Below are 69,133 nucleotides of genomic sequence, written 5' to 3' on the forward strand. Positions count from 1 at the left end.
TAAATTTCCCCCAAAATTTCCCTTAGGATATCTTCTTACACCTATTTTGCTTCCTCTTAATTTCAAACGCATCTGGTTGTATGATTATTGTTCCAGGGGGAGCAAATCTGGGAAAATACACTGCATCACCCAATAACACTTGGTAAGCTATTTTCAAAAATACGGAAAAAAGCATCCCAAGTATTGTCAAATTCTTTTACACATAAGATTTGTTGAAGCATATCCAGTTATTTTAACAAACTTAATCTACTACCTGCTGATCTCTCCCACGATTCCACATAATCACCTATTACACCAATAACTCAGCTTCCTACTGCTTAGCTGAAGTACATCTGATCGCAATTCATTTATGGGATGGAGGGTCCGGAGAGGGAGAGGTGGTGTTGGCCACTCAGGCCATGATCAATCATGATGTAGCAACACTACATGTATTAGATATGGAAAATAACTGATAGGAAAGATAGAAGGAAATGTAAGATATTCAGACATGGATATTTCATTTTTAAAAACACACTCGATATGTCGACATTGGCAGATATGATCAGTGGATGGTGAGAGGGAAAAGGGGCTGAGCAAGAGGGGGGGTTATGAAATGGGAAAAAAATAAAACATCTCAGCTCAGTGCGTTATTAAGAGATTAAATCCCATTTCTGACAGGCTTGTCAGTGCAGGAGACAGAGTTGAGCACGGCCGGTAATTTGACTAGTGCGCAATCTCCTCAAAGCTCAGTTAGCCGATGACAGCTGGGCGACAGAGCATTGAATATGCAACATGTCTCTACCTCTGCCTCTTAACTCTACCATCAAACTGTCTGCCCTAACTAAAAAGAAAACCAAAGATATATGGATTCGACCAAACGTTTTTGTCACCCAGCACCTTATTGACATGTAAAGGCTCACAGGGTCAGGTTGCTAACAAATGTTTAAAATCCCCTTTTTAATCATCAAGCATGAGTTTCATCTCATGACTGTGTTTCCACTCTCTGAGTCTGCAGGAACATCTCCGCTGACAATTGCTGAGAGATGCTTCCAGCACACCCACAGCGAATCCAGTCAGGCCAGGTGTTATTTTAACACACGCTTTCACAAGATGAACGAGAGACGTTTTCCTCCTCCCATTCCACACTCTGTCTATCCACCCCCCACCATCACCACCACTCTCATCCCTCCATTCGGAAAAGCCTGACCCAGTATTACATTGACATTATGGGGCCACTTACCGCCCTGCTAAAATAAAACCGCTGTGAAAAAGGCGTGTGACAGAACGAGGTTACGGCATGCCGTCGCGCAAATTAATCAAACAAATAAGCAAGAAATTTAGAGTAAACCGGGGAAGCTCTCTTAATACCTGGCTTTCATACTCATCACTCAGCTGGTGTGTTTGTAGCCCCTGTCTGCTTTCCAAGTCGCTCCAGGAAAAAGCTGCAAAGAATTTGTAAAACTGAACACAAGCTTACAGCAAAGACAGTAACAAACCTGCCCAGTCATATGTGCAGAAGCAAAGACCAGCTTCAGTGAAACCTATTACAGAGCTTTACATTTGTCACCAATAGGCCTTAACATGTCATCTCTGCACAAGACGTCTTTCTGCACCCACACCAAAAATGAAAGTCCTAAAATAAACTCAGAAATTAAAATGTTTATTCCAAATTGTTAGTCAAGCGACTTATTTCCCCTAAGTCCTGTCAAACGTAACACAGATACAAGGCTGCCCTCTCAACGGATCAATTTATAATAACAGTTGCAACTTTGAAATATTAATCAGCATGAAAATTGTAGCAAGACTGATGGGCTTTCAGTTTATGTTGTGTTCCGCTCCGTGCTGCAAAGATCATTACTGCTCTTTGCTCCAAAGATCCACTTTTCAACCAGCTCATATGTCAAGTAACCCCGGTCTCCCAGCCAAGGAAGGGAGTAACACTTTTTAGATTTATTTACATAGTAAACTGATAACTTAAAAATAGGTATGCTGAAATAGAACTGCTGTTCAAACTAAGCTTTTGGTCTGTTCTTATACAATTAAACTGCATAGGTGCCATGGCAATTACACTCCATAGGTGACATTTTATTCATATATTGTCTGTTACATCACTGTAGACCAGTTTTTAAGAAGTCAGTTTATGCTTTAGAGTGTAAATGTATTTCTTGTTTGTTCGTTTTGCAAGTAACTCACAAGGGAAACAGTCTTAGTCATTTCAACGCTCTTAAATATACAAGTTTGGATTCAGTGAGGAATTTTGCTAATCCACACAAACTCTAAATCATACATTTCAGCTAAATTATATATACATACACTTCCATTTAATTTCATTTTGCAGGCTACATTCCAACCACTCATGTTGTGTAGCCATAATTAGTTGTTAGATCTTTGACCTTCTTATCCTATATGGTTGAGATCATCTAAAGTTGTTTTCTTATCAGACAAAGACTTGGTATTTAATCCTACTTCCTACTCAGAGATTAAAGTTGGCTCTGCATATCAGTTCCCAAACAAGTTTGTCATTGTGCTATTGTACATGCAGTTACAGTAAATCCAAGTACAAACTTTATTCCGTCACCCTCATGAAGGGATAAAAGGAACATTTTGAAGAAATGTCAGAGAATGATCAAAACTTCCATGAATGCCTGAGGTTGCAAACCACTGTCTACAGTAAATCAGTTTGACCTTTATGTTCCTTTTGTAACCAAATAAAAATATAACTAGAGTGAAGGATTTGCCCACATTGACCAGAGTAATGTTGATGAGGTCTAAGGGAAGTTCTTAAAATAAAGAACACAGCAGAAATGTTCTGTAGATGTGTAGGCGGTGGTATTATGATGCAGGGTTATTTCACTTGCAGAGAGAGCAAGGAGAAATGTAACTGGTTTAGGAATGCCTGAACAAGGCTAACAGAAATTCTATGGACAGGGCATATTCTCAACCCTGTAAAAAGAAACAAAAATACTGTAACTAAAATCCAGGAATTTAAACAATAAGCCTTTTTTTGCTTTTTTTATTGGGGCAACACCTTGTTTCTGAATTTTGTAGATTTTGACTTAAAATTACTTAAGTTAAATTCTTATTTAAACAGAAAAAGAACAGGGCTGAGGCATAGGAAACCATAATAATATTTGTAATCCCATTATTGTACATAATAATGTATATTACGTACATGTAATTATTATGAGATGCTATGTTTTGAACTGTTAAATTTGCTAACATTGCATTTTACCTAATTGTCTGCAATCCATTAGTCCCTCTGTCCCTCTATGCAACATAATGGAAGTGTCTAAAAAAAGTAAATGTGGTGGGATTTTTGTCTACTGAAAATCTTTTACTTTTTGCATCATCTTGCAGCACTTTCAGACTGCATCCATTGCTACACATGGTTACTACAAGAATGTCTTGAAGCCCCACTCTGCATGTAGGCAGATTAATCTCCATGATGACAGCCTGACTCTTGATGGGGACAGCTCCACATTGATCCGTAATGAAGCCATTGAGCCGGATGACGAATGGAGGCAAAAGGAAATTTGTGAGCTTGTGATTAATGAAATAATTTATTAAGCAATTTGATTGCCTTAATTACTTGTTTCTTAATCCTCTCAATATGGGGGGAAGTTCATGTTGCATATTCAAATCAGGCAGAAATGTATACTTTGGGGCTGGATAAGTTTTTATTCTGACTTTTTTTTAAATATATATACCCAAATATGTTCATGGCTTTAATTTAACTTATCCCAGAAACAGTCCAGGTAATGATGTAGTATTTTTTTATTATGATTATTAACCTGCACCTTGGGAGAGCAGGCTTATTTTGGAAGGGCACTTGACATTTTTGATTGGAAAGATATTCTTAGTTTTAACAAAAAGTTATACAGTTTTACTACTCATTGAAGAAGTGTCAATTTTGACAAAACCTTTGCATTTTGTGTTATTCATGGTCATTTGACCTATTTTCTTTATTTTATTCATCTGTTATAATGTTAGTTATTGTTTAATTTTGTCCACATAATACTACTAGACTTTTAAGAATGCGTTTAAAGTAAATCTTTTTGACTTATAAATGAAGTCACACAGGACTTTCTTTTAAGACAATTTTTTTCTAATATAAAATGGATGGAGGGCAAGTTTACTTAAGTTGATATGAGAACAAAGAGAGGGAAGTAAATATTAATGGGTACTCTTAGCCACTGTAGTATGTGTTGGCTCCATATTTTTGCTATAGTTTTGGCCATGTGGGCCATGGGTAAAAACTTTATGAAGAAACATTTGTGTTGGCACATGTAAATGTGCATATGCATGTTTTAAATGTACACAAATTTATTTATTGACTTATTCATGAAGTAGTATGGACTCATAAGTAAAGTAGGAGCTGGAAATTTTGGTGTTGTGCAACACATCTTGCCAGAATCGAACAGTTGTTTCAGACAAATGAAATGCAGTGATGTGTATGAAGCCAACACATAAACCAGAAGTGGCTGGTTGAAGTTAAACAAAGCTGGCTGCACTGGGTTTTGCTGGAGCACCCTCTATTACTTTTTGAAAAACAGGCCAAAGGACACGATTTGTGTCTTTATGGATGGGGAAGATCTTTATACATTCCTTCTGACCAGATTTGTTAAGTATTTGATATATCAGTTAACTATTATAGTTGTGAAACAAATCAAGAATGTGATACATCACAGCTGCTACTGCTGCTGTGACTGGAAAATATCTCAACATGGAGGCATATGCCACTTAGTTATTTATCCAATTAGCTTGAAGAAGTACTGCATGTTAGGAATGTCTCGATGCAACTTTTCCATTTCCGATATGTAGTGGTGGAAAGTAACAAAGTACATTCACTTGATCACTGTACTTGAGTACTTTTTTTGTTACCAGTATATATATAAATCTTTACTCTACTTGAGTAATATTTTGGGGAGCTACTTTTAACTTTCACTCCACTACGTTTCAAATTAAAATATTGTATAACTTATTGAATAACTTCTTTTCAAGTGGTGTAGAAGTTGTTGCAGTTGGTTCTACGCATCAATACATCAGGTGGTTTCTGAAAGTTACAAGGTTCTATAAAATTATTAGACAGAAAAGTAATGATATCATAAAATCAAATTAGTACTTGTGAATACTTAATTATTTTAAATGCATTTACTTTTGAATACTTAGGTATTTTCAAAATTGAGTACTTCAATACTTTAAATTGAGTAGATGTTTGAAGGAGTAACTCGACTGAGTACTTCATCCACCACTGCAGTTACAATACTTATATTTCAGCTTTGATAAATGACCGATACTGATATTGACCCGAAACAATATTAGCACAAATCATACTGGCTTTTATTACTTATTTTATACTATATTATATTAGAAACGGTTTGATCAAGTAATATTACTAATATAGGAACCAAACAATAACAAAAGGTATTAAAAACTGAACAACGTAAAACGAACCAATGAGTTAAACAAACTTTTAACTCATTAAGAGTATTTAGCATGAAGATATTGGAGATTTTAGATGCCAGAAGATAAAATCCCAAGTTTATTTTTTTGGCCAAAAACGGACCATTATCCGCCATTACTATCGGATTGGGACATCCCTACTGAGTTTCCCTTCCTTTTGCAAACACTTTCCGCAGGAGCCTTTCCAGATGGATAGAATTTAAAATGAACTACACATATAATGCTGGCTTATGCCAGGTTAAAATTTCTTACCTTGCAAGCAAGATGAATTTTTATGAGATTTGTCAATTTACAAACTCCCGAAAATAAATCCTTCAAGAAGCAAGAAGATGAATTAGCCTTGAATAGAGAAATGTTTAGAACCAATAAAAAAGTAGTGACGTGTATGACTTCAACTAGCAGCAGAACAAAGATGGCTGCACTGGTGGACGTATACTATACAGTCTTTTTTAACTTGCATACTCTCTGTAATTTCTTTTTATTTATTTATTTTATTTAAATAGCCAAAGGATGAGAAATACAGTACAGACCAAAAGTTTGGACACACCATCTCATTCAAAAAGTTTTCTTTATTTTCATGACTATGAAAATTGAAGATTCACACTGAAAGCATCAAAATTATGAATTAACACGTGTGGAATTATATACTTAACAAAAAAGTGTGAAACAACTGAAATAATGTTTTATATTCTAGGTTCTTCAAAGTAGCCTGACTTCTGCACAACACAACTGATGGCCCCAACCCCATTTATAAGGCAAGAAATCACACTTATAAAACCTGACAGGGGACACCTGTGAAGTGAAAACAATTTCATATGACAGCCTCTCATCAAGAGGATGCCAAGAGTGTGCAAGTTCAAAGAAGCAGTAATCAAAGAAAAAGGTGGCTACTTTGAAGAACCTAGAATATAAGACATATTTTCAGTTGTTTCACACTTTTTTGTTAAGTACTGTATATAATTCCACATGTGTTCATTAATAGTTTTGATGCCTTCAGTGTGAATCTTCAATTTTCATAGTCATGAAAATAAGGAAAACTATTTGAATGAGATGGTGTGTCCAAACATTTGGTCTGTACTGTATGTTCCAATGTTCCTTCCGACCACATTTGGTAAGAGTTTGATTAATAAGTTAACTGTACTAGTTGTGAAGCTACAGAGGGATCCTATTGTTATAATCCTGTCTCCTTTAGTCGATTTCATGGACGACCAAATGGCTGAGTGAAAAACTGGTTATTACTGTTGTAAAACTTGGTGACAATGACAAAATAAGTCTTCAGCATGATTACCAGATGATGTTTGGGAGCCTGGAGTCATGGCTGCTAAACTCTAAATGGGAAGACATGCTTTCATCTGAGGTGAACACAGCAAATGTCGAAATTACTGTGGATGAAGAAACCACATACAAATGTTAAGTACATATAAAACACATATGAGCACATATGATATGTAACAGCTGCTACTGGTGCTGCAATTGGCTGAAAGCTTGACATGAAAAGCAGGTGCCACATGGGGGTTTACCCAATTAGCTTGAAGAATTAGACTGAAAATTCCTCCTTATGGGAACACTTTCCACAGGAAGCTTACAAGATCGAATCCTGTTTTGAATTCAAATTGAACAACACGTATCAATCAGCCTTATGCCAGGTTATCGAATTTCTACTGGTTTCTTGACTTTCGTTACGATTTTACACATCTTTTCTTTCTATGTTTAATACTTCTTCCCTATTCATTAACCATGAGAGTTGAAGAGATTGAAGCAGAAAGAAAATGTGAAAAGCAGAGTCATATCTACAAGTTACTATAGAAAGACAGAGTTTGTAATTTTGCAATGAACAGGCTTTTAAATAGTAAGCACTAATAATCATCTACCCTCCAGTAACTTCTGCAATAATAAGATTAATATTGGAGTCAATCAAACTTTTAGTTTGTGGTAATGTTAACTTTACAGGATCTCAGTAGTTACACAGCTTATGAAACATTAGTTGAAAGTTGTAGCATGCTTTCCTTCCCACTCACCCAAGGACAGCCTGGTAGGGTGTTTGCCAATTACTGTCTCACTTCATGCTTTGCAAAAACTTTTTTTCTTGCCTGTTGCAACTTTTTTGCAAAGCTCAGATAACATGTGTATATAATTTTTGAGCACCTGAACTCCAGGGCACAAGTTTCATTAGTCTTCCCTCTTGTAGTCTTTTATAAAAAAAATATATATATATATATATATATACCGGTATATATGATTGGATCTCAAAAATGAAGAAACTCAGACAAATGGAAATAGTATAGGAGTATTCGAAAAGAAGTGTTATATATAAGTGTTAAATCCAAGAAAATAATTAGGGACAGTTAGGTCAGTGAATTTAAAACCTGTCCTGAGCAGCAACATTCTTGCAAAGTAAGTAAGGTAAACTACCCATCAATGGATTAATGAGCAAAAATTACACTGGATAGCCAAAAAAGGAATAAAAAAGACTATGAGAGATTAAGGGTTCAGGGGAAAATACCACCAATCAAAAACGTTAAAACTTTGGAAAAAATATTCCCTCATATATTTCAAGAAACTTTTCAAACCAGAAAGCAGCTTTCAACAGAAGATTAATGGCTCGTAATGTGCTACCATGATTTCTTCTTTACTTAATACATTTACTGGTCATTTGAGCTCATAATTTCAAACCCAACAAGTTTCCTTTTTTATTCAAATAATATAACTTATAAACTGTCGTACTATAAAGATAATCCAAGATCATATTTCAACATATGAGTCACAGTACATCTGGAAATTAATGTTGTGATTCCACTTTCCAGTATTTTCCATCTGCTCCCTGCTGTTGAAGATCTGTGCCTCTGAGCGTGTGTGTGTGAGCGTGTGTGTGTGTGTGTGGGGGCTTTTCCTGGACCTGCTGTGAGGACCGAATTTTTCCAGGGAAGCCATATAGTCATTTTGGATCTTCTTTTAAAAAACTGGTACAGCCTGTCTCTGTGAGCATGTGTCAAGCTTGGCTTCAAAGCATTAAATAAAAAACTGCCGCCAATGGAAAAATCAGCTCAGATTTACCATAACTTGCATCAGAAAAGAGTGATAGACTGGTTCTCTTTTTGGCCAAATCCAGCTAACTTTAGCTTTACATCTGTTTAATGTCAGATGGCAGCTGAATTTGCTAACGTCATAGACGCTAATGACACCATGTCTGTAAACTGACACCCATGTTCTTATTCTACACATCTACAAATAATTTCCCAGCCTGTGCACTGACATTTAACTTCTTCATAACTTACACCACAAACTGTTTTGTTTTTTTTTTTGTCACGTCTGCTCTTTCTTTTTAACTCATGTGGTACTTTGCTTAGTGTGCATGTACTTTTTTTTTTAGCTATGTCCTAAACCCCAGCATGCCTGCAATAATCACTCGTCAACAGATTTCACAGAATTCCACTAAAATGAATAATGAGCCTGCAAGAAAAGTATGATACGTAAATGATGCTATAATTATCTTCAGCTTTATTAGAGTGAATCCAGTGTTACAACTAAATGATCTCTATGACACTGTAAGAAAGGAGATTCCTGTAAATGTATCATGATTATGATGTATTTAGTTGTAACAAATCTTCTCTACTCTAGGGTTATAAAGGGTTATTTAAGGGAAAGATTATGACAACTAGACTTAAAGTGATCCAAAAAATACAGGAAAAAAATATTCTATTAGTAATCCACATGCTGACAAAACAAAAGCAAATAAAGAGCCAAAACATGAGGAAATTAATAATTATATAACCTGCCTAGAATTAGACGTTTTAGAATGGATGTATATATAATTAAAATCATTCATTTGCTTAGGACAAGAAAACATTTAAACATTTATTTAATGTGTTTAATGTATGCGGTATGCATTTGATAAATGCATGCAGAGAGGCTTTCATGACCTTTAGAAGGTCAGAGTTCAAAAAGATAGCTTTGGAGTGTGGAATACTACATTAGATGTAGGCCGTACAATGACCAATGGGCTGCTTTATCAGCTCTGGCCAGCTTTTTTCCTCTTATGACATCATAAAGGGAAGCCTTTTTATACAGAGCATTTGAAACACACAGTAGCTAAGAGGTGGAGGAAGGCAATGATAGATTTGAAATGTTTTTTTTTTTCCCTTTTTCCAGGGTTCAGGGCACATACGACTGTTACGAATGTTTTTACGAATGTTATTATTAAATAATATGAATTTTGCATAATACGAGAAGCTGTGTCAGTGGCATAACCATTTAGAAGGAATGACAGGACTCCCCAGTAGTGCAGTGGATTATCGGAAGAAGGAAATAATCCAAATATATCATATGACTTAAGAATAAAGTAGTATAACTTTACAAAAAATTTTTTAAGGAAAAAAAAGTTCTTGGCCATTGACCCTCTTCCCTGTCTCTGCGGAAAAAAAGTAGGTCCAAGGCGAACTCTCATTCCTTCTACGCCTTCAGAGAAGGCTTAAGAAAATCAGATGAGAAAAAAATCTGCCATTTAAAATTTTTGCTACATTTGTTTACACAAATCGTACAGAAGAAAGTTGTTCTCCGGCTCAGTAAACCTTTCTTTGCACTGTATCATTTTTTATGAATGATCTTTTGCATCTTGGACATCTTAGAGCTGCATAAAGAAGACCTAAAGCTGAAAGCAGAAACCCATGCTCCATCAGTCAGACTCACAAACACTTTTTTCTACAGCTCTTTTACTGCTCATCTTAGAGCAAAGTGTATTTAATACATCAGCTAGATTAACAGAGTAATGTGTACAGCTTTTAGTAGTTTTACAAGCCATAACCAAGAAAATTAACTGCAAAAAACTCAGCTGCATATCAGGGTCGTAATCATGATGTAGGAAATGTATGTTCAACATACTAATTGTTGTGACTAATTGTTGTTATACTAAACATAAAGTGAAGCTTTATAAGGATATTCTCAGTTGTCACAAGCCTAAAGATATGAAAAGCACTGCCTGGATCCACCAGCTTTCTGCAACAGAGGTGAGGTAGGTGTTTTTGTAGTTGAGGACTCATTACCACACCATATCAAAGGATTACATCATATGGTAAGAAAGACATGCACTTGCTACAGATTTGTTAAATTATTGCCGTAACCTAATTAATAGTTTAAACTGTCAAGCCTAAGAAAGGTTAAAAATGTTTGTGTTTTATCTGAGCAGTGATAGCTAAATATCAGCCATCACTCTTGAAGAAGAAAATTAATGAGAACATAATCTAAACTGCTTTTTATCAGACATAGCTTAAATGCTTGATGAATTCCATCTGAAAGTGAAATCCATAATGACAGTAAGAGGACCTCTAACTTCCAATGTGCAAATAACTCAAGGGCCTGGATATGGAGTAGGGCTGGAAAATCGGTTGCATTTGCAGTATAACCACAATTGTCCATAATGTAACTTTTAAATTGCAAAAGGCAGTCTATTTTGGTCAACTTACATTTAATAAGAGTACAACACAATCCTTCTTGCTTCAACTCTTTCGGTGACTGTGAAACACTTGAAGTGAGTTTGTTGCCACATAGAAGGAAGGACAGAGTTGCAGCTATCACATAGATCCTTGCATAAGAGTAGACGTAAACAGTTTTCCACAAAAACTAACAGTAAAGTTGTTTGACTCTGGAAAAGCTAACTTCCAAGGTCATAAAAACAATGAAACACCTACATGCTTGGGGGGAAAGGAAAATCAAAACAAAATGGCAATCACAGCTGGGTTGAACATAGTTTCTGCCCAAATCTGAAGAATTAAAACATAACCAAACACCTAGGCCATTTAAAACTAAAATAAAGGTAAATGTAAAGTGAAGATAAATTGGACTCTACAATGGTCAAAGCAAGCTAAAACTAACTTGTACAGGTGTGGGAAAAAATAAATTGCGTCGATATATCATAATTTTGAGCTTCCAGATATAATATTGATTTTTAAGTTACTAGTGTTGATTTAAAAAAAAATAAATGTATCTAAAACAATGAGAGAAAATTGGCTACCTCTGCACCGCTATCTGGCAGATACAGTAGCGCTGGGGAGACCTTTTGCTGTGCATTGGAGCACCATATCTGTAGAAGACGTGGACTGACTTAAACACCATGGATACCAAAATAACTAAATGATCTTTATCTTCTGATGAACATATATAGTACTTGCTCTTTTAATTTGTGGGAAGTGGTGGCCTGGTGGTTAAGGCATAGAGCTTGGAATCCTGAGGTTCTGAGTTCAGCCCACTGCTCCCCAAGGAAGTGGTTAAATGCAGAGGTAAATTTCTCCAATGTGAGCTCAATAAAGTTTCATTATTATTAGTAAACACCATGGATACCAAATTAACTAAATGATCTTTATCTTCTGAGGGACATATACAGTAGTATCCATTCAAAATTTCCCCACTTTTCTTGATGGGCCCTTGGCTGGTCCCCTACAATTCCATTTTAAACATCAATCTTTGAACTAATATATTATTTCTGTCATAAATTGTGGACATTAACATCTTAAGAGAAGCGCCATCTCCTAATCAGACCCTGTAATTCAGTGAAAGGGTGGAGTTAGAGTAAAAAAAATATGTACGCCCAGGAGAAGGAGGGGGTACTCCAGTGGCTGGAAGGTGGAGGGGATTCTGCTGGGAGTTGCAGGAAGGTGGGCTGCCATTCGGCTGGTGTTTGACTGGGAAGGGCCATTTTGAATGGCTGCTACTGTATAGCACTTGCCCTTTTATTTTACACTAATTTGGATAGCTGGGAAAAATACTGCAATATATAGTGAGTGATATTGCAATATCATGGCACGCATTCAATATTCACCCCTACTGATGTTGTCAGTTGTGTTAACCTGTTCCAAAGGGAAGCATACTTCTTTAAAACAATATGAATAAAAATATATATTTGATATTAAGTTTTTAATTCAAGGTGTCTCCAAGCCTACAAATAGTAGTACTATGTTGTGGCTGGCTCAGCTTATCAAGTGGAGGGTTAGTCGTACCAAAAAATGCATCAAAGAATAATGGCCAGTGAACTCTGATTCAACAGAAAGACTTAGTAAGCTATGTAGATATGAGTTCAATTAATTGAGTTTAAGAAAACAATCGATAACCTCTGATAAAACAAGGTAAGGAATCATTCTGCAGTAGATTGAGAGAAGACAAACGGCAAACAATAGTACATATTTAGGTCTTTAACACTTGCCTGAATTGGAGACTTTAAGTCTTTGCACACTGGAAAGTGTTCAGTCATACCAAATAATACATGCTGTGCAGTGGTTGACTCCAAACACTACAGTTCTCTTAGGTTCTTTAAAAAAGGAAACACAGAGGAGCAGTGGATGTATGAGGAACTTTCTTCCTAAAAAGGCTTAAGTATGTACATTGTTTAATCTGAAAGAGAGGAAATTGATTTGATCCAAACTTGAAAGTTACAGAAACAGACCCGCTTTGCCCTTCAAACCTAACCTTTTTTGACAGGGTTTAGCACTGTAGCCAAACTATTCAAAAAAAAACGCCACGAAAAATACAACACAACAAAAATGCACCCTTTAATGGGCCTATACTGACATAAAATCACTTGATCCTTGCCTTTTTGTGAGGTGTTTCTCACTCTCTGTGTGTTTGCAAGCAACGAGCACAGGTCTCCCCATTGCATCGTATTGGAGATCATTGTGCATCCATCAGTACGCCGTTAAGCAGCGACCAATGAGGATATGAAATGGTGTACACTTTAGGGATTATAGTTGATCAATGCTCATGAACATTTAATGTCATAATCGGCCATCAAGTAACAGCACAACAGCACTAACAGCTTGGGGCACAGTCAGCAAGGTGCTGGGACACACGTTGGTTCCCAGATGCAAGCAGGGAGTAACGTTCTGTGGCGCTGCATCTCTTTCACGTTGACTGTGTTTGTGTAACTCAGCCACATATGTGGAGAGAGCCTCGTCTCTGCACACACGCTAAATGTCTTCCCTCACACACCATTAGACAAACACACACCATCAACCATTTAGGCAGTGAAATAAATGTTGTGTGCTCAAAGTGGCTATGATTTTATGTTAGGGTCCGAGAGAGAAATGAAAGAAGAAAAAGGGAACAAGGGAGGGAGGTGGGTTGGGGGGGTATTACCAAGGGATGGCTTTACAAAGTAAGCCAATTTATACAAGGTATCCCAGCACGAATTAGTGGCTAATGACTCTATTAGCTTTCATTTTTGCACCGAGGAGATTTGCCTGCATAAATTAGAAGCCGATCATTGGCAAAGTGTCACGGCCAAAGGACAGTTTATAAATACAACAGCCAGGCCCTGTCAGCCGGACCCAGCGCTGATATAGACGTCTCTGCAGACTTTGTCGTTGAGCGCAACAGACTTGTGCCAGTCAGGTGGTGACAAGGGACCGTGGGGGTCTCGGGGGGAGCTCTCTCACCGTCGTCCCTGAAAAGGTCAACTTGACGTGGGCATAGCCCACTGACCTACCCCCCTGTCGGCTCCACTGATAAAAATCAGATAAACTTAAGACCACTTATCGATCCATGCTGCAGAGCCTTAGGCAAATGTTGGACAAGCTTTCCTCATCCTCTCCCTTCTCTGTGTCCTTCTTGCATACGATTAAATGAGGGGAAGAACGAAACTACGGGGCTGGAACAGGAAGTTTGAGGGTGGAAGAGCAAAAAGGAAAAAAAGCACACAGCCCGGAATCCGTGTTCCTCTGAGAAGATGAGGGGAGGGAGGCGTTATTAAGAGGTGAGAGGAAGAAAAGTAGGAGAGGAGACAGTAAGATTAATCGCAGAAATTTGAGCAGAGACAGGGAAATTTCATTAACCATGAGAGCACTTGTTAGAGCTAAATGGTCAGAGAGAAGTGGGAGGTGGAGGACCAGCTCTAAAGAGATGGGAGACAAAGATCTGCATTGTACTAGCTCAAGCAACTCATAATTTTCCCAAACCAGCCTGAGGTAGCAGCACAGCATAAAGAATGAGTACGCATAAAGCTCCATTTTTCTGCTGCTGTTTATTAATAAAAAAAAGCCTGGTTTAAGGCGGCGCTGCCTCATTTCATTGTCCCAGTTGTGCTAAACATCATTAACAGCTTGCCTGTGTTACTGTCACGCTGGATGAACAAACTTGTTCCCTCATTCTACCTGCAAAAAAAAAAAAAACAGAAAACTCAAAGCATGAGAGTTCACTTCTGATATCAACTTATTATTTATTCAGGTTTCTTTTTGTTTTGCAAAAACCTTTAATAAAATAAGGTAAAATTGTTAGATATCTGGTAGATTCCAACTAAATACTGATTGCAAAGACCTACTTTGGCTTTTTTACATACATTTTATGCTGAAACCAAAGACTTCAATGTATTTCAAAAAGGTTTTATCTGGTATAGAAATAAAATAGCATATCTCTGAAAAGGTCTTAATCACAGAACTATGAAAAGTTTACCATCTATATGTATTTGGCCTCCTTTGATCTGATGTCTCTTCATAAAATGATGTGGAACTAAATGCCTTCAGAGATCAGTAATAGTTTTTTATGAGAAGTGCTGCTTACAGCAGCATGTTCCCCCCACAGTAGTGTGTGCAAAAGGTGCTCTGGAAGAATCCGACCAAAACTGAACCTTTTTGCTTAGAATGTAAGGAATGGTAGAAAACTATTACCCACTGGTGGGAAAACGTCTCTAATTGATCATCAGGAGCAAAAATGAAATGGTTTGGATAAAAAATGTGTTACAATAGCTCAATCAAAGTAGAGAGGTAAATCTGTTAAGGATCTGACGCAATACTTGAAAACCGATTTATGCTCAATTTAATCAGACAAAGGTGGAGATATTTTTCCAAAGAAGGAGCAGAAAGTTAATCTGTAGATGTGCAAAGATGGCAGACTAGTGGCTCAAAAGGCTTACAGCAATAATTGCATTAAAAGGGTGACGCTTCAAACAACTGACTTAGGAAGGCCAGATACAAGGCAAGCCGCACTCTCTCTTCAAAGGAACTTTTTCTCCACCTGAAGATTATGCAAGACTTTTTATTGGTCTATCACATAAAATCGCAATAAAATGCATGAATGTTTGTTTTTGTAAAAAGAAAAATCTGAAAAGGATTTGAAGTGCATGAAAACATTTGGAAAACACCAACAGAAACATTGCCAAATCCTCTTAATCACTGGTTGTTAAAAAGTTTGAAAAGTAGAAATAAAACATTAAAATGCTCATAACTGCATATAACTTTGGTGTCATGCAGGCTCCAAACGGTGAAACGGAGGGGACAGGGAGCAGGAAGGACACGGTCGAGTAAAGGGCCAGGAGTCAAAGCTAGAGGGAAAACAGACTGCTGCAGGAAGACACAACTAGAGCAGGAGGAGTGAGGGAAAGCTAGAAAGGTGCAGAACATGTGGCTGGCAACACTTTCACCTCAGCAGTCTAACTCTACATCCTCTGCTGTTTCACTCAGCATCCCTATGCCAGGCTGGGTGTCTGTCCGCTGCCCTCTGCCCCCCCACACTATTTCCAATTCCACACTTCCTCCCTCAGTCTCTTCTCCAGGCATGCCCTCACACACATACAGGAGACATTTAAAGGATCTCTCTAGTCCCTTCGTCCCTCTAAGGAGGGAGATCATTACAGCTCGGGGCAAAGAGGGCCTGATAAGGTGACAGGGGTGTGACGTGAGTCGAGAGGGGGAGGCGATGACCGCAGATAGCACACGCACTCCACTAGAGAGTGCGTCCTGGTGTGTATGTGTGAGAGCCGTAGTCGTTAGGGTGTAAAGTGGGAATGATGAGGGTAACCCCGTTATCAGCTCTGTCTGTGTCAGCGCCTCCATCTGGTGTCAGCTCTCCTACCACAGCCCCTCTGTGTGTGTGGGTGTGGGTGGGTGGGTGGTTGTGTGTAACTGCAGGGGGATAGTTGTCTGGCGAGCAGGAAGTGCAGTCTGGGTCAGACTGGTGACACATGTAGCACAGCCTTTCTGAAAAGGTCTTGGTTTCTTTTTTTTTTCTTTTTTTTTGCAAGAGTGAAAAAGACAAAGAATCAACTAATAATACAAAAAAAATCTACTTCAGTTATTGAAATTCAAACTTGCTGGGAAGAAACTTTTCTGCAAAATACCTATCATTTAAAGTTGTCTCTTTTTGTTACAGTGAATCAGTTAGCTTTATCACTACTAAATGGATCACAGCTGCAAATCAAATGTGCAGAAGTGAAGGACAAGTGAGCAGCTCAGCACCTTTAGTCCTCTCCTGCCAACTACTGGAGAAACCAAGAACTGCAGAAAATTACAGAAAAATGATCCACTTTTCAAATGCTGCTGTTGAAGCAAATGACAATACTTCTTGAAATGTACTTAACTCATCTTCTTCTCACTTGAAGATTTATATATAAATGCGCAGATGAGACAAAAAGAAACACTGCACAGAGTTATCCCATAATTCAGAATACTACATTTCTTTCAACAGTTCCAAGAATACTGAAGCTTGGCAGTTCACTCACTCTTATTTGGGAAATAAAAGTGAAAACTTAGTTTGAATGTTGCTTATTCTAAACTTGCCATCCCTCTGTAACAAGCCTTCTTCAGTATAAATTAGCAAGCACATTTTGCAATATTACAACCTCTAGTTTTTACGTATCTAGGGGGGTTTGTGGGACAGAACAATACAAAATAGTGACTGCATCTCTAAAGTGCAGCATGGATTGGTATTTAATCCCATGTTGGCTGTATGTTTAATACTACTGTTACCTAGAATGTGAAGCTCCTTCCCAGAGTCGTTTTTAGTCAGTAACAGGTTTTCTTCCACAATTTCTTTGTATTCAGTAGCATTTGTTTTGTCACTGTTGTCCAGCTTTTCAAAATCCAAAAGAGAGAAAATTAGAGACATTAAAAGTTGTGGTCAAACCAATTATCTTAGTTCATTAAGAAAATGTTTTTATTTTGGCTGCTGATGACCAGACTTTGCCCTCATGTTTCAGTTTAATCTAAAGTTCAATTTAGATGTTATTTGGTCTGATCATCTCTTCCCATATTTGCTTTGCTGTTCTAAAGAGCTTGTGGTCAACTTTTAAATGCACTTCTTTATTAAACACTGACATTACTTGGTTTATTATCTATATTGATCAGACATAGAGTCCATCACAAATAACCTGAGCTGCGGATCTCCTCTAAAGTTACATTGGGCTTCTTTGCTGCTTCTCTCTTCTTCTGCTATTTCGGATGAAATGGTCACCGTTGCAGCTTTACCATATGCTCTATGTTTTGGTACGATCAACTGAATAGTGCTGCAACAGAAGCTGTACATTTGGAAAATGGTTTTCCATCTGTGGTATTCCTCAATCTTCATGACGATTTTGGCTCATAAATGATTTTAAATAATTCTCTCAGGCCTTTGCAGAACAGATGTTATCTTCTGTAGAGTTGGATTTAAGGTTAGTGTGGAAAAGGCTGAATACGAATGCACTTCTCACATTTCAGTCTGTAATTAAAAAAATAAATGTTGCAGCAATGATTTACTTTATATTGGTCTATCACATCAAATCCATCAAACTGAAGCATAGTTTCAACATTTGAAAAGTTCACTTTGTATGAGTACCTTTACTGCAACTAACTAATAATTTGTTTTCAAAATTCACACATCATAAGAAAGAAAGTAAACTGAACTCATTAATTCTAACATATTGGACTTTCTCTAATAGAATGCAGAGCAAAATATAGTGTAAATGATAAATATGGACACATTTGGATATTACTCATAGTAAAAAAACAGCATCACTTTGATTGCAAAGGGAGATCTCTGCAGGGCCATTATCATTCAAGTGCATCTTTACACTGAAGGACATGGCAAAGCCCGTGCAGAGCTGTGGAACTATGTGTGGCTTTGCATGTGTGTGTGTGTCAGTGTCTGTGAGTAAAACTGAAATGTATTCCAGTTTTATTTCACTGGAAGATACAGAAAACAAGTGCACAGCTGTCTACACGCTGTCCTATAAACATTGCAGATAAGGCATTGGTGTGTGTTGGTGTGCTTTTTCTGTGCAGCCAGGAGAGCAGTCAGTCAATTCTGATCAAAAGCTGCAGCAGGCATTAAAAGATGCAAATAGTCCCGATAAAGTATCTGTTATTATTTCTTAAATCTAATAGTGATGATGCAGTATCTCTCCTCTTAATATACCACAGCGGTAAATGGGTGGAGGATTTATATATAAGGATATTCTGACCAGAAGGTTAAGTGTTCCTAATAGTTATAAATGAGAAGGGGGACATTACTTTTGTTTATTGGCATGCTTCTCTTTAGGTCGCCCCTCCGCCTCGGCTGATTCCAGTAATATAACACTCGCCGCTCTGCGCAATGTGATTAGGCAGTGAGACGGGCCCAGCACTATCCACCGACAAGTCCGCGCCGTGAACTCTTCACCCGGGCACGGCTGTGACGTCAACACGGCGAGACGGCGCAAGGCAAAGAGGGCGGGGTTTATGGAAGCAGGAAGGAGTAGAGTGCGGCTGCGCGCGTTCTGTTACTCCACAGGAGCGCGCATCCGCTCCTAAAGGGATTGTAGGTTCAAGGCTGCCATCTACCGACGGCAAAAAGCAACAACGCCTCTCATGAAGCAAAGGAACTGAACTTTAGACAGAGCCAACTTTGAATTTAAGACGTTTAAATATTTTTATAGAGGAGGAAAAAAAAGTCAACGAATCAACACAATAAAAAGTATACCTTGATATGTTTTACTTGTGGTTGAAACACTAATAATTTTCTTAAATTGTCTTAGAATAATGGTTCGGTGGTATGACTGATGGAGGAGAATGTAAAAAAAGGATTTACTGGGAAGAAAGGCAAAAGCTTTCCGTCAGTAAAGGTTGCAGACTGTTTAAATGTCAAGTCAGTGGTGAGTGGGTGCTTTTTTTATTTTTTATTATTATTATTATTATTATTATTTTTACAGTGCAAGAACTGCAAGTAAAATGACAATTTTACAAGTTTATATTTCCTTCAAGATTCCAGTTCTGAGATTTATCAAATGTGTTTATTACTATTTTTAAGGACCCTGGACCATATTTAATAGCCTAATAAATAAAAAAAGATTATCTTAGACCTTTCAAGATGAGCTAAGTATATTATTTTGGTTTATGGAATGAGCAGATTAAAACAATTTAAGAGTTAAGCAATAATTTAAAAATTTAAAAAGAAGTATCATACACACATTAAATTTTTTTAAAGCAACGTTTGTAAAATCTATCTTTTTTATAAAAAGCAAAAGAATAAATATGGTATGTTTGCATGAGTAAAAAGCATAAACAAACATTACACAAAACATTACACAAAGCAAAAACTGCTTGATTAAGCTGATATTAACAATATAACATTGTTCATTTGTGATAACAGGTGTCACATCTCAAATTGCATTGGTATCATCATTTTGCATAGCCTAAATACGTTTTTGCTTGGAATGAGCAGCATTCATTTAAAAACATCTGGAAGAGTAGTGTTTCACATGAGGCTCCAAATGGGTCTAATAAAATGTTTTTTTGTATTTGTTTTTGTTGTGAAGAAAACAAATATATGTCCAGAGTTATCCAGTCAACAGAGATAAATATATACAATGTCTCTGTGCAATAAAATTGGTTTTACAAGTGCAGATGGTTGCATAATGAGTGTGTTTATGTAAGGAGTCTACAGTCCAGTCTGGTTAACCATTGGTCTACATTTATTCTACTTTTACCTTGCATTAAAAACAAAAATCTAATTACAGACAATCCTGGAAGAAGACCTGTTATTGACTGGAACAACAATTAAGGGCAAGCCAGAGGGTCAACAACCTGACTGATAAAGCCAGAGCCTCAACTGAATTGTCTAGATCACAGCAGATGTAGCCCAGTCCAGACTTAAATCAGATCAAAAATCAGAAATAAGACAATTGCTACACAGTTAAAATAGCCTCCCAGTCTGATTGAGGTTGAAGTATTTTGTGAGGCAAAAAAAGAAGCAGAAGAATCATGAAAACCTGCATAACATTTTTAAAACTCAGTGTTCTTTTTCTTCAAATTTACAAGTAGGCAAACCTTGTTCATAGTTGCAACATAACAAAATGTGATCACGCTTAAAGGATCTACATAGTTACTGTATAGCTTTATTCTGAAAGTGTATAGTTGGCTTTTAAGAGGTCAGTTCATTATATTATGATCTGAATATCGATGGCAGGCTTGGATATCATTACAGAAAATAAGACATCATTGTACAACCTAGTCTTTTTATTGATCATAAAGGTAACTGAACATCGGATATTCTGCAGAATAAAAATAACAGAAACCAGGATGTTTCACTGTTTGGTTCTCAGAGCAGGAACTGTGTTGCTGTCTTACTGCAGTTTAGATAAGGAGTAAACTTCCGTGTCAAAGCCCTCAAAACAGAAGTGTGATTAATTTCTGCAGCGCATTTCTCATGGGTGGGAGTATAAAATGTTTATCAGTTTCCTTTTATTTGAACCACATTCAGAAGCTTCCTTTAAAAATGAGGAGTCACTCATTTTCAGCAGATTTGCAACTTTCTTTTCTCAAAACCACAACATAGCGGGGATTTTTTTTATTTTTTTTTTAATCGCTTATTTTCTTTGATTTACCATGTTCTTCAAAATTGCCTTATATACAAAATCAAACTGTTTTAGAAGCTCCCTTTATTATCCCAAAATGGGGAAATTGTGGTGTTACAGCAGCAAAAGGTTATAGCAGAAGTTGTCACACAATGATGACCTAGGAAAAGTGTATAAAAATAACAGAATAAGTGACAGAGTAAATATGGTACTTTTTTGCAAGTAATAGTAAATAATTGACCATTTTTTTTAATACTTATTTTTTATTGAACATTTCTGAACACATACAGTGGAGAGGTAACAATACATTCAACTTCATATACAATGTTGGACAACCGTGACAAATAAATGACTATTAAAAGACGATAAAAACACTGATAAATAAATAAAAAAGATGTCAGATATATATAAGGAAAAACAGTAGGTGAGGTTGTCTTAAATTGCAGAGGAAAAAGGAAGAACAAGGAGAAAAGGTGACTATGAGGTATGGCCTGAAATGTAGGAGCTATAACGGATTTTGCCCACTAGGTGGCAGTAAAAGACCAAAGAATGTCTGTTACAAAATATCAGATACTTTTAGTTTTAACCGGTTGCTGACATTTGGAAAGGGATTATTTAGAATTAATATGTCACACTTTTAGATCATAGTTGGATAGCGAAGATAAGGTGATTAGAACCTGGAAATGGACATGTTAATAAAAAAAAAAAACCCATTTAGTCCCTAAAGAGTTGAATTAAAACACTTTGAGTTGCGCCTATTAAAGGGGGGTATGTAAATGCAGCCCTCTGGCTTATCATCAAATTACATGGCCTCGCCTGTATATCAATTCATATCTGTCTCCCTCCACCGCTTCAAATTGATTTTCATCTAATTCCATTACAAGCAACTAAACCTGCATCCGTGATCATCTGCACATAAAACTATAATTGACAATCTTCTTGACTGTCGTCAAATTAGTGCTGATTAAATACAAGGTGCAGGCGCGTATCAGGCATGCTGGGGGCCATTGGTTCATGGTGTTGTTTATTGTGTTGTAGGGGCCCCAACGCTTCCGGTGCATCAATCCTAGAGTCAGTGCATGGGCCCCGGTGTCGCACAGGAGTGATGGTCATGTGCGGTGATTATAACAGAATAAAAGGGACGTAATGAAGTGCTTTCCGCCCCGTTATTCTCATATATGCCCGACTGCTGTCAGCATTTGACGCTTCACTCCTCCCCCACTCAGTATCTCCAGCTTCTTTTCCAATAGAACTATTTCCTCTTTTTTGTTTCTTCTTTATCAGCTTACATAAGAAAAACAAACAACAAAAAATACTGTTGTACTTTTTATCAGGCAAGTTATTGCTGTGTTTCTCTATGTTGCATTGATATGTGTATTTTTTGCCAGTTTTAATATTTGATTACTGGCTGTTATGTGTGCACAAAAGATGGGGAGAGAGATATAGAGAACAGGTTGGTGGTGATTAATTTTAGAAATAGAGAGTAGATTGTAGTAATTAAAACAAAACAAGGTAAAGCAAATGACTGGGCTGCCATCTGGGCCCTGCAGGCTGAGAGCACATGTATTTACCCACTGCCAAGCTCACCATTTATTTAGCCTTATAAAGATGCTGGAGGATTGGCTGAGGCTGTTGCTCCTTTGTTTGTGTGTGGATCCATGCACCTTAGCATTTATCCTCCAGAAAGAAAAAGCATTATAGTGTCGACTTTGTATGGATGTGTTCTGAAGTGCTTGGTGTCTCTTTTTTGAGAATCTGTCAACTTTAGGTCAAATTTTGAAAAGCAAAACCTACAGATTTATCCACCTGTTTATTAATGCATCAAAACTAATACCACCATATAACTAATACCACACTTCTAAATCTGCTTTTCTCTCCAAAATCTTATGAAATAAATGTTCTGACATCACCTTATAAATTTTACAGCAAAAAAATAAAATATATATCTTATCAATGCAACAGTGACTCAGATATTGCAGCAATGATTTGAAATTATGTTGGGTAATCTCATATTATGCTATGTGGTCTGTGCATGCTCCGGTTAATGAATATTAACTCACTCTGGCATGCAGGTTGCGTAAAATGGAAACTGTTACTGATAGCTGGACTAAAACTCTGATCAATTAATACTATGTGACTATTTTGAAGCATTTATAGAGGAGTGATTTTTCTTAGAGGGTCAGCTGATGACAGAAAAAGAAGTAAACTCAGTAAATTTCACTCCTTTGATGCCAATACATGTGGACAATTCAGAACAGTAGTGCTTCCAATGTGACTGACATACTTCAAAGATATGACAGGAATGTATGATAACAAATATTCCTCTCAGTTACACCAACATAAGACCTTTTTCAAAATGCCAGCACACATGGCAGCATAGGAAATAATGCAAGTACACTGGGAGAACTACTACTATTTTTTTTGTCTATAATCAGATAGATCAACATCATATATTCATGCCGTAATGTTAGTTTTTTTTTACTTAATGAGGATTTTTCAAATTCCCATTAAGTAAAAAAAAAATGTGATGTATAAATGGAGGTAATAGTCATTTTATTTTATTTTATATATGACAGAGAATGGTAGTCCTAAAAAAAAGGAAAAAAAATTGGATCTTAAAGATAAAAAGTGTCAATGGCCAGGCATTTCTAAGGAAAATGTATGTGTCCTTTCCAGTTTTCCCCCCCTATTTGCATCCATGTTTGTAGAGCCATCCGTTCCATGTCATACCGCTGATGATCTTTTCCGCTTTGCTGGCTAAACACCACACCAGGCGATGGAGAGCGAGTGTTCAGAAGTGCAGAACAGAGACACTGATGGGACCAGATTAATTAACACACAAACACAGAGACACAAACACATATAGAAGTTTAGATGTTTTCCTGCAGCTACACACGACTGGACATCTCCCCACCCTGTTCAGGCTCTGGGTTATTTTTGAAGTCAGTCAACCGTCATCTTAATCTGGTCTCTTCATTTCGCCCGGTGCTTCGGAGAGGAAAGCTGTGTGGGAGCCGTGTGCGCATATGAAATTGCTTACATTATATGCTGCAATGTTTTTCCAATGGGCTGGAACATATTAAGCTGAAAATGAATAGCGGGTCTTCTCGACACCATGTTGCGTGGTGCCTAAGCCTTCACTTCCTCTTCTTTGGGTGCTCCATCATGACGACAGCTGTCACTTTTATTGCGTGTGTATGTGTCTGCCTGTGTGTATGTACTGTGTTTGGACCATATGCTTGAGACTATCTGTATTTATGCCACTGTTCCTGGCTGTCGTGTGCGACGGCCCTCTATAAAAGGTCATGTGTTGAGACAAAAGATCACATCTTTCTGACTCCTGCTGGAAGAGAAGTCATGCACATCTATTTGTTTTATTACATTCATACAAATCAAGAAGATGCATAAATGATGCTCATACAGCTGATTATCATAAATATGACATCTTTTATATAGCCCAGAAGGTGAAGTGTGTGTGTCCAAGTCGGCGTGTTCCTGTGCATATGTGTGTCCGTGTGCATGCTTGCATATAAATGTGCATGTGTGTGTGCACGCGTGTGTGTCAGACGGTGGCTCATTGGTATGGTGAGTGTCTCCCGTTCCCCTGTGGTGCTGGGTGGGATAGGAAGCATCTGTCACCTCTGCAGAGATCCAGTATGCTGCCGACTTAACCCTTAAAGTGCTGCATCACCTGAGGGGTGCTAAAAGAGAGAGAGAGAGAAAGAGAGAGAGAGAGAGAGAGAGAGAGAGAGAGAGAAAGTGAGAGAGAGAGTGCTAGCTTTCCATTGGTAGACTGAGCCAGTGTGGGAGGGTCTACTGTCAGGATTTTTGGCTGTATTAATATATTTATGGGTGGAGCAGATTGAGGATTATGACCCGTCCCAGCTGGAGGTGGAGCCTTGTTGCCGCAGCAACCAAACACCTTGACAAGCAATTAAATGGTAAAGAATATTGCTGACAAACTGCTCTCTCTCCTTTGCTTTGTTTCTTTGCCTTTATTCATCTTTTTTTTCATGTGCACTGGTTTTTGTTGAGATAAAAAAATCTAAAACATAGCAGTGAAATAAGACTACCAATACATCACAAGTTTTAGGTTCTTCTTGTGGGCTTTGCTGAACACCAGGTTTGCATCAAGGATATGCTTTATGCCCAGACTCTAAAAGAATGTGCAAAATCACTACAGATAAAGAGCAAGTCCTAAAATCATTACATGTCCCCTGCAATCATTGTTTGTCCAACTTTAAAACTGTTTCAAGTAGAGGCCACTAATAAATTAATAAAATGCAAATAAAAAAAAACATCCAGTAAACTCGAAGTCTGCCCTAAAGTCTCCACATAGTGAGATATTGCCTTAACAACCTCTAAAGAAGGTGCCCAGGAGGTTTTCCGGTCAGAAAGTCAAACTTCTACATTGACTATGGGGTTGTGATGCGTAAGAGCATTTTTTTTTACTTGTTGACCTGTCTCTAAAGGTGCAGTCAGCCACCGATGAATCCCACTTCAGCCGCTCCTATGATGGATAAAGATTCTCATGGGCATAGAATAAGACTGGTATATTTATGGTAAGTTTCTTTACTTACGTCCAAAAGAGATTACCTTTTATTCCATCAGATTAAGCCCCAATCTGTCCATGCAACTCCCATCTAATTTCATGACACCTCAGGAATGAGACACTGAGGTCTCTAAACTTTTTAAAATCCCCGCTGCTTCACACTCAACTACTAACCGTTCCAGTTTGCATTAAAGATAGTGAATATCCATCCATTTTCCATCATGCTTTATCCCAGCTGGGGTCGTAAGGGGTGCTCATGGCTATCTTCAGCTGTCTACAGGCGAGAGTTTGGGTACACAGGGAAAACAAGCAACCATTCACACACAGACTCACACCTAAGGAGAATCTAGAGAATCCATTTAACCTAATGGTCATGTTTTTGGGCTGTGGGAGGAAGCTGGAGTACCGGAATGAGAACATGCAAGTTTCTTGCAGAAAGACCGTGGGCCGGGAATCAAACCCAAAACCTTCTTGCTGCAAGGCAGCAGTATACCCATTGCCTTATCCTCCTCTCAACAACCACTGTTGCTTCTGTCAATGAGCCCCTCCAACAGGATCAGGAGCGATCTAAACCCAGGCCTCTCTCTAACCAAACAGCTCTTTATAGTGGAGTCCAACTCCAACTGACATCGAGCCCAAATGTGTCCCAGTAATATCGAAGGTGTTCTTGTGTTGTTTCTACAAGCTGCCTCTGTGATCCTTACTTCTGCAGCATCCCCTGAGAAAACCAGCCTTAAGACTTTTCCAGATGCAGAAAGCAAAGTAGAGCTGACAGCCAAGTTTATAACCTATAAGAACTTTAATCACAGCCATCCTTCAGAAAAATATTTATTAAAGCTATGCTGTTTTGGGGAACATGTATGTTGACAATATCTTCCCAACAAATGAGTAGTTCAACAAACAATTCTAAGATCAAAATCTTTTTAAATAACTCACAAATTAATTGAATAATATCACACAAAAAACTTGATGGCCGTGATGTGTTGACGTCCGTATGTTGCGCTCAATGGTATTTCTTAATTTAGCAGGCCAACCTGGCTCTGGTGTACCCACACTATGCTAAACAGAGCCGAGGTGATTTTGACTTGCCTGGCGAGACTTTTGACCCGGGTCTACAGCGTCAGTGAGCTGTTCCCACTGGCACTAAAAGCCAACCTTTTCCCGGGTTTAAAAGGGTTTTTGGGCCAGAAAGGGATGATAGACACACAATCCTGCACACTCTCACCTAAGACAAATTAGAGATGCAGATTAACCTACCTTTTTACTGACTGTGGGAGGAAGCCAAGGTACCTGGAGAGAAACCAGGCATTCATAGGGGAGGCATGCAAACTCCATTCAGAAAGGGGCCAGGAATCAAACCCAGGCCCTGAGCCACCATGTACCTAAAGAATCAGAATTGAAAAACATGAGCTAGCATAAGAGCAAGCAGCTGTTATTTAGTTAAAGTTAATTAAACTACAGGTTAGCTAACTTGTTTGTTTTTTTCTGTATAAACCTTTGTAATGCACAAAAAAGTTGATTTAGATGCACCGTTATTAATCAAATGTAATGAGTTACTTTCAACAGTCCTTTATTCTTTGTACTCTGAAAAAAATCTAATCACATGATCCGTCTTGCTTAATATTGCTATTGACATGATATGATGCAATTCAGCAATATGACATAAAATGTTTTCTCAGCATGATAAATAAACCGCTATTATCTTACATTCAGAATGATATTTTATCATCAGTAGAGTTTGGAGCATCCACTTTTAGATTGTTTGCTCTAATATCAAATACAAGTTTAATAAACCTGGCAAACTATAGTTCCTGTTCACTAAGAAATGTCAAGACGTTGAGATGCTTGTCTAAACAGATCTTTTTAAAATGTCTGGTTTATAACTGTTTATCTTTAAAGTTTTTGTTTTATTCAGCATCTGGATAATGTTAAAAGAATAGAAAAAAATGATGTATTGAGTTTTTATTCCTACAAGTGCATGTGTGTGTGTGAGAGAGTGTGATTCTGTCCTTTGGGTGTCATTGAAGTCCAGTATAAATCAGCCGGCTGTATGAGCGTCGAGCTGCAGTAAATTAGCTAGATTTTAATTGTGTCTGTAATAGATGACTATAATTAGTCAAGGCTCTTCTTCAACCTTTACTGCCCTGATATAATCATCTTCCATCCAAACTATACATCTTTTTCACATCTCCATCTCTCCATTCTTCATCCTCACATTGCCTGAAGGGACAGAGGAGATCTTCTCAAAGGGTTCCCCCGACCAGAGAAAGTCCCCCTCATCTATTTCAGGATTGTTTGAAACCACAAAAAGAGTTGAGTCATCTTCAATTCATATTTAGGTTTGTTAACCTTCTACACAGAAGTTTGCAAGTAAGATTTGGATTTAGGACTTTTTTTTTATATATATATAACCAAAAAACAAGCCAATTTTCATTTTAACCTCCACCAAAGAGGTTCTGTTATTAGGAGAGTTTGAGTGTGTCTTTGGCTGGGACCGAATGTTCACCCTAACCCCTAGATCCCTCAATCACTATATAGAGTGGCGGCTATTTATTGACTTTATAGTGAAATCAGTTAGCTTACTGTTTGGATAGATGATCACTACTTTTCATCTTAATTGGTCACGTGACTCCGCCCCCCCGCACGGTGCCTGCGCCATCTTTGTTACTTGTCACTGCTGTAAGGCAGTGACAGCCTTTACTGACAGTGGGCCGCTGTGACAGCAAATCCCATAATGCTTTGCGAGGGGAGCTCTCCTCGTTAAGCATTCCAGGATATATCCGATCGTCTAGTGACCATGGGTGATCACTATTTTTCAAGGTGCATTGTGGGAAATTTCTACTCCACTACTTTTTTATCCACTTGACGTTCAGACACTCATTTAAAATGGCGTAAGCACCATATAGTGCCCTATATAGTGATTAGGGTGGATATTTAGACACTGCCTTTGTTTGTTTGTCTGTCTGTCTGTCTGTCTGTGTACACTCAAAAAAAGGGATTCAAGCCCCTCTTTGAGGTGACACCATTTCTTACCATTCAAAATACCAAAAGTAATTGGTTTAATAATGATTTTGTAATATTTAATTGATGTAACACAATATGTATGAACATTTTATGGGTCATCCAATGTAACCTAAAATTCTTGAGTTCACTATAAGATAGAAAACTTTTAATCAGTCTGACTTAATGATCTGAATGAATTGTCTCTGTAAAGTGCCTTGAGATGAAATGGCGGTATATAAATTGAAATGTAATTGAATTATAAGGCCGCCTTGTGAACTTATAAGTAAAGTCTTTCAGAATAATTTTATTGTAAATTTGGTGTATGTAAACATTTCCTTTTAAATTATTATTTTTTTTTAATGTGTTGAACAGAATCAATAAAATGATACCATGCAGATATATGTGGATTTGGTTCAGCTAGCAAAAGTAAATTTTTTTCAGAGTCATTTTTATGAGTGTACAGGATAACTTAAGACAGATTCTAATGACATTTTTTTTTTTTTTTTTTAAGATTCTGTGCATACAGGTATTAACTTATGGTGGAAGTCGAAATATGTAGGGGGAAAGGAGCTTCTTCGCAGAGGTCTGCACTCTTTGATGATTTTCTAGATTTTAATGTAATTCGGAGATAGATGTTAATTTTCTGAAGTAAGAAATGTTTGACTCAATCTGACAACAGAGAATTGTTATTATTCTCCTATCTTACCTCTGACAAAGAAGTAGTATTTGTTCTAAAATTTTATTTCATCTTTAAAAATGTTGATTCTACACAGAATGTAACACATGTTATTTAGTAAGTTATTGACCTTGACTATATCAGCTAGCTACACTGAAAATAACCAACTCATAAGATTTACTTAAAAATATATTGTAAGTATTTGCAAACAAATGATTTAAGTAAAATTTAATGCTGCAATATGGTGTGTGGGATTGCATTCGAGTCAATGAGTCGATGCAATCAACTGGTTTTAGATAGAAAACTTTTGATCAATTTGACTGTATTATCTGGTTGAACTGTAAAGTGCCTTGAGATGACATGTGTTGTGAATTGGCGCTATAGAAATAAACTGAACTGAAATTGAATTGAATTGAATATCAAGCAGCAAAACACTCATTTGCCAGTATCAAGTGAATTTACTTTCCATAAGTTGTAGTTGTGAAGATATTAAGTAACATTTACTTAATTACATCCAAGTTGTAACTTAGATTCATTTAAACAAATTAAGTAAAGAGTACTTGTTTTTCATAGGCACAAACAGTGTTTTACAAAAAAATTTAAGGCAACAGAGAGACAAACAACCATGCATGCACACCTAAGGAAATTTAGAGAAGCCAATTAACAGTCATGTTTTTGGACTGTGGGAGAAAGCCAGAGTACCCAGAGAGAACCCATGCATGCACAGGGAGAAGATGCAAACTGCATGCAGAAAGACCCCAGGCCAGGAATTGAACCCAGAAACTTCTGGCTGCAAAGCAGCAGTGCTATCCACTCCACCCCTGAGCAGCCCTCTAAGTTGAATCGTACTTTTTAAATATCCAATAAAAAAAGTTTACCACCCTCTGAAACTGATATTTTCGACATTTGCTACAGAAACATATTCATATGTAAGATCAAGAATATTTAACTTACACAAACATCCTCAAAACAACTTAGGGTGAGGGTCAGAACAGAAACAGCCACTTAAGCTTTGAGAAGGGGCATAAAGATTATGTATTCCTCTATTTAAATGGAAAAAGTAAGTGCAAATATGACATTAATAGTAATAGTGCATTATGTTGTACCGCATCGGAATTTGTACCGAAAAAAAGATAAGGTTGGTACGATTTGAAAACAACAAATACACAGTATTACGTATACACCACATCCACCACAGATCTGGTAATATAGTCACTACTCAAATATGCAATAAAAATCTTACAAACCTACACACTGGAACAGTGCAATTTCCACATTTAAGCCAGTCGTCCAGACTAGTGGACTTTTAAGAATGCAATTACAACATTCATGAAACAAAATCAATGCAATAAAAAAATGTACTGCTTAAACTATTTAACAATTAAAATCTCTACTAGATATTCGAATAAAGGTATCTGTTATTTTTTGCGAAATACCATATACCTTATTCGGCAAAAATTTTAAAAGATTCATGACAGGCAACCTTCCACTAAGATTAACTGGAGCCCATTGCTTATTCTTGGCATTTGATGCCACATTTTCCTACACTTAGATGATAAAGCCATGAATGCATTTAGGAAATCAACTTCAACTTCAGGGTGTTTACTTTTTGGGACAATTTAAATCCATCTAACTCCAGGAAAAGTTTTTGGAAGACTTCAAAAGTGTAGCGCAAAGTGGGAGGGTATGCCAAGTTCAGGGCATATATCAGTCCCATGAGCAGCGTGCAAGCTTTTGCAGTACTGTTGCACCCTGCCAAAATAACTGTCATCGGGACTACCTCTTGCTCTTTGGGTGATTCTATAACGTCTGGACTCCGAGCAAAATCATTTCTGCTGTGAGCTACAGTGCGTATGCACCATGTGTGCGTTTCAAAACGGTACATTTTTAGAGTAAAGTTTATGTAGTATTTTTAGGTTTATGTACAAATGACTGTACTATTAAACAGTTATATAGTATAAGGAAGTCTAAGTAAAACGTACTCTTTCCCCAAAATTCATGTATTACATTAAAAAAAGGTTTCCTTTTACTTCAGAAACTCTAGTTTTTATTGAAGCTTGAAAATAGAAATTATGATGAATACTCTAAAAGAGGTTACTGCACCAGAAAGTCACTTTTTTCAGTGTATGCCGCTAATGCTAGACATTAATGACTGGTCATAATGGTACATGCAGTAATACCATAATCTATAGGTGCGACCATGGCATTGTTTTGCAAGTCTCAGGTAAATCTTTATCCTCCTGTCACACGCTAGAACTCTAAAAATTTTAGGTTATAAAGTTTTAACACGTAAGGTAGGTATCTGCACAAAGAAATGTAAGTATTTAAGAGAAAACTAGCTAAAGCCAGAAGAGCACTATCGGCATTGTACTACTAAGGCAAATCAGTGAATGGTGCAGAGATGATCCCACAGAAGTGAAGAGTTTGGATGGGGAGGGAAAAAGAGCAGGTTGTAAAGCATAAAAGCAGAAGAAAGAAAATTGGTGTTTATCTGTAGCACTAACAGAGGAGCTAAAAGGTTTTGGTTTAAAATCCACAATAAAATGAGCAGCTTCTGAAACATAGATTTTAAACACAATCCCAACTTTAAAGTCCACCGTTTTTCTCTTTTTTGTTTAGGTCAGCACATGCCTGCAAAGTAGGGAAAGGTCTCTGTTGAATCAAATGTGCAAACACAGCAGTCTTTAGTAGGTTTAGTGTTTAGGGGTATCAAGATGGATCCACTAAAAGTGAACAGCTTCAAACCTCCCTAATCTGGGTGCAGGTTTTAAATGTTGTCGGTTTTGTGGCCGCTTTGACTCCATGGGGCCTGCTAATAAAAAAAAAATGTCCCATTGACCCATTTTAGCTCATTGTGACGTATTTCGTTTAGCAGAGCATAGCTGGAGGGATAATGATTCCCCTCAACATCTTAACAACCATATCTACCAAGTTTTGTTATCTTTTTAAAAAACAAAATACAGCTGTGGAAAATTTTATTTTATCTGACTATGTAGTGTAAAGTTATTTAATACTTAGACAAACTTTATTGTCATTTTGTGTATACAGAGTGTATACAAAAACACAATTCAACAGCGAATGAGCAGCTTTCAGCAGTGAAATGAACATTTCCATTTAAAAAGTGCAGCAGCAAACAGAGTGTTAACAGTGTGGGCGAAAAGGAAATCCAGTTTAAAGAGAAGGTGCAAAAGTGATTAATATGGAAAGGTTCAGCGCATTGCAAAATAAATAAATATGGTGCGAAATGCAGGAAACATTGAGTCCTATTTAAAGTGATTATGAAAAAATCAACCATGTAGTGCAAATATGATGTTTACAAGTATGATGCAGTGTTGTGATTTGAGTCTTCATTAGAGTTTAAAAAGTTCAACAGTGTTATGGTAGTGGGGAAAAGGCTGTTGCAGAACCTGCTGGTCCTGTAGCAAATGCTGCTTCCCAGAGACCAGCGGGGAGAACAGTCCATGGTGGGAGTGGGAGGGCTCGCTGATGATGATAACTTTCTGGGGGCAGGATATTTAGTTAGAGAAATTAACTTTATATGACAGAATCAGCGCCATCGACCCATACCCACCAACTGCATGGATGGACAATCTCACCGTATTGCCTCTGGCTGAATGATGTCACATCCACGACAGCTAACTGAAAAACAGAGGGTGATCCAAGTCCTAGCTAGCTGCTCCAAAAGCCAGTAAAACAACCAGGTAGCTGGCTTAGGTCATTATTAACAGAAGAAACAGCTGTTTCTTGATGGCAAACTGTATTTGCATAGCAGGGGCTGAAACGTTATTTAAATCAGTATTAATGAAAGACAATATTTTATTTGCATGGTAAGAAGTTAGAGTTGCATACAAGCGTATGTTGCCCTTGTTTCCTTGCTTTTAACCAGAGCTGTTTAGGGTTCTGCTTTAAACCTCAGCTACCATCATTTTTTTGTTTGCCAGTGTCAGCAGATATGGCATAAAACTTCTAATTGTCTGTACTCTGTAGATTTTGCCAACTGACAACAAAACAATATGCTAATTCTTAAGCTCCATGTGTAGCGTCCTTTGCTGGTTTGTATTTATAGTCTCCAGTTGTCGGTTTGTTTTGCTTCCATCTAACTCTGACGTAACTGTGACTTGGACAGAAAAGGGATGTATACACACAAACCCGGTTTCATATGGACGGGACCTAAATGCTACCCTATTAACAGAAATAAGGCTTTACAACAAATTTACATCATGTGCTACAAACTGTTTCATAGGTTTGAGAAATTCTGTGTGCAATTCTTCTGTCAATTGTTCTTCTAACATGATAAAAAAACATGGAGTCCTCTGATCAAATTATTAAAAAAAAGAGTTAAATATGATAAGGATGTCAAGTTTTTTTTAGAATTAGTTGTAAAGACTTAAACCTGTAAGTGCATGCATGGTTTGAGTATTAGGGCCTTCCTCTGATACTCTATAATGCACCTAATCACTAACAAGTGTGAGTGACAGAGGGGCTGGAACAATGGAATCTGACATACCTGATGGCCTTCACCTGATAAGGCAGGACAAAACTGAAAAATGTTGCTGCAGGGAGATCCATGCACTGATTAGGCCTGCATTCGATTCCTCCGACCGCCGATTCATCAGTGTCCACCAGCACCCGTTTAGAGGGTTCTCCGGTGTCAGCATGGTCACATTGCTGCCGGGACCTCGCCAATCTCTGTCGTGCAGCATCAGTGTCCAAGGGAACAGCAGCTCACCCTTAGCCCTTTCAAAACACAAACATACACAGCAGAAATGTTCAGCAGAGACATGCCCCCAATCACAGCAACAAATCTGATAGAGTGTGTATACTAACCCTTCCTGATGTTCGGACCACACGTAGGTTCAAATGAGACTAAACACATACACATAACCCAACTCTAGTCCATTCTGAGATATGACCCCCACATGGAGTTCCTTGGTCACCAATCAGGACCACTTTGTCAAAGCACAGGTAACCGTGACGACTCTAATCCCTCGGCAATCGGCCGATCATTCATCACCGCCTTGGGAAGGAGAACAAGAGGAGGGGTAGAGCAGGAGAAGCGGGGAAAGGAGGGGCGGGGAGGGGGTTGACACAGACAGGGGCAGTGGTGCAGACAAATGGCCACCAAAATTCCGTATTAATCAGCAACTGATTTGCTGCCCCTTTAAAGCCAATACCACTTAAAGACTTGAGATAGGAGATAGGGAGGAGCGCAGAGGATGGGAGAATAGTAGAAAGTAGGATCTAAAGATTAAACAACCCCAGAGAAGAAACGGTATGAAAAACAAATAAAGGAGGGAACAAGAAATGGAAGAAAATAAAAGTGGGAAAGTACCCTATTGGAGTCTAGTGTTGCAATAGGGGTTCATGTTGTGACATAGTAAAACGCTGGCTTTGATTCTCTACACATACACAGAAACACACACTAGTAACCCCCCTGTTGATTTGTCACTGGAGTTGATCAATAGCTGTGATGGAAACAGAATCAGCTCAGATGGATTAAACGTCCCAGTGGCTCTGACGTTATTTTCCCATTAAGAGAAGGCTAATCATTACCTCGCACGCACACAACAACAAACACTCACAAACACACACAAGTTACATACATTCATACACATCCATAGAGCAATGCACACACCCCTGCTTTGCAATGCACTCTCATATCAGTCCAAGCAGCCTTATCAACATGAAAATGACTTTGCACACATAACGGTCCTTGTGTCTGACAACACACAAACACGCACAGATACACACTACGGATCCCCCATTAAGAAAAGCCAAATCCAAACGGCTACCAGTGTGACTGTATCGATCTGAGCCGGCTTCCTTCAACAACAACACAGTGTGCTCTGAAAGAAAACACCACACTTATCACATAAACTGACAAGAAAGTAGGACTTAACACACGGTTCCCTTTTCACCAGGCTGCTGCTATAATCCTGATCAGTGATCAGTCTGAATAATGCAGGTCCATGTATTGCATAATTTATTGATTAAGAACACATGTAAATCTGCTTTGCTGGTAATTAATTTACATTATAAAACATATAACCCAAATATACAGTAATTAACATCAGGTAATCCTGTCAATTTCATTGCTGCATGCATTCTTCTACTACAAATATTTGTGGAATGATGGGACACTCTTAGGTGCTCATCATATTACACAGTACCACACTGGATGTAAAGTAAGACACCACTGGACTCTAGAGCAGTAAATATATGTTCTTTTGAGTGACTTATCATGCCTGTCTGTATGGCAATCCAGTGGACAATTTTGGCTTTTCTGCTGCCTGAATAACATCTCTTTCTTGATAATTTTAGGTCTAAAGTATGGTGCCATATTTTTTGATTTACAGCTGTTTGTCAAAGGTTAGACTCTGTATCCTTAAGTCAGTGAAAAAAGTTTTTATGCCTCAACATACCACAACATTTGGATAGCTTCATTAAAAAAAAAGAAAATAAATGTGAGATTTTAAGAGAAGAGAATCTGTGAAAAACACATTGGTGTGAATTTCTACAGCGCAAATCAAAGAGGGGCAACAGTGGCAGGGGAGGCAGGGCAATGGCGTGACTATTGGTAAGCAGAGACTGCAGTTGCTTAGGGGCCCTGACTTCTTAGGGGCCCCGTCACTGACACCTGGGTGTCCCCCTATGCTAATGTGGACTAGGACGTCTCTTTGCAGATGTAACACATGGCAGATTTCAGCATCATGGTGAGCCGTTTAAACACAACATCAATAGCAAAGCAGACAGGGGTACTTTAAATCACTATGTTAATAACTGTCTATAGTTCATTAGATGGTTGGTAAAAAAAAACACTCATATAATATGTTTCAATGTGTTTCTATGGGTGTTGTACTTCATATGGGCCCCACTCAGATAATATTGTTTACAGTCACTACGCCATTGAGGCAGGGGTTTGTCCTTGCCACCAGAGGGTCTTTGGTTTGAACTTCGGCTCTGTTTGTCTCAGTCCTTCTGACCATGACAATTTTACTATCGGAACAACATGTTGGACTCTTCTGAATTGGAAAGGCGCTACATAAGTGCAGGCTATTTACCATAGGAGTTCAGTGGGGTCCATGTCGAGATGAGTCAGGGTGGTATTAGATTTATGCTTAATCTTTACAAAAAAAAGACTGAACTGGAACACTAGAAGGCTAATAAATTAACCTTTTATTCCTAATAGTTAGAGAACCACTGGATGATAACTGAATTATGGTGCAGCATCAACAAGGGGTGAGATATGAGTCCAGAACATTACAGGTACAAAATCATGTTCAAACTCTCATGGTAAATGGAGCTCTATACTACAAAAATACTGAACACAGTAATGAAATCATAACAAATAATAATTGAAGATCCTATAAATTATCTATTATAAATTTTATGGTTTTCAAGTACATCATTGATCAAAGACACTGTGGAGGATGTAAAAACAGTTTCTGCAGGCAAAACTGTTTGAGTTTTTTTAATGGATATTATATATGTTTTTTAACCTAAGGCATCCTTCCTGTACCAATTAACCATAAACCTCTGTGCCAGAAGGCTGTTTAGCAATGTGTTAAGCACAAGACAGTAAATACTGTGCGTGACCAAGGACGCCAAGGTGAAATGATACATTATACGACGTGTGATGAAGGAAACGACACAAGCCAGAAGAGCAGAGAGAAAGAGAAGGAGAGTGATAGCTCTGCAGGGAGGAAGCGTGAGACCATCTGCTGTTGGCTACCTGCTGCCACCCCCTCCACCCCGCTCCTTCTCTCTGCACCTACCTTCCTTTTTTTTTTCTCCTCATTTCTCCTGCAGTCTATAAAGATACTGAGTCAGTTAGAGGCAGAGAACCCGTGTATCCACACTAGGGACTCCACAAACACACACATGCCCATACACACAATAGAGCGAACAAGCAAGACGTTTCCAGTTAATTTGCGCCTTTAAATTTCATATTTATTTTTTCCGTCAACCGGGTTTGGTCCATTTCTTCTGTTATCTCTCAAGATACTTGCCGCTTTTCACCCGCATCTCTTTGTCACTAAACACGCAGACATGCAACATACACAAAGACTCAACATCCACACAAAAAACATACACACCTACTGTGAGAGGGCCTCTCTAATGGATTCTGAAGATTCCAATTTCCCCTCTGCCACCAAAGACAGAAAACCCTCTGAGCTCAATTACCCCTGTCTCCCACTCACCAGACGAGACCAGACACGAAGACACACACACACACACACACACAAATCTTGGATGCTTCATAGGTTGTAATCATGGATACACACACACACTGGTTCTTGCACACCTTAAACCGCTGTGACATGTCGGGAATCACACAATCAGAGACCCATAGTTGGACTGAGAGGAGTATTAGTCTAAGGTAGATTTCACATGATAGAAGCTAACTGGGGAAGGGAGGGGAAGAAAAATTGACGTGGAGGTCAGGGTACAAAAAAGAAAGGAACAGAAGGTTGAACAAAGAAAGAAGGTAAGACAGGAGGATAGACAAGGTAGAGAAATATGAGAGCAAACGAGGCTGGAGTGGTGAAAGAAGATGTGAAGGAGATACGAGGGCGAAGCGGTGAGGAGGTGCAGGCCTTGGGCTTTTACACAATCCACTCTTCCAGAAACCTTATTAAATTCTACAATTAGCTGAACGTCTCAGGCTATAAATAGGCTCACTTTTCCCATTCCGTTGTGTCAGTCAGGGAGCCAGACTTCGACTGCAGGGGGAAACAAAACAATTTAAATTATAGCGAGGCTCCCTTTTTGTCTGGCCACCCTTTTAACGGGATAATTACTAGACTATTCATTCGCGCTCGGCCAGGGCGATATATCACCTCAGCGCACCGCGGCCCAGCTCTCAGTGATAAACGTCTTTTACCGGAGAGGAGGAGGAGGAGGGTAGATACTGAGGGCTAACGTGTGCCCGTTGATATCAGTTTACTGTCTGCTGCTGGCGTACACCAAAAGCCTGTCTGCGTTATTGAATAGCCTCCTGCCAGATTCTGGAGAGCACGAGTCCATGCAAACTTGGTTTTCAGAGTGACACAGGCTCTTTCCCCAGGGCCCCAGCTAAGGAGAAATGAACGAAAAGGAAAGATAGGGAGATTGGAGGGGGGGGGTGAAAAGGAACTATAGGAAGCGAAAGACATCTATTATTCAGCACAGCCCCGATCCCTGCATACGCGCGCCATTAAAAATAGGAAATCCATAGCGGAGACAAATGGCTTCTAAATGAAGCTCTACAGGAGGAGAACGGAGATAGGGACCCCTGTCACATGCGTTTTAATTGTCTCCCGAGGCGATAAGGGGATTTATCGAATTCATCGTGCCAGTATAAGGGCTTTTAGGAACTATGACGATGAGTGGCTGCAGAAATAACACAGCACGTGTTTGTTCGTTTTTAAAAAACGTTGAGCAAGATGGGAATGGAGAGCAATTAGACAAACACAAAGCTTGAAGAAGCAAGGGTTCAATATGATATAATTAAAGGGAACATTTATATTTTTTAACATGAGCTAGGATTGAAGTTCGTAATAAATCAATGACGATGTTTTGCCGATTATTTTGATCTTTGGTTTTTCTTTTAGCTTAATTTGGCCTGTTGCTTATTTGGAAGCTTCATAGGTCATGTTTTCAAAAACAGAAGTCCAACAGTTTTGGAGCTCTTCCTGGCATGAGTGTTCATTAGTTATTCATTTGACTAGCAAAGGTAAAATCCCCCAGCCTGCTGAGGAACACAGAATATTTGCTAAAAATTTTTTTGAGTATTTTGAAAATGTACAAAAAGGACATGAGAGGGAGAAAAAGCATTTCTCAAGAAGAAAGCACTGAGGGTGAAAAGGCCTTAGAACGGTTTGGCTGATGAGAGATGTCATCAGTCACATACTCGGTTTTGATAAAAGGCATGCCCTAATGATCTCTAAAAATGTTGGCATAAGATATGACAGAAAGCTTGTGCAAAGTATTGTCTAGTTTCAATAAAGAGTCTCAGAACTAGTTGTAGGCAAAGAATAATTCTTGAAATTCCCAATTCAGTGGCTTGTGTCAGCAAAATGCAACGGCTGGTCATTATTGTCTGCAGCTGGTTAGAATTGATCATTATTTGCTTTGAGTTAATAAAAGCAAACTTTAAATCTAGCCATTAGTGTAACCGTGTACTGTACTGTAGATGCCTGGAAGTGGCGTCCACCATCAAATCAAGGAGTATGTTGTCGTTTTCATTAGATGCGTTACACTTTATCAGTGATTCTGCTGTGAAGGAAAAGGAACTTGTTATGTTTTTCCAAAGCAGGGAACTTAAGAAATCTAAGAACCTAGTAGACTTTCACTATTCTGATCTACAGGAAGATTCCTACAACCATGTTTTAGAGTCTGGTTGAAGCAAATTTATTCTCCTACGCTGACAACAATACTAATTCAGATGCTTCATTAAAATTTTAAAGGAGGAAAAATATGTTCACATAAAAATATTTTTATTTTAATTTCAATTTTGACTCTGGTTTATCTGCACAGAAAAAGGTCCCAACAAGTATAATCTCAAGGCACCAGGAGGCATACAGGTTTAATTTATATAAAGTGACCTATAGTTAGTTCACTGCAGTCATATAAACTGATTTAAAGTCAGTCTCATATGTCCGAAATCAATCATTGCTTCAAAACTTTGCAGTCCAGTTTTGTGCATTAGGGTAATTTTTTGTCAATAAATGGAAAGACCAGACAATTTAATTGACTCGCTGAGTTTGCAGAACCCAAACTCTGAGTAAAAGGTAAAGGTAAAACAGAAAAACCATCAGCAATGCATTTAGAAAACCATAAGCTCTATATACACTACCCTTTTAAAACCGTGCCAAGATCGGTCCAAAAATGGTAACAGAGATAACTGTCGAGTGTAAATGGCACGCACCACTGAACCGGACCGCGCCGGACACAACTGAACCGTGCTAAACTGGTACTAGTTCATCAGTAGGGCTCAGAGGGGTTCAGTTCTGGCTCAGGTATCAGGTAACAAAGAGTGCATGAGCAAACCGTGGCATCTCCTTACAGTCAGCCTCCATAATCATGAAATTTCAGACATTCATAAAAATACAAGCTTCCCTACGGTGCCACACAACTTACGTCTGTCGTTGTTTTCTGCATCTGTAACCCCTGATTAGACTATAGTTTGTCGTATCCACTTTCCAAAAGCCAACACTGTCAAGTAAATTCACCAAAGGCTGCCTACTTCACCTGACTCTCTGCAAACTTCCTGAATGTTACGGGCACCACCATGTTGATTTGCTTGTTTAACTCTAGAGAGCAGTAGTACCGCAGATCCTCACTAGAAAGCGTGCTAGCGTGGTGTGTAAATGGTAGTAAGAAACCAAGCTCAGCACTGTTAATAAAACCAAGCTTGGTCTGATCTTGGCACAGATCAGTTTTCATAGGGTAGTGTAAATGGGGCTATTGACAGATATAAACAGATGATCAGATCCTGAGTTTCCATGACTTAAAAATGACAAGAGGTGTAAAACTATTCAAACTGTGAGCATAGTTAGTTAATTAAACCCTCCTACAGAGCAGCAGAGTGCTAAGTCAATTTCCTGTAAATTGTGGATAATGTTTCAGACCTATTTTTATTTGAAAGTCAGATAAGTATTTAAATGATTATGCAGATTTTTTTCAATTAGATAACAAAACCTTGCTACAATACCAACTGCGTGACACAGGCATTGTAAAAGCAGAAGAGATTAGCAACCCATTCATTTCGATTTATTTTACCAGAAAACACAGCTGTCAGAATGCAGTGACTCCACGGTTCTACAGTTTATTTGAAGAGGTTTATGATAGCAAGGACGAGTTAATAGAAGATGTTCTACAATACCTCTTGTAGCCAAACTTTATTAGCTGTTTATGTTTTGTTCATAATTTTCTGGTTGTTAGCTGTTGACGTTAATGTAGTTTGGTTTCGAGACACGGACCATAACTTCTGTACAGCTAGGATTTTATCTATGATGTTTCTCAATGCTATATCCCACAGGGCTATAGATATATACCATTAATAAATGAACAGAATCTCAGGGTAGACAGGTTTATTCACCTGTATTTATATTCTAGAGTAAAAGCTGTTTGTAGATATCGGGAAATATTCAAGCTATGTTGAAATCCTACTGTTTGGTAATTCCAGTTTTTTTTTCTCTCTCTCTCTTCGTCATTCCTTCATTTAGACGTGAAAAGTCATACCCAGTGGTGCAGAGTTGCATTTCTTCAAGCAAGAAAGGAAAACCCTTCAAACATGATGGAAGAATGGATGGAGAGGGAAAGAGAGGTTTTCCTGGAGGCAAACCTGTTAGAGGCTGTAAAGCAGTTTTTAGAGGTGAGACTTCCTCTTCCAGCCACTCTTAAAAGAACAAACAAAAAACAGCCAGAGTACAATTTTTGTTAACCCAGAAAACAAAATGTTTTACAGGCTTTTTCTGAAATGTACTGTAGCGATCTCTCTTTGAAAATGGTTTAAAGGGGATCTAAAATGCAGGCATATTTCTAAATAAAGCCAGTCTCTGGTAAGTCTTTGGTGCCATGTCATGCTTCTATAGAGACTCTATTTAGATAAATTGGTATTTCCCCTGCCGCCACATTTAAAGGATACACCAGTTACCCACAATTCTAATTTGAGTCATGCTGTTTTTATTTGCGCTGTGGAAAAATACACACAAACGCGCACATCACGTGTGCTCTGTTCTTCCAAAGCTCACAGAGGCATGTAGTACGCGTGCTTTTGTTGTTAAGACATTACAAATGACCCCATTAAAGTTGATGACAAAAGTAATTAGCGTTTAATTAGAAAATGAGCACTTTTTATTATTGTTATAATTAACCTCCACTGATGCTACAACTGACCCTCGTTGAGAAGCAGATTACAGCAATGTTAAAAAAAAGAGTGCGTCAGAAAACATCTCAGTTTTACTCTGATTTAATGCAAGATGCCTCAAGTCAGACAGGCCTGATATATTGGGGGTCAGTTCAAAACAGACTCATGGTCTTACATTTGGCAGCTAATAGCTTTCTTTAATCACCAGAGTACCGCAGTGAATATGCACTGTTTTAGGTGACTTATGAGTAACACAATCATTGATGTTTGCTAAATACTAGAATAGAAAGTAAGAGCGGATTTTTAGAGACTTTATTTTACACAGTCCAACATTTACAAACAGTAAGATTACCTTTTATGGAAGCATCAAATTAATTGAGGTACCTGGAGTTACACCTGTAAATGTATCACCTGAAACACACTGCTTTCCTCTGTGATATTATACGTCATGAAAAGAATTACTGACATTAAGGGATTAATGATTTTTCCAAACAAAATTAAGATATTTTTCAAACCAATGTTATGATTTTAATTTGATTTTTTTTTTAGACTAATCAAAAGCATATAGATGTTTTACCCCAGGATTTCATTTTTTTCTATTAGTTTGAAAGCCTGTTTGTCCAGAGTTCATTATGGCAGGACTGTTATTGTTTTGTGGGAAAAAGCGCTTACTTCTTCACAAATGCATGGATCTTATTTTAAGCCAAAACCTAAAGGGTTGAAGCGTTGCAAAGTCAGTGTCTTATTCTTAAATGTAATGTGACCAAAATGGAGTGCCTCTCTGATTTTTTTGTACAACTGAGGTTAGAATTCAAATGCAACTAAATGCCGGTTTCAGAGACAAGAGACTCAATAAGTCTGTGTCAGGCTTTGAAAAATTTTCAGATACTCCAAATTTCTAGATTTATCTGTTCAAGCCATTAGATGCAGACTGCCCAGCTATCATACCGCTTAGCTGGAAATTGCACTTTTTTTGGCACAAAATATGCACATAAACAACAGAACAATAGTATAAAGAAAAATAAAAAAATGCAAGAAGCTAACAATTCTGAGACAGTGGCGTCGGCTGAAGGAGTTTTTCCTGAAGGAGGGTTGTCGGTTCAAGCCCCGGCTCCGGCTTTCAGTGTTGTTGTGTCCTTGGGCAAGACACTTCACCAGCATTCCCTGCTGATGGTGGTCAGAGGGCCCGGTGGCACCAGTGTACGGCAGCCTGCCTTCTGTCAGTGAGCCCCAGGGTAGCTGTGGCTACAATGTAGCTCGCCACCATCAGTGTTTGAGTGTGTGCCAGAATGGGTGTTTGACTCAATGTAGTGTAAAGCGTTTTGGTCAAGTCCTCTGACTTGAAAAAAGGGCTATATAAGTACACGCATATGCCATTTATTTAAAATAAAACACTACCAGAAGGCTGTCCACAGAAAAAGAAGCCAATACGCCAAGGAAATACAAAGATCAGTCATATCTTATAGTCTAATTAAACTATTACTGGGAAAAAGGACCGTTGTTAGATTTACTAAAGGGCAGAGCTTAAAAGCGTCAGAACACCATCCCAATTTTACAGTCAGGGGTGGCAGGAGGATGTTTATGGCTGTTTCAAAAGCAACTATTTTATTAACTTAACGAAAAGAAATGCCATTATGAGGAAAGAGAATCTTCTGAAAACGATAAAACAACATCTAAAGGCATAATCCAAGAATATCAAGCTATTTTAGGTGAACAATGACCAAAATGAGTTAAAAATGGAGGACAACAAAGCCATTGCTACACTTTGTTTTTTTTTTTAAAGGTAGGATTTCTGTCTAGAGAAAAATGAGCAGAGCTAAAAAGGTATCTGTGAACAAGGTGGACTACAAATGGGTGAGGAATAGGCCAAAATTCCAGCAAACTGTTGTTAGAAGCTTAAGTAATGATGATTAAAAATGTTTGACCCACCATGAAAGAGTAAGGAAATCTGTACTCTGCAAACAAATTTTCTGGTCATTCTAGCAGGCCAGTTTAGTTTAATTAATTAACTGACTTAATCTAAATCAGGAAAAAAACAAAAAACTTTTTTTTTTATGTTACATTTAAACTTTTGGTTTGGTCTAAGCGTTGTTTGTATTCAGATATTGTGCCCATTGTGGCTTGATTTAGTCTGTGGCAACGCCCCTGCTAAAAGCCTTTTTTGCCCATTAGGGGCATGGATTTAGGCAAATTAGTCATTAAGAGTGAAAAATGTATCTGCAGAGACCAAAAAGGATGTTTTGCCTAAGTGGAAATGTAGATGAGGGTAAAATAAGTGGCTTTGTTTTCTAGAAAGAATGTGTGAGTGTGTAAGCATGCGTGTGAGCCTATAAGTGTGTGAGTGTATGTGTGCGCTGTCCTTTGTGATGGATGAACGACAGTCGGCATGGCAGCTCATCTCCTCTCAGGCGGCTGGGTGACAGAGAGAGATGTTACAGCGTACAGACAGTACAACTGCCACACAGCCAGGCAAGCAGGTGTCTCACAAACACGCACACATAAAAACACACATTTATCCCCAAAGCATGCACCTGTGTGCACCATCAAGACACTCCAGCCTCACCTCCACTTCCAGGGCTTCTTTGTCTCTCTCCTGCCCCCCATTTCACAACCCTTCCACCTCTGTCCACCCTTTCTGTCTACCTGTCTCTCGTCCCCCACCCCATCTTGACTCAGCCCATGTTCCCTGTAAGTGAGCTGTCTCTTTGTGGGCGGTGGCCTCCTCGTCTAGTTCGACGTCTCAGACCTGAGCCTGTCAAATGATCACCACCCCAACCCCCCCCAAAACACTTTTTTCACCACCTCAAAATATTTCCCATCCCAATCAATAGGAATTCTATGAATATTTCACGCACCTTAGGCAGAAACTGGGGAACCGAGGGTAGGAGGTGTGTCCTGGTTCCTGGGGTGTAGTGTGTGTGTGTGTTGGGGAGTGAAGAATGGGTGGAGGGGGAACGAAAGGGGGGGATTATCGCTGTCAGGGCGCCAGTGGTGGAAAGATTGGGGCTTCTCTTCCTGAGTCCGACAGGGCCAATAACTCATTAGAAGGAGAGAAATGTAGAGGTTAGGATGTGACAGGGGGTGAGGGAGATGTGAGGAGAGCCTCCCTCGTCTATTCCTAATTTCTGCCTCGCTTTCCCCTTCTCTCTGTCTTCTTTTTCTTTTCCCTATCCTCCTCATATCTCTTTTTTAATAACAAACCACCCCTCGCGCACACACCGATACACCCCCTCTCTTCCCTCTTTCCCTCAGCAGCTCCCTCTAACCCTCTTCTCCTCCTCTCCTCCCTCCTTCCATCTGTCTTTCTTGCTGCAGTGCCCATGCTGCCAGCCAGTATAAATCACATCTCCGGGCTTGGCTGCAATGGGCCTGAAAATAAAAAGGCATAAAAGTGTCGGGATGAGCTACGGGCTGGAGGGGGGGAGAATTCCTTTATGATGGGTCTAAATCCTCCTCCCACACTGCTTCTTGCAAACACACAGAGGCACACAAGCACACGCACATTGCTTGCAGACACATGCACAGTGTGAAGCCTCCCCCCCAACCCTCCAAACAGCAGTACTTTGGATGGCCCTCTTTTTCCCCTACGGACACCTGTACAATCCCCCTAACAAACACCCCCTCTCAGCCACATATCATATTAAGCTCTTTGTTGGCTGTGATCAGAATTGAGACGTCTCCTTGCAGTGGAGCCTGACTAAAACTCTATCCCTGTTTCTTTTATCTATGTCAACCTTCTTTTGTAATTTTTGCAAGCTGAAAGATTGAAAAACTTATTGTGCTTCAAAGGGTATCCATACTCCTTTAATTGTGTGACATAAAACATCATTTTATTTAGATTTATGATAAAAAAAAAATCAGACAACTGTGATATGCATTTGTCTCCCAAGTCAATAGTTTTAGCTCTTTGAAATATTGCTCAAGCACAGCCCAACAAGACCAGCTGCTAAATATCACCACAGAGTCTGAATTGCATCAGACTCTGGACTTTGACTAGGCCTTTCCCTCATATATCCCTACTAAATGATTCTGCATCCACCATCATTCAAAATTGGGTTGGTGTGTTTACATTGATGTGAAGTGTTAATTTTCTGTTACACATACTGTAGCATACACATAGTACAACATTTGGGTACCCAAAAATTGTACTCAAGTAAGAGTAGAACTACTGCATCATATTTTTACTCACTTAAAAGTAAAAAGTAGCCATCCAACATTACTCAATATTACACCAGAGTAAAAAAAGTACTAACTGATCATGACATTATCTGATTTAATATTTTAAAAATTATGTAAATCTGCAAGACATGTCATCTGCAAATTTTGAAAATGAGATAAAAAAATATATATATATATTGAACACCCAGTAATTAAACAGTAATAAGTGGAAGAAACAACAGATATTTTCCTATAAAAGGTCTGATGTCATTATGGATAGTATGAAATGTTTGCAGATTAGAATATGGCAAGATATTTTCTGTTACATGATTCAGTGAACTGTTTGCTGTATTTCCTTTTGACCTCCAAATGACACGGCAGGTTCAGCAAATAAAAAATAACATTTAATCAAAGAATCTGGAGTACAAAACAAAGGTTTATTAACTATAGCTGTAGTTCTGTGTAAGATTTTGTTTAAAACTGGCCTGTTCTTTATTGATAAAAGTTACTTATGATAAATAGAGTAGCCAGACATTTTACCCAAGAAAGAGTAGTGATACGTCATATTTTTACTCAAGGAAAAGTAAAAAGTACGACATAGATAAACTCCTTAAAGTATGCTTTTCTCCAAAACTTCCTTGAGTAAATGTAGCTTTCAACATATCATTGCTACTAAAGATACCGGTAGTTTTGGTCTCACAATACAAGAGTGACTTCCTCCATATATTTTCTATGTCCTGCACATTCCTTTTAGCAAAATTTAAAAAGGACTTTAAGGTTTGTTTATCCATAATGGGATTCTTTTTACCCATGACCATAGATGTTCCCACCTGAGCTGTGGATCTCCGCTGCTGCTCCTATGCGATTGATGCCGTCCCAACCAGGCCTGACTCTTTAGGTGGATGGTTGTGTTTGGTTAATTTGCAGAAATACTATTCATTCATAGTAAGGTTTCAGTAATTTTTTTACAACAAAATCCTTCAAACTTCTGCACATTTCAACCCCTGACGTCTGTTTGTCCTTATATTTCATCCCTAATAAGAGGTTCACTAATTTTCTATTAAAACCTCAGCCTAAACAGGATTTCTCCATTTATAATCAGATGACGCACAGTTGGCCTCTGCTTACTAATTAGGTGACTTTGGAGGGCGTTTTTTTGACCTGATTTTCATTTAGGGGTATAAAAGTATAGCTGGCTAAAGTGGCAGCTATACCAATATTATTTGTAAATATATACAGCACATATGTTTCAAAACTTTAATCCTTTTTTGACATTTAACAAGTTTGTGCTACTTTGTGTTGATCTACGATTGATTACATGTGATCTCAAAAGAATATACCGCACGGCGGTTCTGTTTGAACTTCTTCATAAAAGAAAATACAAAAAAAGTTCCTGGTTACGAATCCGTTTGCAGGGAGCTATACAGCATAATTGAAATGTCACGTACAACCTTGTACCACTTCATTATATCTTGGTTTAATGTTCGTAAGTAGCATGGAAAAAAGAATAACCAAGGCAGTAGATATTGTTATCCCTGATAGATTTATTGTGGGGATAAAGATCAAAAATGGAACATCAGTCTTAGAGGTAGCCTTCACCAAGTACCTAAAAGCTTTCTTTACTGTCTAAGATGGATTTTACAAAGGTCTTAACCCCAGATCGTAGCACAAAGGAGAGCCACTTCTGTGAGCATAATGGCAATTGAGGGCAATTTATGATCACTCTAGCGCCCATCCATGCATCGTTCTGAGTAAATAAACCAATAAAAAATGATTGAGACGGCCTACAACATATTGAAATGAGCAACATACTGGCAGAGATACATTGTTAAAGTTGTTCCAAATGATTATGGGGGAACATAGATGAAGGTGAGGGAGAGCGATGTGAATGGGAAAGCTCCATCACCTGCTAAAATTAACCTATAGCTCCGAGTTCTACTTTAATCTACGTCCTGATGCGCACTTTGTCAACTCTATTAGATCACACTGAGCGGGGAGCACAGCGAATGTGCACACAGAGGCATGCGCATCCACAGGGCGGTGATGATAATGTTGAGCGCCTCCCTAGGTGGAGCCCATTCAGTCACGGCGGGAGCCATCTCAGACCTAATTATGCTAGCTTTGGCGTTTTAACTGTATTGATCAAAAACATGAAACAAACAAGAAATGCTTATCAAGCTGGAAAAGAAGAGCGATCCTGAGTTGTGTGTTTGTTCACCTATTGTGTGTCGTTCTCCACAGGAGTTGGTGAGAGTGATGGTGGAGGACTGAGAGGTTGTGAGATATTGGCGGCTGTTAAAAAAAAGTGCAATTCTGGGATTTTGAGTTATTAATTACCGCCAGCTTTGCCTCTTCTTCCTTTTTAACAGCCATTAGAAATACAGCCACACAAAGTACTTTGCACATAAACTAACGTGCATGCCTTGGGGTATAGACAAACACACACTTTTTTTTTTGCAGAAATTAGCTCACCCATACCAACACTGAGCTTACAAAACCCTGCTCTGATGAGCAAGCTCCCGTCGACCTTGGAACTCTCTGGAAAGACAATGCAAGGGGAGCCATGCTGCGCAAGGGAGGAGGCCGGGGGTGGTGGTGGGAGTTGATAAGATGAAAGGGAAGGGAGGGAGACAATAGATGAGAAGAGAAGGGGATGAAGAGAGAAAAGGTAAGAGGAGCCTTTCGGTGTGGGGTAGGAGGGCCAGCGCTCCCTCCCCTTCTCTCCATCTCTGCTCATCTCGAATGCAAATGTGGTTTTCTATACGGTTCCTTTGTGTCGCTTCTAACTGCTCCAGAGAGAAGCAATTACAACTGCTCCATTCACTCAGAGAGAGAAAGACACGCATGGCTAGAGAGGGGTAATTAATAAAGAGATGGAGGGGAGGGAGCAGAGGAGGCCGATCACGTACCTGTGGAGGATCTTCAAGTAGGGTTGGAGAGGGGAATATTGATTTTAAAGGAAGCTTTGCCACTGACTCAGTCAGCAACAATAAAGTCGACCCGGCTCATAATTACTGTGTGAAAAGTCAAAGGGGAGAGGTTAGTAGGATTACATCAAGAGGTTTATATGGAAAGTGTGTAATACAACAGAAAGTAAATATGTCACATCCATCTCCCAATCACAGAGCCGAACCTACACAATTTATGGAATCAAAAGATCCCTAAATGAGATCACCCTCCACTCTGAACAGACCGATGCTCTATCTGACTGCTGCCGTCACAGTGGCCAGGCACAGCCGCAAGGTATGGAGGGAGGTTTTTTTATGGCAGTCATTTGGGCCGCTAATATGTCATCTCCATTAGCTGACTTTTAACACTCTCAGATAGATGGCCCGCTGACATTTATCTGTGCACGGGTCATATTTTAGCTGCTAAACGGTGGGTGATGTGTGGAGTAAGTGCTAAACCTCGGTATGTGTACGTTTTAGGCATGCAGTAGCAGTGTTTGGGGAGAGAGATGCATTAACTTTTAATGATATCATGTGCAATTACACCTTTAGAGGTAATTATCAAAAAGACAGTGGAGTTTTGACCCCAGATCTGCAGACACTTTCACACCACACAGGCAGTGAGGGCTGCCTTTCGTGGATTTATAGTATGCTTCATTAAAACTTCTTTTTTTTTTATATATGCCTGGAAAATTACATGTCAAGTCAAAACAAAGCATTCCTGCAAGGCATCCTGGAATATCTGAAATATTAGAAACACGTTACCTTGCTTTTATACATAAAAAATTTGATCTGAGGATTGTTCAAAATGTATTATAGAGCTTAATGATCATATTTTGGAAATCTATAGATTGCTTAAAGGTAATTAATGATTAAATGTAGCTTTAGGTGATTAAATTTAATATATCGATCCTTGAATGTTATTTTTTTAAAGAGAAACATTCTGTCATGACTAATATTTTTTCTGATATGATTCTACTTTAGGATTTCTCTGGCCTCCTGTCATGGCTAAGGTTAGGGTTAATTCCTACTCTGATTGGTTGAATGGCTCCTCTTGCTGACTCCTTCCCTGGAAGCAATGGCTCCCAGAGAGCTGAGGCAACCAGAGTTGGGTAGTAGCATACATCAGTAGTTCTACTCTTACTTGAGTACAATTTATTAGGTACTCTACCCACCTCTAAAGGCAACCAAGGAAGTGGATTGAGGTTTGGTCTGATTTTGTTGTGCTAAACCTTGCAGTTTTTATCAGCCACTGTATTACAGTATACAGCTTTTGTATATACAAAAAACAATAAAATAATAAAATCTAATATTTAAAGATTTTTCTTAGCAACACACAAATGTGTGATTAAAAACCAGGACCAAAGCTAGAGGGGGGTTAGGGAGGGATCCCACCCCAAAATAACATAAGTTATGTTTTTATGGAATAACATAACTTTATCTTGATCTTAATCAGATCACATGTTTAATGTGTTAATTCTTTAGTCAGAAAACATCCTCTTAGTTATTCCTATGGTAAGATATATGTTTTGGGAAGTAGATTAGCTCTAAAAATGGCAATTTAAAAATATGTATTTAGTAAAATGCATTTATTCTCATAAAATAAAAATGTCAAATGTATAATCATACATTAATGTGTGAAAAATTATCATCCTGAAAATTAGGAAAAATTTATTTAGCTCAGAATCACAACATTGGCGGTTCTATTAAAATTGAATGATTACTTTGAAAACTAATCAGAAACAATAATCAAATTAGTATCCATATTTTATCGGTAACATCCATCCATCTTCTCTCGCTCAGGGTGCCGGTGGAGCCGGAGCCCATATCAGGCAATTCATGGGCAAGAGGCTGGGTACATGACAGGTCGCTGTCTGTCGCAGGTATTGTCAACATGTTTTACTTAAAAAGAATGAAAACATTAAAACTAAAGGTCTGTTTGTATTTCTAGGTTATTAATAACCGATTTGGGTCCTCTAAAAGTTTGGTAGAGAAACAAACAGAGGGACACCTCTCAGTAGGTATGGTTCCCCAGACTTTGACAATATCTTTCTACCCAGCTGTTGTAGGCTGGGAAAGTTGTTCTTAAACTTGTGAGTTGCTTCCTGGGAATTGGTTTTGGATTTCTTGGTCTGTTTCATAAAGCAAATGATTAAATTCTAAACGGGGGAAAACACAATTTTGGATCTTTAAAAAGAAAAAAAAACTAGATATAAACACTTGTAGGACACAGCAACCCACTAATGAGGTTATTTGGGCTTGATAAATCCGATTGATCGGTTTTACACAGACATTAAATAACGTTTCTGAAAGGTAGGAGCAGCATATTTTAGAGTCTAAAAATGGAAAAAAGGTTTTGTATTAACATGAGCTCATTTTAATTTTTAAAGTTTAAGGAGACAATCCTTGCATTTGAACAACATACTAATCATAATGCACAGAAAAATATATTTTATATCAACCGAAAATCACCTGTATAGGTCTTGGTCATATAGAGTGAAATCTAATCTTAGTGGTTCACTATATCTGTATTTTTGTTTGACTCGTACTTTGATCAGTGAATAGATTTTATTTACTACAAATATATATGAATCTTAGGAAATGTTCAAAAATCTCCAAATGCTTCATTTCTATGATAGAGATCACTCTGTGGGAAGAAAATGTTCATTCTTTTGATTGTTTTATATCATGTGTGGATCTCATCTGGTTGAATATTACTATTTTTTATAACAGGTTCAGAGAAAGCTGCAAGCTCCAGACAGAGGCCTACTTTCCTGAGAACTCATCTGAGGCATGAAAGTCAGGCTCTTAAGCATCAGCTGGAAAAAAAACAAACTACCAACTACAAAAGAGGCAAGTAATTATCTTACAAAATATAGAGAGATAACAGGAACATAGGAAAAATGTATGAAAAGTAGAATGTGTGGGGAGTCATGCACAGGGCAGGGTGAGAGCTGTGCAGGCTAATTGCTGATATGGATTTTAACTGTTGGCTTCTGTAGGGTCAAGGAGGTGATCCATCCCCATGTGGTGGCATCAGGTGAAAGACTAAATGAGCTAATAATTTACACTTATAAACTTTAACCAATATTGATGATCATCCACGTATATTGAAGAGCATTAGGACGATTCTGACCATAAAGCAGCTGTAAATATGATATACCCTCCTGTCAGTTAGCTCATCGTTACCTCTCCTCCTACACACTGAAGTACCTCCCATTAAAAAGCAGCCAGTGTGTTCTGTACAAGGCTCTTGGTCACCTGTCCAAAAGCACTGAAGTTGACTAATGTGATAGAAAATTAACAATTAAAAATATCACACGGGCCTGGAGCCATCGCAACGTGGACCGTTCACAACCCAGTGGACACCCTAATTGCTTTCAAATACAATTGGGTTTGGGCTTTGTTTGGTGTTTTTGAGGTATGAAGCGCATCAATGCACACTGGAAATTGAGTTATAAATTACCAAGCTGAAATAGACATGTACCGTGAATACTCAATATCCAAATGTTGGTTGGTTTCACTCCCCATTTCTAAACTGCAGATGTGCGCACACACACTCACACACACCAGATGCAAACCCTCACAGTTGCATTCCATTTTCGCTGAAAATTCGAGCCGCTCTGAACTAAAGCATGTGTGTCATAACTGTATGCTTGTCATGGGTTGTACACTGATAAGGTCAGCCTTAACAGCAAACAGATTGAGAGCTCCAAACACAAACCGGTGGGACTGGGAGGAAAATGACAACAGGATGAGCAGAAGAGAGAAAAGGTTCATTCATGCATGGCTTTCACTTGTGGGCTTTCACAACTGTCAGCGTTGCACGTACATACGCATCAGTGTTTGTCGTGTGAGAAACAGCTCGGCGGCTGGCGTGTGAAGTCTCTGACAGCTTCATTATGGCCTGTGAGCATTGGGAGATGGTGTGCTCCAGGAGAAAGGAGACCAGAGACAGGACAGGCAGGGTTTACTGGTGGGCCGTCCTGCATTTGCTTCTTTCAGTTTACAAAGGGTGGCAAACACTGTTGCATCTTAGCATAATTTGGAGCTGAAGAGGCATCTTTAAACCATCTTATTTGGAATATCTGAAATGCAACAGTTACATTTCTCTTTTATGCTAAAAAGGCAAAAATTCATATCTTTTTTGGAAATTAAATCCATATTAAATTAAGTTAAAGATTTTAAGTACAGATACAGACAACCTTAAGTCACTAGAAAACATTTGCAGACATTTCTTTTTAATAGTATATCATGCTAAAATGTTAATTGGAGGTGAAGTTCAATTAAAAAGATAAAAATAAACCAGACATAGCCCAAGCATGTCTCACATTCAACTTTTCCTCAGATATGTGCAAAAAAAATTGTAATTCTTTTCAAAAAATGTTAATACTTACTGCAGTTTAAACAACAGCAGTTTCTCCTCACTACTGACAAAAGGTCTGGACATAAATCCATAATTATCTCCCACATAGGAGGATGTAAAGGGAACATCTCAGTTTATATGCGTGTGTGTATATCTATATATATCTATATATATATATATATATATCTCTATCTATATATCTATCTCTCTATCTCGCTTATTGGGGTCAAAGTCTTTAGAACTAGAGTGCATATTAATCTAAAATTATAATCCCGTTAGAATTTTCTAAATGCTTTTTTACAAGATTGCTATATGGTCTATTTGGCAGTATACATTTCACGCCCCATGCATGCATGTCTTAAATGCCACTACTGTCCGTGCATGTGATCCTTTAGTGATAGAGATGTTGGAGCCGTTTGTAATGCATTTTGTTTTCCTGAAATTTTTTCTGCATTAAATATACAATTGGATTTTGTAAAGGTGAAAAAAAAGAAAACATATGGTCAACGAACTGTGATGTGTTCAGCTTGTCTTCCAAAATGTCCTGGGGATGCAAGTGTGTGGCATAAGCTTTTGACACTCAAGTACAATTGTTAAATCAAAATCTGGTGTACTGGAAAATAAATCTAAATAGCTTCCAAGACATTTTCTCAAAAACACATTGAAAAAGAAAAGTTCTGGCTTAAGAAAAAAAAAAAATCCAGTAGAAAATCTGAGGAGGGATGAAAAGAGGGCATAAGGATTCTGTATGATGTAAAGAGAAAGGAGAAGAGTTCCCTCTGCATGCTGTAACAGAAGGTGATATTAAAGGTTAATTTTCTACGGCAGAAAAAGTGTTTTCAGAATTTTACACCATTAGGTTTGTCAGTAAATATGATTGAGGGTAAATACAGAACAGTCATTTATAGCTAGTTTAACTTTTCCACTCAATTTTAAAAAATGTTAATCAAGTTGATGAGTACCAGCATATTCCCATTTCCCCACACTGGTCTGAGTAAGTGGGCTTTAATGCTCTTTACAGTACATGGTTCTCATTTCTGACCAGCCCTCTGTACCTCACTTTGTGATGCTGTCTACACTCCCTCTACTGGAGTGTTAGCACAATGCAAAAATATGTCAATGCTGAAGTCTTGACAAGAGAGATTCTCAAAGCTGCATTAAAATATTTTTAAAAAAAGACATTTATTTATCCTTTGGCAGATCATAAAAACACAAGTGAATATTAAAAAAAAAAATTCAAAATGTGCTTGCCAAAACAGGGCAACATTGAGCACAAATAAAATGTATCAGAAATATTTAAGATTTCTCCATTATTTTCATTATACATTTTTTTAAAATATCAATCTCCCCCCCCAACAAATATAGCACTTCAATAAGTGAGGTCTTTACATCATAGTACAATGAGGCAAATTATAAAAAATGATGGCCTAAGCAGGATATTAGAAATAAAATCTATGCACCTTTTGGTGGATACCAAGACCTGGAAGGTGCATCACAAACAGCAAGCAATGATTTATACTCAGAAGGAAGACGTTATGGTTTCAATACAAATTCTAAGAGACCACACCATTATGGATCTCTTTCAGATGAATGATGGAAGAGGACAGGACTTTCTTGAGCCTTGGAGTCTATGCTTAATCCCAGACCCGAAGATGCAGAGCTGCACAAAGAGAAAACAGATTAAACATCCAAATGTTCTGAAATATTGGAAAGGCATTTTAAATAAACACTTGATGGTTGCAGACACGATCTAATTAGTAAAAATGCAATTGAATACCTAGTATAAAAAGGGCTGCTCAGACAGTTCTTAAAGCTTGCCTAAAAAAAAAAAAAAAAACTGAACTAAAAGTATAATAAAGGTGGTATAAAATGATAGAAAGTTAGAGCTGTTTAAAGCAGAGCACCATATAAAAACTAACAGGAAATCTGCATCTCCACCCATGTTTTCATGAGCATGCATATCCACAGGAGAAAACCATGGTTTAAGAAGATTACCAGCTTTGTCCCTTGAATGTGATAAAATTTCAGCCAGCTGTGATAGATTAGAAGGTATAGTGGAGGATGTTCTTTATTCAGGTGGATCATCAAAATAAGTGCTCCTAATTGTCACAGTCATTCTGGTGATAAGTTTCCTCTTCTAAACATGGCATGCACGAGGAGAAATGGACTTGTGCATGCTCTACATGCATTTAATAGGCGTTCCCTCTCGGGAGTGGGTGCATGGTTGTGCATGTGCTTTTTTCTTTTTAAAAGGTGGAGAGGGCAGGTCTCATAAAATCATAAAAATCCTGCACTGTACCTTAAATCTGCTTTAGTATACATTGCCCTGATAAAAATGTAGCCAAAACTTTTACTTTGTGGAACAACATGTAATGCTTTATGGCAGATCCCAGATGTCCATCGCATAGTAAGCCATTTGAATAATGGCAGCATCACAATGTAGGCTCCTTTTAACTTCTTGAGTGGAACTTCCTAAATATACAACCAGAGCTACTGTGGAGGGTTTCATAACAAAGTGCATTCATGAATCTGGATTAAAATGCATATATACAAATTTATCCAATCAGTGAGTGTTTGATTTTTTTTTTTTAAATTGGACAAAATTAAGTCTCTGGATGTGAAAATATTTCAAGGAAAAACCAAAACCATAGTTTTAACCACAACAAATGTGTTCCACAAAGCATAAAATAAGGAAGCTGAATAAAAATGCATAACATTTGATACGTTTAAAGAAAAACCTAAATTTCTTTTCCATATTGTATTATTCCTTCTTGTGGAATTGCAAGTACTATGTTCGATCCCCACAGCTTCCACCCTGGGGCTCTAAACAAAACCCTTAACCCCACACTGCTCTGCAGGCGCCACACAATGGCAGCCCACTGCTCCCCAAGGGGGTGGGTTAAGATGCAGAGATTTAATTTACCCATTGTGTGACAAAGAGATTTAAATTACAAATCCAGGGGGAGTGGCAGTACAACAAATTGTGACAATGTCAAAGTTCAAGGAATTACACCACTTTTACAAGTGAGCACTATAACTCACCTTTCACAATCCGAGTCACAAGAATTCTTGTCATCTGAACCGCTATAAAATCCACCTCTGGACTGTTGAATAGCCTCAGCTACCGTGTACCTGGTCTTACCAAGCGCACACCTTTCAATCTTTGTGATGCTGAGATCCGACTGCAGGAAGAGATGGAGCCGACTGTCTGATAACAGTAGGGGATTCTGAAGTACTCTGAAAAAGAAAACACTATTAAAACAAGTTCGGATGACATTAAAACCTATGACAGAAGTGTAACGAAACAACTAACTTTTCTAAAAACTCCTGTAGGCCGTTCATTCTCTTGGATACCTGCTCTTTGTTCTTCAAACTAAAAAAGGGGTTCCAAGGTGGCAGTTTGGGCAATTCTCTGCACAAGACATTCAAATAGAAATTCTACATTAATAAATGTAGCAAATATTTTGTACAATAATCCAGAATTTCAACTTACATTATCAGAGCATTTCTCTGCAGACAATTGCGCAGCCAAACAAAGTCACTGTAACGCCTCCTTACACAAGAAGCCTTTTTTCGAAAACACATGCTGTTGGTCTGAAAGACAAATGTTAAATTACTCTGATCAAACATGTTTACAGACAGACGTACAAGATCAATATCCATGATCACTTACATGTAAACAGATCTCGTAGTCGACATAAGTGTGCCAAAGGTCATCTTTGTGAAGTCTTGGTTCTTGAACACAAATGCTTACAAATTCCTGGAAGAGAAAAATAGTCCAACACCTCAAAGCTGAAGATAAAGTTAAAACAAGGGTTTATTTTGTTGACCTTATTGGCCAGTTCAATCCAATATTCCAGGAAAGCCAAAGAAAACTGAAGAATGAAATGGTAAATGTTATATTTGAATACTTACAGATTTTGAGAGATTATCCAGGAAACTGTCCATAACTGGTACAGGTTCTGTACAGAATATCAAAGAAATAACATGTTATATATGTCAGAGATATTAACTTTGCCTTAAAAAAAAAGACCTTTGCTTTCTGGGCATGAAATCTCTGGAGTCTTAGCTAGCAATATATGAAGACAATGGTGTAAAAAAAAAAAAAAGAAAAAAAAAAAGAAAAAAGTAAAATAAAATGGACATAATTCAGGCAAGGGATAAGGGGAACAAAATGTTACTTTAAAGCTGACAAATTACTTGGTAAACCTACTTTAAGGGATAGGGCAGTGTCCAAGTAAACTAAAAAATACAAGTAGTTAGGATTGCCAACATATGTAATATACATTATTCCTGAGTGAGAAGATCAATGCCTTCATTTAGTTCAAATACAGATTCCTTATCCAAGCTAGGGTGGGCCTTAACCAAGGTAGGCCTCTGACTCAAAGTAAATTGCATTATACCAGACTATATCAAGGCAGGTCAGGTTTAAAATGACCATCAAATTCTCATCTAATCATTTACATAACAAGGGTTTGGAAGGAGTAGAGAGCTATTGATAACCCTCCAAAACAGCTACTAGTAATGGCCATATCAAAGCATTCAGTAAGTCAACAACATCCAAGTCAACAATGCAACAGTTATAAATAAATCCAATAATCATGCTTACCCAAACCACTTATACCAATTTCCTCCTAGTACAATTTTTGCACAGTAACACCCATTATCCATTGCCTCTCACCTCAATTTCCAGTACAAACAAATACTGACTTCAGTTTCAATTACTTTAAGCAAAACTGAAAAATTACATTTAAACTGCTGCAAGGTTGCAGACAGGTGTATTCAGATTATAGAAATCTATGTTAAAGTCATCTCACCTTGGTCTAGCCTTTTGTTTCAGCCTGAAAAAACAAAAACAAAACTAAAAGTCATCAAGAGGACAGCGATTAAAATGTCAACAGTTTATTATTTTAAGAGAGACTCATATAGATTGCACAACGTCTCCCCTCATATGGTCAAGCAGAGTTAGGTAAGGGGATATGGTCAAGCAAAACTAGAGATTTCTGCAAGTTATTGACATGTGTCCTTTGACACGTTACATGAGAGATGCCTCCAGCAGAGTTCATCAATAGGACCAAACATTCTAAGTCCATATCTAATCTGTAGATGCACTATGCAAAATGTCACATGAAATTACCTTCCTCTGAGGAAGCAAGACCGTCTACTCATGTCCATGACTCCTAATTGACAAGTCATGGCACATTTCTTCGCGTCAAAGAAGAATAGACCTTTTATTGGACGGTCAATTGTTTTTACAAAAGCATGTCTGGTGAGATGGTTGTCACACATTGGCTGCAGAGAATGTGATTCTCATACCTTCCTTGAATTACTAGCCGACACAAAGGTTGCAGTTAAACAGTTTTGCATAAGTGTTTAGCAGGAAATAAAATATTGATTGGCATCAATTTGGGGTCACTTAAAATGAAATTAAAAATATATCACCACATCAACCAGAAGTTTCATTTTGATGCACTTTGAAGGGTAAATTACTGACATAACCTTATAATATTCACAACTAAAACCTACTAAACCTAAAATAAAAGACAATTTTTCTCTGTTATGTTCTATGGTAAAGTAAAAGATTACAACTGGAGTTGATAAAGGCCAAATTGGTGCATTTTAAATCTCAGACCGGAAGCTTTTTCATGCTTTTTGGGTAGTGTTTGCCTAGTGGTTCGAGCAGTGCATTTTTGCTCTGAGAAGTTTGCAAGTACCCGGTTCGATCCCCACAGCCTGCACCCTGGGTCTCTGGGCAAGACCCTTAACCCCATACGGCTCACCGGGCACCACACAATGGCAGCCCACTGCTCCCCAAGGGCATGGGTTAAGCACGGAGGTAAATTTCTCCCATGTGAAATCAATAAAGTGCAATCATTTCATTCTATGGATTTTTAGTACACAGATTTAGTGGAAAATCTAATGGATACTATAGAATCTGTTAAACCAAAGTGCATTCTTTTTGTTTATTAATGGTTCAGTCAAAGTTTAGAATCACATCCAATGATGAATATGAATAAAAACTTGAAAAATCCACCCCAACAGAAATTAAAGGGGGTGCCAGATTAAAACGAAAAGGTTCTGGTAATACAATTTTTGTTCCTTTAAAGCAGAACTTTGATCTGAGGAGAGCATCACACCTCAGCCATGTTACAACAGTAGGTTGGGGAACCAGTGGAGTTTACAAATTACTTTGCACTCTTACCAAGCTACTATTATTAGCAACACAAGCCTTTAACAATCAATTCCTCAGCCAAGAGGACATGCCTCTTGACTTTGAGGTTGATGAGAATGTCTGCTGAAGAGGTCTAAACAGGTTTAAATTTAATTGCGAGGAATGGCAGAGACATTAGGAAGTAAATTTACTTAAAATCTGCAGGAGAAATGACACTTGTGAAAAAGTGCTGATATTTATGTCATAATTTAGAACAAGGTAGATCGTTTTATAATAAATTCTACACTTAACTATACTTTAGCACTGATTTCACGACTTGTTTAATGAAAATGCAGTCTAGTTAGGATTTCTGGTCTTTGACACCATTTTTTATGCAATTACCACTGCACAATTCAGAAACCTCAGCTGCTCAATCAGAATTATCTGAAATAAATTCGATAAAGTAATAACCTAAACTCCACAGAGATTATGCATTTATTTAGTAAGTTCCTACCTTTCTTTTCTCTTCAATTACAGAGACTTACTCCGATGTTTGTGAACAGAGAGTGACCGGTTGAGGGCTCTGGCTGGAAGCTCAGCCCCTCCTGGTGTGAAGCTTGACTAATAACCACTAAAAGCTCAGTGGGACCTCCTTCTGTGGGCTAAACATACAGCAACAAAAAATGCTTTCTTTTATTATGCTTTTTTCCCCCTTTTGTTTATTTGCTTTCTAAAACACAGGCATATAGGAGAAATGAGTGAAAACCTCTGCTGAAGGGAGAGGATCACTTGTAGTTTTGCATCCCACCTGTTTGTCCCCCTAATCAGCCGGCTAAGTGGTATCAGCTGGTGGGAGGAACCTGCTTGCTTGGACGTTGACCCTACAGAGCTCAGGCAGAAATTTAATACATGTTAATCCGACATGTTTGATTGTTATTAAACCTTTTTTTTTTAGAATCAATTAGTTTTTTTTTATGATTCTTTCATCACTCTCCAAAATTGTTTTCCTGTCAAGAATGTTTGAAAAACAAAAATCATCCACTACATTTTTATATCTGAAAGCAGTAATAAATAAAAATAGAGCAAATACAGCAAATCAAGACGTAAGATATTTAACTCTATGTAATGGATCTATAAGAGTTTCACTTTCTGAAATCAGTAACAAAAATACTTTTTTTAAAGATATTGTAATGCGTTTAAATGCCCCTTTAAATTAGCAAACACTTGAAATAGACCTTTTGACATTTATGTGCATTCGCTTTTTATTCCAAGACAACCGTGGTGGATTTCATACTGGGTTCACTATAGGATCTTGAATTGATTTCATTGTCAGAACTTAGGTAATTAAATTTGAAAATAGAGGTTATGATGCATTAAAAACAAGGTTTTATGCTCAGTCATACTTTTCTTTTAGTTTCAGATGTCTGCACCATATTTGCAAGTCATACCTACAGAGATATTTATAATTTTTCACAAGCACCTTGCTAGTACTGTACTTTTTGCCCCTTTGATTATAGAATTGCTTAAATCTGCTTAATTCTTTGTGGAAGATTCAGCATAGAATCAAAAGTATTTACGAGATCCTGGGCATCTTGATCTAGCAGCTTTATGTAATCACTGCAAAATTTTCTAGTTTGACCACACTCCGTATTTCACTGTTGGGGCTGGTTGGTCCAAAAGCCTTTGGAAGACTATAAACGAAGAAACTTGTTTTCATAATATTTGAGCTTTGTAATGTAAGAGTGTGGTCATAAAGGGATGGGCAGAAACACTGCTCAGATGAGCTGTGATGTTAAATAGAAAATCTTCAGTTTCAGTACCACTAAAGCAAGAAAAAGATTGAAAAATCCACATTTTTGTGATCTACCATCCAAAGGTTGCAGGATAAAAAATCTTTTTTTCAGATCTGAATTGTCATTTTAATGATCCTGTGTAGACGTTGCTCCAGGTTCCTGCGTGGGACTTGTGCTGCTGTAGCCTATCCCAGCACCTTCAAGGTTTTCTGCATTTGTTCCTCACACTAGCTACTGTTATTTATTCACTCTACCATCTCCCTTATGCAAATATTCAAGATTTTTTGAAGCCTCTTAAGATCCTATTGGGTGAGTAGATTCTGAAATACTGGGACCAGTACTTCCAACAACCATTTTACCAACCTTTTCTCTAGTCTTTTCATCAGGTCCAGATTAACTTTCTAAACAATCTTCATAAAGTGGAGGAAGTTATGAAACATCTAAAAGTTTCTTCAGTTCCAGCATGCTGCCACATTTTAATGGGCCCTTGGGCAAGGTCATCCAATTGCCAATGCATTTGAACATATACACGCTTATGGGATTCCAGCAAATATGGCTTTAGAGTAAATTGTCTTAAGTGGTCAGCAGGACTATTGAAGTAGCATAAATTTTGTTGATTTAAATGCATTTTTTTCTTCAAAGAAAACGTAAAAGTAATTTTGTAGAATTGCTTAGGAACTCTAAACACAACCCCAGAAAAATCATATATTAACTCCAAATTCCTTTAATTGACCTTAATGCAACACTAAACAATAGGCATAGCCTTGGAAACCATCAACAACATGCTTAAAGGTCCAAAGTTCAACTCTTAATGCCAGTTAAGATCTCTATAAATAAGATCTACATTTTTTTCTGATTCCCTGATTCTTAGGTAGGTAGTAAAAAAAAAAAAAAGCTTAAGCTATAAAAATGTACATGAAACGTTTGATTTTTATGCAACTTCATATTTACACCCCGTAAACGAAATGTACTTTCATAAACACATTAAGCATTTGCATGAGCACAAACCCAACATCTAGACTTGAACAGGATAGAAAAAAGAAAAAAAAAAGAAAAAGCAAAAAAAGACAGCTTCATATCTTCAAGTAGTCACTCAGAATTAAAACACAGAAGGAGGCATGTAGCTCTATCGAAGCCCGTTATTACATCACTGAATGAATTCTGTCACAGACATTAGCCGCTTCAACAGTTCTCCACCACTGTCTAAATACAAAAGTAGAAAAATGTCCAAAGATGGCTAAAACTAAGAGGCAGGCAAGGGGGAGGATTCCAGGCTTGAGGAACAAAACAAATAAAGGTGGTGCAAATAACAGCAGAGACCAGAGAATCACTGAGCTTCATCCTCTGGACAGGAATGCCATGTCAGTCGCTCCTCATAAAAAGATATGACCACCTGAGGGCACCGTTTGTTGGCCTCGCGTGCCGGGACCAAATCGGCTTCATCTGATCCTTTCCTGAAAGAAATACAAAGGTGTGAAGAGGGGGATAAATAAATAACATTAATATAGCCAACAATGAACATTGGGACAGACGACTTCATCCTACAGTTAATAAGTCACTATGAAGATGAGCATTATCATGTCAGGGCTCTGGGTTCATGACAATTGACTATTTATCAAAGCCTGTGAGTTATTTCCAGAAGCTGAAAGTTTTTATCACCACATGAGAATTAATCTGAAATATTCAGTACCCTTTATGTATTAGACTTAGACATCCTTTATTGTCATTGCACAAAAAAACACAAGGTGAATCTTAACGACGAACTATCGATTACTTGGCTACCAGTGTAACAGAGCTAAAAGCTTATTCCTGCACAATAAATGTGTTTTCTATGAGCAAGAGCTAGCTATATATTAAAGGGTACTGAATACTTAAATGACTTATTTAAGGAGAAAAGGTGTATATGAAGCGTATAAGAAAAGGCATCAGGAATGCAGATATATCCTGAAATGCTTTACATAGAGAGCTCTCCTCGCAAAGCATAATTGAATTTGCTGTTACAGTGGCCCACTCCCACTAATAAAGATGGTGCAGGCCCCGCGCAGTGGTGAATTTACGTGACCAAGGGAGCAAAAAGCAGCGATCATCTGTGCGAACAGTAAGTTAACCGAGTTTGTTACAAAGTCCACTATGTAGTCCCTGCTCTATATAGTGATTGAGGGATTTAGGGCAGATGTTAGGAGACAGTAAGCTTGTACGAGCAATGAGAACAGCAACTTTTAAACAGAGCGTGCACAAGGAGAAATGAGCTTCACCATGCCCTGCATGCGCATTTTTGATCTTATAAACGAAAATCCTCCACAATACCTTTGCCTTGATTTGAAACAGACAAAAACAGACCTAAATGCATTTCAGTCCCTATTTTTTTTTTGTTGTAAAATAACACAAACATTTACTTTATCTCTGAAAAACAAAAAGTAACTTACCATTTCATCAGGAACATCAACTCCCCACTACTATCTGTTGCACCAATTATTCTCTCTGGGTCCAGATTTCTGGCAAAGCCACGCGGGCTTTCAGCCTACAATGAGAGGGAAAATACTTGTAAGAAACTAAGCATTCTCTTTCTTCTCCCACACCTGGAAGAAATCTTTGACAATTTAACATTAAACTACATTGATTAAATCAGCTAACATCAAATAATTACATCAGTTTTCTTGGAAGAATCTGTCTCTGGCTCTTCTGTGGAGGCCTTTCTCTTTACAGCTGCAGGCTTCTCCTTGATGTTTTTCTGAGCCTCCAGAAAGGCTGAAATGAGTTCAGGGCAGTCCAGGTTTTCTTCAGGCTCCCAGGTGTTATCAGCACTAAGTGAGCAAACAAAGAGGAACATGATATTTTCCTATACAGGCAGCTAAATATCAGCAAAATTACATGTATCCAATATAAGCAAATAAATACAGCAAGACTAGCACATCCTCAGAGAGTGCATCTAAATGTACAGCACAACCCCCATCCCAGGGAAGCACTTCCAGTGAGAGGAGAAGGGGAACTCACTCTGTAAATCCTTTCCACTTCAGATAAAACTCCACTTTCCCATTGACGATGCGCTGGTCGATCACTTTTTCCACAACAAACTCCTCCGGCTCTTCCTGGGTCTGATTTTCCTTCCTAGGTTTGGTGTTCTGCTTTTTGCCCATTTTCTATTCTGAAAAACAACAGGCGGGGAATTAATAAACACATTAGTATAAAACTGGTTAAAACTACAAGGAGCGTGGGTTTTAACTCCAGCCGTTGCTGTAAAATGCGAACAAACAACCTTTTATGAAAGCTGCTATGAACTTAGTTATGCATTAGCTCTTTAGCTATCCAAATCCGTTAGCCTCCATGCTAATATGGCTAAGCTACAAGTTTCCTCCTTCAGCGTTTCTTTGTTTATCCTAAAGTTTAATGTGCATTACCCGGTTTATAAATCTGAGCAATGCAAAACTATAATATATAATACGGTAAAATGTTGCAAAAGCTGACGGTATCGTGTATCCGCCAGGAAAGAACTACTACCGAACATATAACAATAGAGACGAGAACGTTGCTAGGTAGTAAACTCTGAAAGGTTTATTTAAAGGCTTACGGATAAATACTGTCCACGTACATCCCATAAGTTTGGTTTAGTAAAGCGACGAAGTTGCGACCTTTTAGGAGAAAGTAAAGCTTGCATACGTACCGCTGAAGATGGTGTCCCTCTTTTGAAATGTTTCCTGCGCACGCGGTCAGATAGCGTAGGATCCCTAACTTATAGCGCGAAAAGCCAGCTGTAGTTGGGCTACGGCAACCCGGAAGGAAACACTTCTGAGCCCCTCCAACAAAGAGCAAGGAGCGTTTCAACGGTATATTAGTTGAATAAATAACTGCATATTTAAAACACATCTAAATGTCACGGATTAAAGTAAAATACTTTAATCTTTGGTGGTTTTTAATTTTTTGTAATGTTTTTTTTTTTTTTTTTTACTTTTCTATGTTTTAACTCATGCTCCATGAGGGTGAAGATGAAAGAAAACGTACAGAAAACATTACATATTTAGTTACCTTTTAACTAAAACATTCATTCATTATTGTAATTAAATAATATTTATATTTTAAAATGTCATTATTATAAATTATTTTGTTTATTTTTATAAATAAATAAAACTCTAATATATGTGCCATAGATTTGTTTCTCCGCTGCCTTAAGTCAACATGGACAGCAGATAAAAAAATACATAAATAATATAAAAGGAAGTTGCGGCCTAGTGGTTAGGACATAGAGCTTGGAATCTTAAGGTTCTGAGTTTGGGCCCCGCTCTGGCTCCCTGAGCAAAGACCCTTAACCCCACACTGCTCTCTAGGCACCACATAATGGCAGCCACTGCAGAGAGTTCATTTCTTTGCTTTGTACTTGTGACAGTGTAATGACAATAAAAGCTGGAGAAAAAAAATCCAAAAACATTAAGATAACAATAATTAAGGATATGTCTCTACCAGCTTTCAATTTAAGAGCCTGTATTTCTTTCCCATTTTCCTTTCCCTAATTTCTTAATCTCAGCCAGGCTTAAAGACTTAATCAGGAAACATCTGAGTATTTAACACTGATTTTTCTCTAGACCCCCTTTATAGGCTATTCTATTTAGGGGGATTTTTTTTTTTTTTTTTTTTTTTGCTGGAACGTAAATCATCACTAAACTTCAGAAGTCTGAACAGTTTTTATGCAAGGATTACCTTCCATCTAGCTCAGTTTATCTTATCAATTTTTACCAGCTTTCCCATCCATATGAAAGAGAAGTTTTATCCATCACTACTGTGTTTATTTCCTGTTTTTACCAGCTCTGTGATTGGATGCCCTCTGGACTCAGTGCAGGAGGTGGGAAACAAAAGATTCCTAACTAAATTAACATCTCTGTTGGATAATATCTCCCAATCCATGCATGAAGCTGTTGCAGAACAGGAGAGCTCCTTCAGTGCTGCACCCTAAATGCACCAGTGAGTGTTATCACAGATCCTTCCTCCCAGCAGCTGGAAGACTTTCCACTTAACAACAACCTCAATAAGTTGTTACATTCATGCACATTTTCTACCTTATTCAGTTAAATCACATGCTGCTGTAATTTTGCACATCTCTGATGTTGCTGCTATTTTCTATCTTATAGCTCTTCACTATTATGTTATTCTTATAACTTTTTCTAAGGCCGACATTTGTGCAACCATTTTTTCTATAATATTTTTTTGCTGCTGTAAACACCAGAATTTTCCCATTGTGGGACAAAAAAGGCATTTTTCTATACTATTTCTATTCTATTTTTCATTTGCTGAAAGTGACATTGGTGTCATCTGATCTGAGCAAATTCTTTCACATATCTAAATTTATTCCTAACAAGGTTAGATGTAAACAGGCTATAGAATTGCTATTTTCTTACTGCTCTTCCATAAAAAGATTTTCAGATCGCACAACCTGACCTTTAGATCTCTGCATCTCCTTATAGGTTACCATGGACTTCAAAGCTTTTCTTCTACATAATGCTCCCCTTGTCTGTCAGTTAAGGTATTGCCATATATATATGTATACATGTCAAATTTACACTACATAGTGAATCTTCAAATCTCTTTAAATTGAACTCAATTCAGTGTTTCTACTGCATTTTGCATCATATTTATTTATTTTTGCACCGTTCTGAACCATCCACGTCAATGCCTTTTCCACCATGTCTCTCCTGCACTGTTTACATTTTGATCACTGGTGCACTTTATAAATGGAATAGTTAATTTCACTGCTAAGCTGCTTTTTCTCTGTTGAAAAAACTGTATCCATCGAAATTTTGTTTTGTTTGCACTCTGTGTATATAAAATATCAATAAAGTTTGTCTAAGTCAAGAGTAAAAAACTACTCTGTGTTAGTGTATCAGAAAGGAGCCTCAAAGAAAAAAAAAACAGGAAATTGTAAGACTAAAATCCTATGGGCTTCCATCTAACACTGTATCTTCATCTGGCTTTTAAACTGTTGATCTGATGATAGTTTCTCAAACAGCTAACTGGTTTCAGATATCTATGCATCTAGGGAGCATCTTTACCCATAAATAGGCAGTGTGATTTTTTTTTTTTATATATTAATAAATACTGATTACCATTCTCTTTCAGTTGATCTTGGGGTCAAGAGGCAAAGAAGCTGGTCACACAGACTAAGTACTCAACTGCTACAGAGCTACAAGTAGCACAAAAGCACAACTAAGGCCATTAAAAACCAACGTCTAAAGTACAAAATGAGAAAAGGAAGAGCTGATAGAGATGTTTAAGGGAAATACATGTTAAATCTAGCTATTTTTCTTTTAGAAAAGGTTCCTAATCCCCCGTACCGGTTCATAAGAGGCTGAACAGATCTACTCAAAAGTTACTTGTGGTGATAAAACCCTGTATACAGAGTGTAGGAAAATCTTTTTAAATGACAGGTAAAACCCAAAGTTAAGGTTGTCAGCAGTGTTGTTGCTTCACACAGAGGTCCAGTCTCTTTCTGAAGAGTTAGCATATTCACCCTGTGCATGCATATTAGGTTGGCTCACAATTGCCATTTGCAATTTTTCCTTCTCTTGGCAAAAAAAAGAATAAAAAAACAAAAGCTACTGAAAAATGTTGTGATGCTGAATTTGAAAAAAATCACTACTGTGGCTGTGATTCTTTCAACAGAACAATCAAATTAGTTTTATCTTTTTTAATCACAACTTATTTTCAACAATCACTCTGAAGTCAATCAAAATATGATTTCAGAAAAATAATTCATAATTTTAAAAAAGCATACACACAGCCAAACAAACTAAAAACAAATGATTACAATATGCACTCCAACTTGTTATTAGACAGCCATAGAAAAAAAATAAAACTTGCAGGAAATGAATGGTAATCAAAGAAAACTTAGTTCTTTGATAATCTCAAAAGCAACACCCATAAAAAGTAGCAAATAGAGAGCAGGACTTTAGGGACTTAACCTTTTGTTGATTGTTTTATGGAACAAGGATTGTGTTCAGTACTGAGGTACAAAGTCATTTTATTACCTGTAAGCAGTACTTATGAGCACATAAGATTCCTGACAGATTGAGCACTAATATAGAAAATAAAGCCTAATTTTTGGAGAACCCTCCAAACATGGATCAGTGTAAAGTACAAACAGGACCATTTCTTCATTAATAATTAAAATAAGCTGACCAGTAGAATGGAGAGAATTGCAGCCTTATTGACCGTAATGGATAACTGGCCAAAGTGCTTTTGGGTGTGGAGCTGTTACCGACTAGAGGCCCACAGTTAAACCATTTGATGATTTAAGGAAGTGTTTATAAAGTGTAGATGAAACACAATGAAGAAACTTTAAAACCGAGGGAATTTTCAATAAAATAATAATTCAGGTCTGAATTTCAGTGGTGCGAAAGAGAGCAAGGCTGCTTCTTGGTAAGGACAAATTGAATGTGTGTCAGCGTTCGCCATGTTAAGAGCTGCCTGAATAGAGCTGGCAGTAAGGAAGAAGCCTGACTGCCCCCCATTTCACAGGTTCCCTCTCTGGAGCTGTGAAGGGCTGGTTATACTCCCACAGCAGTGTGTTGCAGTGAGCTTGTCGCAGGTAGGATGCAGACTTTTTTGATTTATGCTCAATATTGAAGCGTGGTCTGCGCT

General features: G+C 37.9%; 2 protein-coding genes and 1 long non-coding RNA gene across 4 annotated transcripts; all 3 read right to left on the reverse strand.

Moving 5' to 3' along the window:
* Positions 1-22,348: 22,348 nt before the first annotated feature.
* On the reverse strand, positions 22,349-34,259 carry LOC107084356. Its single transcript, XR_001481223.1, has 4 exons — positions 34,066-34,259; positions 33,746-33,975; positions 26,817-26,941; positions 22,349-24,708 (listed from the first exon to the last, which is right to left on the reverse strand). It is a non-coding gene; the product is annotated as an uncharacterized LOC107084356 (long non-coding RNA).
* Positions 34,260-54,765: 20,506 nt separating this feature from the next.
* Positions 54,766-60,671, reverse strand: LOC107084357 (sorting nexin-10A-like). Of its 2 annotated transcripts, XM_015374160.1 has the most exons (8): positions 60,523-60,669; positions 58,381-60,376; positions 57,479-57,525; positions 57,237-57,323; positions 57,057-57,157; positions 56,877-56,975; positions 56,606-56,800; positions 54,766-55,223 (listed from the first exon to the last, which is right to left on the reverse strand). In XM_015374160.1, the coding sequence occupies exons 3-8, from the start codon at positions 57,509-57,511 to the stop codon at positions 55,133-55,135; spliced, it is 606 nt and encodes a 201-aa protein (XP_015229646.1). In that variant the 5' UTR covers positions 57,512-57,525; positions 58,381-60,376; positions 60,523-60,669; the 3' UTR covers positions 54,766-55,132. The 2 variants fall into 2 exon arrangements, with proteins under 2 accessions (XP_015229646.1, XP_015229644.1); XM_015374158.1 differs by having other exon boundaries at positions 58,381-60,671.
* A 1,695-nt stretch (positions 60,672-62,366) lies between these two features.
* On the reverse strand, positions 62,367-65,297 carry LOC107084325 (chromobox protein homolog 3-like). The gene is made up of 5 exons (XM_015374118.1): positions 65,169-65,297; positions 64,502-64,652; positions 64,155-64,311; positions 63,934-64,028; positions 62,367-62,961 (listed from the first exon to the last, which is right to left on the reverse strand). The coding sequence occupies exons 2-5, from the start codon at positions 64,642-64,644 to the stop codon at positions 62,835-62,837; spliced, it is 522 nt and encodes a 173-aa protein (XP_015229604.1). The 5' UTR covers positions 64,645-64,652; positions 65,169-65,297; the 3' UTR covers positions 62,367-62,834.
* Positions 65,298-69,133: the final 3,836 nt, after the last annotated feature.

This window comes from Cyprinodon variegatus, unplaced genomic scaffold (assembly GCF_000732505.1).
Source record: "Cyprinodon variegatus isolate N-32 unplaced genomic scaffold, C_variegatus-1.0 Scaffold98, whole genome shotgun sequence".
Lineage (NCBI taxonomy): Eukaryota > Metazoa > Chordata > Actinopteri > Cyprinodontiformes > Cyprinodontidae > Cyprinodon > Cyprinodon variegatus.

Coding starts and splice junctions, on each gene's coding strand:
- LOC107084357 (XM_015374158.1), bottom strand. CDS start 57,511: ATGGACAGTTTCCTGGATAATCTCTCAAAATCT. Junction 57,324..57,478: donor TGGATAATCTCTCAAAATCT/GTAAGTATTCAA, acceptor TTTCTCTTCCAG/GAATTTGTAAGCATTTGTGT. Junction 55,224..56,605: donor TGTGACTCGGATTGTGAAAG/GTGAGTTATAGT, acceptor CTCTTTGTGCAG/CTCTGCATCTTCGGGTCTGG.
- LOC107084325 (XM_015374118.1), bottom strand. CDS start 64,644: ATGGGCAAAAAGCAGAACACCAAACCTAGGAAGGAAAATCAGACCCAG. Junction 64,029..64,154: donor ATTCTTCCAAGAAAACTGAT/GTAATTATTTGA, acceptor CTCTCATTGTAG/GCTGAAAGCCCGCGTGGCTT. Junction 62,962..63,933: donor TTGATGTTCCTGATGAAATG/GTAAGTTACTTT, acceptor TATTTCTTTCAG/GAAAGGATCAGATGAAGCCG.